This window comes from Ornithorhynchus anatinus, chromosome 3, assembly GCF_004115215.2.
Source record: "Ornithorhynchus anatinus isolate Pmale09 chromosome 3, mOrnAna1.pri.v4, whole genome shotgun sequence".
NCBI lineage: Eukaryota > Metazoa > Chordata > Mammalia > Monotremata > Ornithorhynchidae > Ornithorhynchus > Ornithorhynchus anatinus.
The window spans coordinates 137,753,687-137,823,543 of record NC_041730.1 but is presented as its reverse complement, the minus strand read 5'-3'; the positions used below and the strand labels follow the sequence as shown (position 1 = coordinate 137,823,543).

General features: G+C 56.2%; 2 protein-coding genes and 1 non-coding gene across 3 annotated transcripts in view; 2 read left to right on the top strand and 1 right to left on the bottom strand.

Moving 5' to 3' along the window:
• Positions 1-5,573, bottom strand: part of C3H10orf143 (chromosome 3 C10orf143 homolog) — an 18,863-nt gene extending 13,290 nt beyond the window's left edge. The window contains exons 1-2 of the mRNA XM_029059379.2: positions 5,445-5,573; positions 1,102-1,242 (exon numbers count right to left, since the gene is read on the bottom strand). Coding sequence (XP_028915212.1) covers positions 1,102-1,242; positions 5,445-5,513 — 210 coding nt within the window. The 5' untranslated portion in view covers positions 5,514-5,573. The remainder of the gene's footprint in view (positions 1-1,101; positions 1,243-5,444) is intronic.
• Positions 5,574-12,917: 7,344 nt separating this feature from the next.
• GLRX3 (glutaredoxin 3) lies at positions 12,918-42,751 on the top strand. Its single transcript, XM_029061371.2, has 11 exons — positions 12,918-13,024; positions 15,918-16,026; positions 21,142-21,216; positions 21,738-21,942; positions 30,527-30,699; positions 31,963-32,024; positions 35,275-35,332; positions 37,986-38,038; positions 40,676-40,715; positions 40,823-40,915; positions 42,513-42,751. Exons 1-11 carry the CDS (start codon positions 12,942-12,944, stop codon positions 42,561-42,563), a joined length of 1,002 nt encoding a protein of 333 aa, XP_028917204.1. The 5' UTR covers positions 12,918-12,941; the 3' UTR covers positions 42,564-42,751.
• A 24,654-nt stretch (positions 42,752-67,405) lies between these two features.
• Positions 67,406-67,543, top strand: LOC114811004. Its single transcript, XR_003758689.1, has one exon. It is a non-coding gene; the product is annotated as a small nucleolar RNA SNORA7 (small nucleolar RNA).
• Positions 67,544-69,857: the final 2,314 nt, after the last annotated feature.

The following is a 69,857-nucleotide window of genomic DNA, read 5'->3' as shown; positions in this document are numbered from 1 at the left end:
AGGGGAGAGGCGGAGGGGTGACTTTGGGGAGCTCAGACCCGATCGTGTTGATTTTCGTGAGGAAACAGGTGGCCGGATCATCGGGGGTGAGAGATGGGGTGAGAGACGGTAAGCGCTAAACAAATACCATCTTTATTTACCATTAATAAATACAACTGAATGAATAAATGAACGGACCGCCAGACTCTAAGCTCGTTGTGGGCAGGGAATGGGGCTGTTTATTGTTATACTGTCCTCTCCCAAGTGCTTAGTACAGTGTTTTGCACGCGGTAAGTGCTCAATAAAGGCAACTGAATGAATGAACGAACCTCCAGACTGTAGGCCTCTTGTGGGCAGGGAACATGCCCCAACTCTAGAGGGTCGTCCTCTCCCAGGCCCTTAGTAAAGTGCTCTGCACACAGTAAGTGCTCAATAATAATTCATTCATTCAATAGTATTTATTGAGCGCTTACCATGTGCCGAGCACCGTACTAAGCGCTCGGAATGGACAAATCGGTAACAGAGACAGTCCCTGAATAATAATAATGATAATAATGGCATATCTTAAGTGCTTACTATGTGTCAAGCACTCTTCTAAGCTCTGGGGTGGACCCAAGAGAGTCAGGTTGTCCCATGTGGAGCTCACAGTCTTAATCCCCATTTTACAGATGAGGTAACTGAGGCACAGAAAAGTTACGTAATAATAATGAGGATAACGATGATGGCATCTGTTAAGTGCCTACTACGTGCCGAGCACCGCTCTAAGCGCTGCGGGTGATACGGGGTAATCGGGTCGTCCCACGTGGGGCTCACGGCCTCAATCCCCGTTTTACAGACGAGGTCGCTGAGGCCCAGAGGAGAGAAGTGACTTGTCCAAAGTCACACAGCCGCTAAGTGGCGGAGCCGGGATGAGGACCCCCGACCTCTGACTCTCCGTGATCCCCCCACTAAGCCGTGACTTGTCCGAGGTCACTCAGCAGACCACTGGCGGAGCCGGGATGAGGACCCCCCCCCCCCCCCCCGACCCTCCGCCTCCCAGGCCCGGGCTCTAGCCACTAGGCCACGCTGCTGCTCTCCACAGACGCCGTTCATCCGTGGATCGACGGGAGGATGGCAACCTACCATCGCGTTTGGCTTCCCGGGCGGATTTCCTGGAGCGGCTTCCCGGCCGAAGCCGGGGAGCGGCGACTGGCGCTCCGGGCCCCACAACTCCACGGGACGGTCCTCGGCGGCCGCGCTTTCCAAATGTCTGCATACTCGTTTCTGTGCAAATGACCCCAGGGTGATTCGTTCATTCAATAGTATTTATCGAGCGCCTACTATGCGCAGAGCACTGTACTAAGCGCTTGGAACGAACGAGTCGGCAACAGATGCAGTCCCTGCCGTTCGACGGGCTTACGGTCTAATCGGGGGAGACGGACGGACAAGAACAGGGTGATGCCGCCGCCGATGAGGGTGGTCGTTCCCCTTCCCCTCCTCGGGGTCGAGCCCTGGGTCAGAGGGTGAGAGCCGCCTGGCAAGCAGCGTGTCTGGGGAAGCAGCGCGGCTCAGCGGAGAGGAGCCCGGGCTTCGGAGTCAGAGGTCTTGAGTTCGACTCCCGGCTCCGCCACCTGTCGGCTGGGTGACTGTGGGCGAGTCACTTCGCTTCTCCGGGCCTCAGTTCCCTCATCTGTAAAATGGGGATTAACTGGGAGCCTCACGTGGGACGACCCGACGACCCCGTAGCTCTCCCAGCGCTTAGAACGGTGCTCGGCGGGCGCGTAGTGAGCGCTTGACAAATACCAGCATTATTAACCCAGAGCCCCGGGCGGAGGGGCCTCTGCTGCCTCGGGGCATCCCCGGGCCCCTTCCATAACGGCCAGAGGTTCCTCCTCACTGTTCCCGCCCCTCCACGGCTCCAAACTGGTCTGGCCTGGGCTGCGCGGACGCGAGGGGAGGGCGATTCGAGCTGCCTCGTCCCGTCCACCCCAACGTCTAAGGTGGATGTACAGCCCAGAGAGGGGGCCTCGCCCCCCCATCCTCGGGCCACGTGGCTCTAAGATGGAGTCACGAGGCGGAGATCGACGGACCGTTGGAGGAGGGTCGAGCGGTGACCGTAGGAGAACGAGGGATGCCCACTTCCGATTCGGCCGCCACGGAGAGGCCCCGGAACCTGACGGAGGACGCGGGGGATCAGTGAGGGTTGGCTCCTGCGCGACCATCTTCGGGAGGGCCGAGGGGAGCTGGCTGGGTCAGCCAGGGGTGGGCCTGAAGGCTGTGCTAAAACCCCGCCCGAGGGAGCGGCCGGCGCTCAGTACGGACACCGCTCACGCGCTCAGTACGGAGCCCGCTTATCCCCCGTTCGCTCCGTACCTGGAGCGGCGGCGAGCGCCGAACCCTCCCGGCAGGGACTAAAGTTGCCTGATTTAGAAGAGATCGGGGCGTTTGTCGTCTCCTCGCTGCCCCTCAGCGGGAGTGGTAACGGTGGTATTTGTTCCGTGCTTACCGGGTGGCTACGGCACTGTGTTAAGCACTGGGCCGGATACAAGCAAATGGTGGTATTTGTTAAGCGCTTCCTATATGCCAAGCGCTGTTCTAAGCGCCGGGGGATACGAGGTGATCGGGTCGTCCCACGTGGGGCTCACAGTCTTCCTCCCCATTGTACAGTTGAGGTCACTGAGGCCCAGAGAAGTGAAGGGACTCGCCCGGAGTCACACGGCTGACAGGCGGCGGAGCCGGGATTTGAACCCATGACCTCTGACTCCCCAGCCCGGGCTCCTTCCACTGAGGCGCGCCGCTCTCTTGCGCTACGTGCCGAGCACTGTTCTGAGTGCTGGGTTGGGTAAAGGTCACCAGGCTGTCCCACGTGGGGCTCCCAGTCTTCATCCCCATTTCCCAGATGAGGGAAGTGAGGCCCAGAGAAGTGAAGTGACTTGCCCACGGTCACACAGCTGACGAGTGGCGGGGCGGGATTGGAACCCAGGACCTCTGACTCCCAAGCCCGGGCTCTTGCCACTGAGCCACGCTGCTTCTCAGCAAAATCTGGTGGGGCGCAGTGCCTGTCCCGAAGCGGGCTCAGACTCTTACTCCCCAGTTGACAGATGAGGACGCTGAGGCCCAGAGAAGTCAAGTGACTTGGCCAAGGTCCCACAGCAGACAGGACCAGGACCTAACGGCCGGCTGGGTGGCCTCGGGCGAGGCGCTTAATTTCTCCGGGCCTCAGTGACCTCCTCTGGAAAATGGGGATTAAAACTGTAAGCCCCACGTGGGGCGGGGACTCTGACTTGATTCTGATTAACTTTAACCCAGTGCTCAGTACAGTACCCGGCACATAGTAAGCACTTAATACCTAAAAAAAACCCCAAATCAAAACCTCGGGGTCTGTCTCCTCATCTGTAAAATGGGGATAAAGTACGGGTTCTCCCTCCCTCTTTGGGTGGGACAAGTACTATGATCCTACTACATTCATTCAATCATATCTACTGAGCGCTTACCATGTGCGAGGCACCGTTCTGAGCGCTTGGGAGAGCACGAGATGATAACGTTGGCATTTGTTAAGCGCTTACTATGTGCAGAGCACTGCTCTAAGCGCTGGGGGAGATACGGGCTACTCGGGTTGCCCCACGTGAGGCTCGCAGTCTTCACCCCCATTTTACAGACGAGCGAACTGAGGCCCAGAGAAGCGACTTGCCCACAGTCACACAGCTGACAAGAGGCAGCGCCGGGATTTGAACCCAGGGCCTCTGACTCCCAAGCCCGGGCTCTTTCCGCTGCGCCACGCTGCTTCAACAGACACGTTCCTCTGCCCACACGAGCTCTCGGTCTAGAGGGGAGACGGATATTAACACACATATATACGTGAATAAATAAGTTAGAGATGCGCACGTCCGTGCCCCGGGGACGGGAGGGTGGAGAAATGAAGGAGCAAGTCAGGGTGATGTAGAAGGGAGGGGAGGAGGGCTCAATCAGGGAAGACCTCTTGGAGGAGGGGGCCTTCGATCGGGCTTTGAAGGGGGGGAGAGTGAAAGCCTGCGGAATTTGAGGAGGGAGGGCGTCCCGGGCCGGAGGCGGGACGTGGGATGGGGTCGGCGGTGGGACGGGAGAGGTGGAGGCCCAGGGAGAATGATAATAATAATAATGTCGGTATTTGTTAAGCGCTTACTATGTGCCGAGCACCGTTCTAAGCGCTGGGGGAGACGCAGGGGAATCGGGTCGCCCCACGTGGGGCTCCCAGTCTTCATCCCCATTTTACAGATGAGGGAACTGAGGCCCAGAGAAGCGAAGTGACTCGCCCACCCTCACCCAGCTGACAAGCGGCCGAGCTGGGATTCGAACTCATGACCTCGGACTCCAAAGCCCGTGCTCTTTCCACTGAGCCACGCTGGCATTCATGTGGTAGAGGTTCGGCCGGAGAGGAAGCGGAGGATTTGGGCCAAGTGTTGTGACGATAAAAGTGACATTTCAGTGCTCAGCGCACACGAAATCTGCACAGAGAAGCAGCGTGGCTCAGTGGCAAGAGCCCGGGCTTGGGAGCCAGAGCTCATGGGTTCGAATTCCGCCTCTGCCACTTGTCAGCTGGGTGACGGTGGGCAAGTCACTTCGCTTCTCTGGGCCTCGGTTCCCTCATCTGGAAAATGGGGATGAAGCCTGTGACCCTCACGTGGGACGACCTGATGACCCTGTATCTCCCCCAGCGCTTAGCACAGTGCTCTGCACCTAGTGAGCGCTTAACAAATACCATTATTATTATTATTGATAATATTTATACTGAGAAGCAGCGTGGCTCAGTGGAAAGAGCCCGGGCTTGGGAGTCAGAGATCAAGGGTTCGAATCCTGACTCCGCCGCTTGTCAGCTGGGTGACGGTGGGCGAGTCACTTCGCTTCTCTGGGCCTCAGTTCCCTCATCTGCCAAATGGGGGTTAACTGTGAGCCTCACGTGGGACGACCCGATGACCCTGCATCTCCCCCAGCGCTTAGAACAGTGCTCTGGACCTAGTAAGCGCTTAACAAATACCAACATTATTATCATTATGGGGCTCATGGACTTCATCTCCATTTTCCAGCTGAGGGAGCTAAAGCCCAGGGAAGTGACTTGGTCAAGGTCACCCGGCAGACACGTGGAGGAGGCGGGATTAGAACCCGGCTCTTTCCGACTGGTGTCCGCGCCGCCCGGCTACGCCCCCTGGCGGGCGGAGGGGAGGCTGGCGGGAAGGCGGCAGCCAATCGGCGCGGCTCCCCGAAGCCCCGCCCCCCGAGCGAGCCCCCCGATTGGCTGGCGGGTTGATTGGCAGGTGAGAATGGGGGGGCGGGCGCCCCGATGCGAGGAGGGGGCGTGTCCGCGTCCGGGCCCCGCCCCCGCGCCCCCGGATTGGCGGGCGGGTTGATTGGCAGGGGGGGGAAGGCGGGCGGCGCCCCCGGATTGGCCGCCGGCCGCCCCGCTCCCCCGGGTCCCCCCGCCCGTCGGGCCGCCGCCGCGCGCTCCTCACCGCGTCCCCGGCGGCTCCCAGCTGCTCCGAGGCCTCGGGCCCCCGTCGCCGCCGCCCCGCCCCCTCCATGCGCGCGCCCGCACGCCGGCAAGAAGCCCGGACACGCGCGCGCAGGCGCACAAAGCCCCGCCGGCGCTTGGGAGGGAGGGAGGGAGGGAGAGAGAGGAGGAGGAAGCCCCGCCCCCGCCCCGCGCGCGCGCGCGCGCCCGCCGCCCGCAGGGGGAGGGGCCTCCCAGGCCGGAGCAGCTGCGGGCCGACAGGATCGATGGCCGCCAGCCCGGAGGGGGAGGGGCGGGGCCTCCCAGGCAGGAGCAGCCGCGCGCCGAGAGGGTCGATGGCCGCCAGCCCTGAGGGGCGCCTCGCCTTCATTCATTCATTCATTCATTCATTCCTTCATTCCTTCATTCATTCATTCATTCATTCATTCCATAGTGATAGTAATAATAATGTTGGTGTTTGTTAAGCGCTTACTAAGTGCAAAGCACTGTTCTAAGCGCTGGGGTGGATAGGGGGGATCAGGTCGTCCCACGTGGGGCTCACAGTCTTCATCCCCATTTTACAGATGAGGTCACTGAGGCCCAGAGAAGTGAAGGGGCTTGCCCACAGTCACCCAGCTGACGAGTGGCAGAGCTGGGATTCGAACTCATGACCCCTGACTCCAAAGCCCGTGGTCTTTCCACTGAGCCACGCCGCTTCTCCACAATAATACAATAATGGGGATTAAGACTGTGAACCTCACGTGGCACAACCTGACGACCCTGTATCTCCCCCAGCGCTTAGAACAGTGCTCTGCACATAGGAAGCGCTTAACAAATACCAACAAAAAAAAGTTATAATGATCTATTATATTTATAATAACTCATATAACATGCTACTATAACCTTGCTATTTGTTAAGCACTTACTAATAATGCTAATAATAATAATGTTGGTGTTGGTAAAGCGCTTACTATGTGCCGAGCACCGTTCTAAGCGCTGGGGGAGACACAGGGTCACCGGGTTGTCCCACGTGGGGCTCACAGTTAATCCCCATTTGACAGACGAGGTCACTGAGGCCCAGAGAAGTTAAGTGACCCGCCCACGGTCGCACAGCTGACAAGTGGCCGAGCCGGGATTCGAACCCATGACCTCCGACTCCAGGCACCGTTATGAGCAATGGGATGGACAGAGGCAAATCGGGTTGGACCCAATCCCGGCCCCGCATGGGGGCTCACAGTCTTTACCTCCATTTTATAGATGAGATCACTGAGGCCCAGAGAAGTGAAGTGACTTGCCTAAGGCCCCACAACAGACATACGGCAGGGCGGGATTAGAACCCAGGTCCTTCTGACGCCCCGGCTCTACCAATTGGGCCACGCTGCCTCTTTGCCTCCCTGTGGGGGAATCGGCCCTCGGGGCCCCCGACTCGAACGGCAGGGTCACGGGGCACCAGGCTCTCGAGGGACCCTCTAGACTGTGAGCTCGTCGTGGGCAGAGATCGTCTCCCTTTATTCCTGTATTGCATTTTCCCAAGCGGTCCGTACAGTGCTCTGCGCATGGTAAGCGCTCAATAAGTACGATTGAATAAATAATAATGATAATAATGGCATTTGTTCATTCATTCATTCATTCCATAGTATTTATTGAGCGCTTACTATGCGCAGAGCACTGTACTGAGCGCTTGGAACGAACAAGTCGGCGACAGATAGAGACGGTCCCTGCCCTTTGACGGGCTCACGGTCTAATCGGGGGGGTTAAAGGGTGATCAGGTTGTCCCACGTGAGACTCCCGGTCTTCATCCCCATTTTCCAGATGAAGTCACTGAGGCACGGAGAAATCAAGTGACTTGCCCCCAGTCACCCAGCTGAGAAGTGGCGGAGCCGGGGTTCGAACCCATGACCTCTGACTCCCAAGCCCGGGCTCTTGCCACTGAGCCACGACGCCCAATAGGGAAGGAGCGTGGCTCAGTGGAAAGAGCACGGGCTTTGGAGTCAGGGCTCATGAGTTCGAATCCCAGCTCTGCCACTTGGCTGTGTGACTGCGGGCGAGTCACTTCGCTTCTCTGGGCCTCAGTTCCCTCCTCTGTAAAATGGGGATGAAGACCGGGAGCCGCACGTGGGACGACCTGATTCCCCCGTGTCTACCCCAGCGCTTAGAACAGTGCTCGGCACATAGTAAGCGCTTAACCAATACCAACATTATTATTATCATTATTACTACGTGCCGAGCACCGTTCTGAGCCCTGGGGAGGATACAAAGTGATCAGGCGGTCCCGCGTGGGGCTCCTAGTCTTCATCCCCATTTGCCAGATGAGGGCACTGAGGCCCAGAGAAGTGATGAAGACCGTGAGCCCCACGTGGGACAACCTGATGACCCTGTGTCTACCCCAGCGCTTAGAACGGTGCTCTGCACCTAGGAAGCGCTTAACCAGTAACATTGGGGAAGCAGCGCGGCTCAGTGGAAAGAGCCCGGGCTTGGGAGTCGAAGGTCATGGGTTCGACTCCCAGCTCTGCCCCTTGTCAGCTGTGTGACCGTGGGCGAGTCGCTTCGCTTCTCTGGGCCTCAGTGACCTCATCTGGAAAATGGGGATGAAGACCGTGAGCCCCACGTGGGGCAACCCGATTCCCCTGTGTCTCCCCCAGCGCTTAGAACGGTGCTCTGCAGCCTAGTAAGCGCTTAACAAATACCAACGTTATTAAGTGACTTGCCCGCCGTCCCACAGCTGACAGGCGGCGGAGGCGGGATTCGAACCCGCGACCTCTGACTCCCAAGCCCGGGCTCTTTCCACTGAGCCGCGCCCTGGGCCCCTGAAGTGAAGTTCTGCGCTCCGGTCAGGGGAGGAAGGCGAAGCCCTCTGGACCTCTCCTTCCTGCCTTTCAGTCCCCTGGTCTTTCCCTCTTTTTCTCCCACCCCTCGGCCTTCATCCCTCCAAAACCGACTCTCTTCTCCCCCTCAAAGCCCTCCCGAGAGTCCCCCTCCTCCAGGAAGCCTTCCCAGACCGAGCTTCCCCTTTCCCTCTGCTCCTCCTCCCCCCCTCCCTCTGCTCTTCCCCCTTCCCCGCCCCACAGCACTTGTGGCTCTATGCGCATATCTATAATTCTATTTCACTCATTCGTTCATTTTATTCATTCACTCATCCATTCATTCCATAGTACGTATTGAGCGCTTACTATGCGCAGAGCACTGGACTGAGCGCTCGGAACGAACAAGTCGGCCACAGATAGAGACGGTCCCTGCCGTCTGACGGGCGCACGGTCTGATCGTTGAGCGCTATAGAGAAGCAGCGTGGCTCGGTGGAAAGAGCCCGGGCTTGGGAGTCGGAGGTCATGGGTTCGAATCCCCGCCCGGCCACTTGCCAGCTGGGGGACTGTGGGCGAGTCACTTCACTTCTCGGGGCCTCGGGGCCCTCATCTGTAAAATGGGGATGAAGATCGGGAGGACCGGGAGCCCCACGTGGGACCACCTGCTTCCCCTGTGTCTCCCCCGGCGCTTAGAACAGTGCTCGGCACATAGGAAGCGCTTAAATACCACCATTATTATTATTATTATTACTGTACTAAGCGCTTGGAGTGTACCATTTCGGCCACCGATAGAGACGGTCCCTGCCCAGGAACGGGCTCACAGCCTAAACGGGGGCGACGGGCGGACGGCCAAGGAAAACGGAAACGAGAGAAAACGAGCGGCCCAGCGCGGGTATCGGCAAGATGAATAGAATCGTATCATTAACGCCCCGTGGCTTGTTTTGATGAGTGTATACTTGTGATTCATCATGAATTAGAAGCAGCGGGAAGCAGCGGGGCTCGGTGGAATAGAGCCCGGGCTTGGGAGTCAGAGGTCATGGGTTCGAATGCCGCCTCCGCCGCTGGTCAGCTGGGTGACCTCGGGGGAGTCGCTTCACTTCTCTGGGCCTCGGCGACCTCATCTGGAAAATGGGGAGGAAGACCGTGGGCCTCGCGTGGGACGAGCTGAGGACCCCGAAGCTGCCCCGGGGCTTAGAACGGTGCTCGGCACATAGCGAGCGAGCGCTTAACAAATACCCACGTTATTATTGTCAGTTCTGTTTATGGGGATGCTATCGATGCCTTTTTATCCGTTTTGTTGTTCTGTCTCCCCCCCTTCGAGACCGCGACCCCGTTGTGGGCAGGGATGGTCCCTCTCTGTTGCTGAATTGTCTTTTCCAAGCGCTTAGCACAGTGCCCCGCACCCAATCAACGCTCCATAAATACCACCGCACGAAAGGATGCTGCGTGACCTTGGGCGAGTCACTTTGCTGCTCTGGGCCTCGGTTCTCTTCTCTGTCGAACGGGGCTGGAGACGGCACGACCCGCCTGGGGCTGGGTCCACGCCGACGCATTTTCATTCAGTAGGATTTATGGGGCGCTTACTCTGGGCAGAGCGCCGTACTGAGCGCTTGGCACGGCCAATCGGGCCTCAGTTCCCTCCGCTGCCAAGTGGGGCTGGAGACTGCACGCCCCACGTGGGGCAGGTTTTAAGCTGATGCATTTTCATTCAATAGTACTTATTGGGCGCTTACTCTGGGCAGAGCACCTTACTGAGCGCTTGAAATGGACAATGGACTGGACAATGGAAATGGACCGTCTCTGTCTGTCGCCGACTTGTTCATTCCAAGCGCTTAGTCCGGTGCTCTGCACATGGTAAGCGCTCAATAAATACTATTGAATGAATGAATGAATAAGCGCTCAATAAAGACTATTGAATGAAATACTATTGAACAATTGGGCCTCAGTTTCCCTCCTCCGTGAAGTGGGGCTGGAGACCGCACGCCCCACGTGGGGCAGAGTCTAAGCTGATGTGTTCTCATCCAATAGTACTTGTTGGGCGCTTACTCTGTGCAGAGCATCGTACGGAGCGCTTGAAACGGACCATTGGGCCTCAGTTCCCTCCTCTGTCAAGTGGGCCTGCAAACCCGCGTGCCCCACGTGGGGCAGGGGCTGGGTCTGAAGTGATGCATTTTCACTCGATCCTCTCATTCATTCATTCAGTAGTATTTATTGAGCGCTTCCTATGTGCAGAGCACCGGACTAAGCGCTCGGAATGAACAAGTCGGCGACAGATAGAGACGGTCCCCGCCGTCCGACGGGCTCATCGGGGGAGACGGACGGACGAGAACGATGGCGATAAATAATCCTCTTTACCGAGCGCTCCCTCTGTGCAGAGCACTGTACTGAGCGCCTGGAATGGAGAATTTGGCCTTTGTAGGGACCCCAGGGGTTGGCGGAGAGTGAGCGCTTCACCAGCACCCTCCTCGTTGGGATGAGGATGAGGATCACCGCACGGTTCTGGCCGCTCGTCCCCTCACCTCTCTATATCTCTTCATCCCCCTATTTATCTTTATGAACGAGACGTCCCTCCTCTCGATTCCATTCATTCGCTGTTGTTTTAAGGCGACGTCCCTCCTCTCGATTCCATTCATTCGCTGTTGTTTTAAGGCGACGTCCCTCCTCTCGATTCCATTTATTTAGACCGTGAGCCCGTCAACGGGCAGGGACTGTCTCCGTCTGTTGCCGATCTCAGTGGCAAGAGGCCCGGGCTGGGGAGTCAGAGGTCACGGGTTCGGATCCCGCCTCGGCCACCTGTCAGCTGGGTGACCGTGGGCAAATCACTTCACTTCTCTGGGTCCCGGAGAAGCAGCGGGGCTCAGTGGAAAGAGCACGGGCTTTGGAGTCAGGGCTCATGAGTTCGAATCCCAGCTCTGCCACTCGTCGGCTGTGTGACCGTGGGCGAGTCGCTTCACTTCTCCGGGCCTCAGTTCCCTCATCTGTAAAATGGGGATGAAGACCGTGAGCCCCACGTGGGACGACCTGATTCCCCCGTGTCTACCCCAGCGCTTAGAACAGTGCTCGGCACATAGTAAGCGCTTAACAGATACCAACATTATTATTATTATTAACATTATCAACGTTATCACACCCCGATGGCCCTGCAGCTCTCCCAGCGCTTAGCACAGTGCTCTGCACGTAGTAAACGCTTCACAGATCCCCACATTATCAACATGATGACACCCCGATGGCCCTGCAGCTCTCCCAGCGCTTAGCACAGTGCTCTGCACGGAGTAAACGCTTCACAGATCCCCACATTATCAACGTGATGACACCCCGATGGCCCTGCAGCTCTCCCAGCGCTTAGCACAGTGCTCTGCACGTAGTAAACGCTTCACAGATCCCCACATTATCAACGTGATGACACCCCGATGGCCCTGCAGCTCTCCCAGCGCTTAGCACAGTGCTCTGCACGTAGTAAACGCTTCACAGATCCCCACATTATCAACGTGATGACACCCCGATGGCCCTGCAGCTCTCCCAGCGCTTAGCACAGTGCTCTGCACGTAGTAAACGCTTCACAGATCCCCACATTATCAACGTGATGACACCCCCGATGGCCCTGCAGCTCTCCCAGCGCTTAGCACAGTGCTCTGCACGTAGTAAACGCTTCACAGATCCCCACATTATCAACGTGATGACACCCCGATGGCCCTGCAGCTCTCCCAGCGCTTAGCACAGTGCTCTGCACGTAGTAAACGCTTCACAGATCCCCACATTATCAACGTGATGACACCCCGATGGCCCTGCAGCTCTCCCAGCGCTTAGCACAGTGCTCTGCACGTAGTAAACGCTTCACAGATCCCCACATTATCAACGTGATGACACCCCGATGGCCCTGCAGCTCTCCCAGCGCTTAGCACAGTGCTCTGCACGTAGTAAACGCTTCACAGATCCCCACATTATCAACGTGATGACACCCCGATGGCCCTGCAGCTCTCCCAGCGCTTAGCACAGTGCTCTGCACGTAGTAAACGCTTCACAGATCCCCACATTATCAACGTGATGACACCCCGATGGCCCTGCAGCTCTCCCAGCGCTTAGCACAGTGCTCTGCACGTAGTAAACGCTTCACAGATCCCCACATTATCAACGTGATGACACCCCGATGGCCCTGCAGCTCTCCCAGCGCTTAGCACAGTGCTCTGCACGTAGTAAACGCTTCACAGATCCCCACATTATCAACGTGATGACACCCCGATGGCCCTGCAGCTCTCCCAGCGCTTAGCACAGTGCTCTGCACGTAGTAAACGCTTCACAGATCCCCACATTATCAACGTGATCACACCCCGATGGCCCTGCAGCTCTCCCAGCGCTTAGCACAGTGCTCTGCACCCAGTAGGCGCTTCACAAATCCCCACGGGCCGATTATTATTCTTCCAAGCGCTTGGTCCAGCGCTGTGCACGCAGTGAGCGCTCGATAAATGCTATCGAAGGCAGGAAGGCACGAATGCACGGGCGCAGCGCTCAGCGCAGGGTTGGGCGCTCGGCCGGTCCTGGCCGGGGCGGGGGGGGGAGGGGAGGGGAGGGAGGCTCGTCGGGCCGTCCGTCGGGGCTCGACTGGTTCGGCCTGGCGGGGGGAGGCGCTCGGCGCTCGGCGCTCGTCCGGTGCTGCCTGGCGGGGGCGGGGGGTTCGGGTTCTGGGTTCGGGGTTCGGGGTTCGGGGTTCTGGGCCTGGCATGGCGTCGGGGCCGGCCATGTCGGGGCCGCAGGAGGTGACTTCCCCGCCGCAGTTGGAGGAGCTGCTCCGCCGCAGGGACAAGTAAGGCCCCACGCACACACCGACTCTCGCTCCCTGCTGCCTCCTCCCCCGTCTTCTTCTTCTTCTTCTTCCTCCTCCTCTTCTTCCCCCCCCCCCCCCATCCTCTTCCTCCTCTCCTCTTTCCTCCTCCTTTTCTTCCTCCTCCCTCTTCTTCTCTTCCCCCTCTGTTTTCCTCCCCTTCCCCGTCCCCTCCTCTTTTCCTTCCTCTTGCTCTTTTCCCTCCCCTTCCTTCTCTCCCTCCCCTCCCCCTCCCCCCCTTCCCTTTCTTCCTCCTTTCCCCCTTCCTTCTCTCTCTCCTCCTCCTCCTTTTCTTCCTCCTCTAGTCCCCCCCTCCTCTTTTCCTTCCTCTTGCTCTTTTCCCTCCCCTTCCTTCTCTCCCTCCCCCTCCCCCCTTCCCCGTCTTCCTCCTTTCCCCTTTCCTTCTCTCTCCTCCTCTTCCTCCTCTATTCCCCCCCTCCTCTTTTCCTTCCTCTTCCACTTCTTCCTCCCCTTCCTTCTCTCCTTCCTCCTCCCCCCCTTTCCTCCTCTTCCACCTTTCCTCTTTCCTTCTTTTTCCTCCTTTTCTTCCTTCTCCCGCTTCTTCTCTTCCCCCTCTTTTTTCCTCCTCTTTCCTGTCCTCCTCTTCCTCTTCTCCTTCCTCCCCCACCTTCTCTTCTTCCTCTTCCCCTTCCTTTTCCTCCTCCCCTTCCTCCTCCATCTTCTCCTCTTCCCTCTCTTTTTTCTTCCTCTTTTCCTTCCTCCTCCTGTTCTTCCTCCCCTTCCCCCTCCTCTTCTTCCTCCTCCTCCTCCCCGCACACTTCTTCCCCTTCCCGTCCTCCTCCTCTTCCCCTTCTTTCTCCCTTTCCTCCCCCACTTTTCCTTCTTCTCCTTCTTTTCCTCCTCTTCCCCTTCCTCCTCCATTCATTCAATGGTATTCATTCATTCAATAGTATTTATTGAGCGCTTCCTATGTGCAGAGCACTGTACCAAGCGCCTGGAATGGACAAATGGGCAGCAGATAGAGACGGTCCCTGCCCTTTGACGGACGCACAGTCTCACCGGGGGAGACGAGAACAATAACAATAAATGGAATCGAGGGGTCGAACATCTCATTAAAACAATGGCGATAAATAGAATCAAGGGGATGTGCATCTCATTAATAAAATAAAATCTTCTCCTCTTCCTCCTCTTCCCCTTCCTTTTTCCTCGTTTTCCTTGTCCTGCTCCTCTTCTCCTTCCCCCTCCATCTTCTTCTCTTCCTCCTCCTCTTTCCTCCTCCTTCCTCCCCCAGTCCTCCTCTCCCCTTTCCTTTTTCCACCTTTTCCCTGTCCTCCTCCTCTTCTCCTTGCTCCTCCTCCTCTTCCGCCTCTTCTCCTTGCTCCTCCTCCTTCTCTTCCTCCTCTTCCCCTTCTTTCTTTCTTTCCTTCTCCTCCTTTTCCTCCTATTCCCTGTCCTCCTCTTCTTCCTCCTCCATCTTCGTCCCCCTTTTCCTCCTCTTCTCCTTCCTCCTCCTCCATCTTCTTCTCTTCCCCTTCCTTTTTCCTCCCCTCTCTTCCTCTTCTCTTTCCTCCTCCTTCTTCTCTTCCTTTGCTTTCTTCCTCCTTCTTCCCTTCCTCCTCCTCCTTCTTCTCTTCCTCCTCCTCCTTCTTCTCTTCCTCCTCCTCCTCCTTCTTCTTTTTCTCCTCTTCCCCTTCCTTCTCCTTTTTCTCCTCTTCCCCTTCCTTCTCCTTTTTCCTCCCCCCTTCCCTCTCCACCCCTTCCTTCTTCCCTTCCTTCCCCCCCTCCTCCCCTTCCTTCTTCCCTTCCTTCCCCCTCCTCCTCCCTCTCCTTCCTCCTCCTCCCCCCCCTCTCTCCCTGCCCCCTCCATCAGTCGTCTGTATTGAGCGCGCTTCCCCCCCACCACCCCCATGCATTCGGTCGTATTTATCGAGCGCTCCCTGTGTGTGCAGAGCGCTGTAGTAGGCGCTTGGGAGAGGACAGCAGAACGACAGACACGCGCCCTGCCCACGGCCAGCTCAAGAAGCAGTGGGGGCCGGTGGTTAGAGGCCCGGGCCTGGGAGTCAGCAGGAGCTGGGTGCCCATCCCGGCTCCGCCGCTCGCCCGCTGGGTGACCGGGGCCAAGCCCCTTGGCTTCTCCGGGCCTCGGCCGTGAAACGGGGATCGAGGCCGTGAGCCCCGCGTGGGACGGAGACTGCGTCCGGCCCGGTCTGCTCGCATCCGCCCCGGTGCTCGGTCCGGTGCCCGGCGCGTAGTCGGCGCTTAACAGATGTCACCATGTTTCTTATTTAAAATCCCTCCATCCCCTCGCCCCTTCCTACCTCCCCTCCCTTCTCTCCGTCTCCATCCCAGCGCGCACACTCTGCTTCTCTGGGGCCGCTCCCCTCCTCGCCGGGCCCCCTCCTCGCCCGTCCCGCCGCCGGCCCGCGTCCCGCCTCTGGCCTGGAACGCCCCCCCCCCCCCCAACGCCCGCAGACGACGACCCTCCTCCGTTTCAGAGCCTTATTAACGGCCCGCCTGCTCCGAGAGGCCTTCCCTGACCGCTCCCTCCTCTCCCCTGCTCCCGCTCCCTTCCGCGTCGCCCCGACTCGCTCCCTTCATTCGTCGTCCCCCCCCCGCCCCCCCCCGGTCACGTCCCCGGCCGCCGCATATCTATTTCTCTTCGCCGCTCCCCTTCTAGACTGAAAGCTCGCTGTCGGCGGGGCGCGCGTCTCTTCCGCTGTCCTCTCCCGAGCGCTTAGCGCGGCGCTGTGCACACGGAGCTCGCCGAAGGGGACCGACGGTTGGCGCCCGGTAGATCCGACCGACGGGGCGCCCGGAGGATGGATTCCCGTCCCGGGTTCGGCGTTTTGGGGATGGCCGGTCGTCGCCGTCGCCAGCGGCGCGTCGAACGCCTCGTGTGTGTCGTTCCGTGCAGGTCTCTGGTGGTGATCCATTTCTGGGCCCCGTGGGCCCCGCAGTGCGCGCCCATGAACGACGTCATGGCGGAGCTGGCCAAGGAGCACCCGCAGGCCGCCTTCGCCAAGGTAACCCGCCCCGTCCCCCCTCTCCCCCCCCCCGTCCCCCGCGCGAGCGCAACGGCGGGAAGCGGGGAGCTTCGAGAGAGGCAGCGCGGCTCGGTGGAAAGAGCCTGGGCTTGGGGGTCGGCGGCCGTGGGTGCGAATCCCGGCTCCGCCGCCTGGCAGCCGGGTGACTGGGGGCCAGTCCCCTCTCTGGGCATCAGTTCCCTCATCTGGAAAATGGGGGTGAAGACTGGGAGCCCCCCCCGCGGGACGACCCGATGACCCCGTAGCTCCCCCGGCGCTTAGAACGGTGCTCGGCACGTAGTGAGCGCTTAAGGAGTACCGTCGTCGTCGTCATTCTCGATACTCGAGCGCTTAGTACGGCGCTCCGCTCACAGTAAGCACTCGGGAAATGCGATCGACCGGTGGCCCCGGCTGGCTCCCGCCCTTCATTCTCTCGGGGGACTTATTCGTTCGGTAGTATCTACTGAGCGCCGACTGTGTGCAGGGCACCGTACTGAGCGCTTGGAGTGGACGATTCGGCGGCAGATAGAGACGGTCCCTGCCCGCTGACGGGCGCACGGTCTTCTCAGAGGTAGGTCGCGGAGGTCACAGAGAAGCGGCGTGGCCCGGCGGACAGAGCCCCAGCCTGGGAGGCGGAAGGCCCCGGGTTCTAATCCCGGCCCTGCCGCTTATCAGCCGCGTGACTGTGGGCCGGTCACCCCACTTCTCTGCGCCTCAGTTCCCTCATCTGGAAAATGGGGATGAAGACTGGGAGCCCCGCGTGGGACCCCCCGGTGACCTTCTATCCCCGCCCGCCCCCAGCGCTTAGAACAGCGGTTGGCACATAGGAAGCGCTTAACGAATACCATTGTTGTTATTATTATTGTTATTATTGTCATTAAGTCGCCTCACTTCCCCGGGCCTCGGTTCCCTCGTCTGGAAACCGGGGGTTCGATCCCCGTCCTGGCTCCCCCTCGGACGCCAGCCCCGTGCGGGACCGGGATCGCGTCCGACCCCATGAACCTGCGTCTACCCCAAGCGCTTAGGACGGCGCTCGCAGGTACCGTAATAATAATAATAATAATTATTATTATTATTATTATTATAATTCGAAGTGGGACACGCCAGCGACCGATCGACGTGGGGACCGCAGGCTCTCGGGAAAAGAGAGCAGAGAGGGAAGAGGTAAATCGGGTGGGTCCCCGGGAGGGGCTCTCGGGCCGAGGGAGCATCAGAGCGCGGTGAGGCGCCTAGTGAGTTAGCGGAGGCGATGACATTCGACCCCGGGAGCCTCAGTTTCCCTGGAGTTTGGTAGAGTGGGGCGGTCTCTAGCTAAATTCACGGTACTTAGGAACTAGTAATAATAATAATGATAATAATGTCGGTATCTGTTAAGCTCTTACCGTGTGCCGAGCGCTGGGGTAGACACGGGGGAATCGGGTTGTCCCACGCGATGATGATGATAACGTCGGTATCCGTTAGGCGCTTACTACGTGCCGAGACGTGAGGCTCACGGACTTCATCGCCGTTTGACAGATGGGGGAACCGAGGCCCAGAGACGTGAAGTTAATAATGTCGGTATCTGTTAAGCGCTTACTACGTGCCGAGCACCGTTCTGAGCGCCGGGGGAGACGCAGGGGAATCCGGTCGTCCCACGTGGGGCTCCCGGTCTCCGTCCCCATTTGACAGATGAGGGAACCGAGGCCCAGAGAAGTGAAGCGACTCGCCCACGGCCACCCGGCTGACGAGGGGCAGGGCCGGGATTCGAACTCACGACCCCTGACTCCAAAGCCCGGGCTCTTTCCCCGGCCCGGGACCTTCCCCGACGCCTCTTCCCCAGCTGCCCCCCCGAGATCGGAAGAACCCACGACACGTGGGCGGCGTCCACACTGCCCCCTTCCCTGCCGAGCCTGGAGGCCGCACAGCTCCCAGTGATGGGATTTGTTAGGCGCTCACTACGTGCCACACGCCGTACTAAGCGCTGGGATGGAAGCAGCGTGGCTAGCGGGAAGCGGCGCGGCTCGGTGGAAAGAGCCCGGGCTAGGGAGTCAGAGGTCATGGGTTCGAATCTCGGCCCTGCCACTCGTCAGCCGGGTGACCGTGGGCGAGTCGCTTCGCTTTTCTGGGCCTCGGTTCCCTCATCTGTCAAATGGGGATTAACCGTGAGCCTCCCGTGGGACCACCCGATGACCCCGTATCTCCCCCGGCGCTTAGAACGGCGCTCTGCACGGAGTAAGCGCTTACCGGATACCGACGTTATCATCTCCATTTTCCAGATGAGGGAACTGAGGCGTAGAGAAGTGAAGCGACTCGCCCGAGATCTCCCAGCGGACAAGCGGTGGAGTCGGGATTAGAACCCGCGATCTCCTGAAAATCGCAGGCCCGGGCTCTACCCGCCACGCCACGCCGCTTCTCAATAATAATAATAATAATAATAATAATGATGATGATAATTACGGGATTCGTTAGACACCGTGTGCCAAGCGCCGTTCTAAGCAATGGAGTAGATACCAGGTAATCAGGTGGTCCCCCGTGGGGCTCACGGTCTTCATCCCCATTTTCCAGATGAGGTGACCGAGGCCCAGAGGAGCGAAGCGGCTTGCCCGAGGTCACGCAGCAGATGAGCGGCGGAGCCGGGATTAGAACCCACGTCCTCTGACTCCCAGGCCCGGGCCCTTGCCACTGAGCGACGCCGCTTCTCTAATGATAATAATAATAATAACGTTGGTATTTATTAAGCGCCTACTATGTGCCGAACACCGTTCTAAGCGCCGGGGTGGATACAGGGGAATCAGGTCGTCCCACGTGAGGCTCACGGTCAATCCCCATTTTACAGATGAGGGAACCGAGGCACGGAGAAGCGGAGCGACTCGCCCACGGTCACACAGCCGGCGAGCGGCGGAGCCGGGCGTCGAACCCACGACCTCCGACTCCGAAGCCCGGGCTCTTTCCACCGAGCCGCGCCGCTTCCGACGACGATAGTCGTGGTGTTTATTAAGCGCCTGCTACGTCCCGGGCACCGTTCCGAGCGCTGGGGTAGATAGAAGCGGCGGCTCGGCTCAGAGGAAAGAGCCCGGGCTTGGGAGTCAGAGGTCGTGGGTTCTAATCCCGGGCTCTGCCGTCTGTCAGCTGTGTGATCTGGGCAAGTCGCTCCTCTGGGCCTCACCTCCCTCATCTGGAAAACGGGGATGAAGACTGGGAGCCCCACGCGGGACGACCCGGTCACCCTGCATCCCCCGCGGCGCTCAGAAGGGCGCTCGGCACGTAGGAAGCGCTTAACGGATAGCGGCGGCGGCGGCGGCGTCATAGAAGCTGGTGGGTTTAGACGCGGTCCCCGTCCCCCGTGGGGCTCGTGGTCTCGGTCCCCCTTTGGCGGATGAGGGAACCGAGGCCCAGAGGAGTGAAACGACTGGCCCGAGGTCACCCAGCGGACGGGCGGCGGAGGCGGGACGAGGACCCGGGACCCTGCGACCCCCAGGCTCTCGGCCCCTGCTCCGGCCCGGGCCCCAGATTCCTCCGCCCGCCGGGCCGCGCCGCCTCTCGTTCCCGCAGACCGACCCCTTCCCGGGAGGAGCCGCGTGGCCCAGCGGGGCGTGGACCCCGGGCCCGGGAGACGGAAGGAGCTGGGTTCTGATCCCCGGCCCCGCCCCTCGTCCGCCGGGCGACCTTGGGCAAGTCACTTCCCTTCTCCGGGCTGCGGTTCTCTCATCCGGCAGATGGGGGCTGAAGACCGTCGATCCGTTCGGTCGGATCTGTTGAGCACTTACCGCGTGCGGGGAGGGGACGACGGCATGAGGAGGAGACATCCCCCGCCCGGAGGAGGAGGAGCGCGGCTCAGTGGAAAGAGCCCGGGCTTGGGAGTCGGAGGTCGTGGGTTCGAATCCCGGCTCCGCCGCTTGGCGGCCGGGTGACCGTGGGCGAGTCGCTTCGCTGCTCCGTGCCTCAGTCCCCCCATCTGTCAAATGGGGATTGACCGCGAGCCTCCCGTGGGACGACCCGATGACCCCGTTATCTCCCCCGGCGCTTAGAACGGTGCTCCGCGCACAGTGAGCGCTTAACAGAGACCCACATTCTTCCTCTTCTCGGTTCCCTCATCTGTAAAATGGGGATGAAGCCGGTGAGCCCCACGTGGGACAAGCCTCGTGTCCCCCCTCCGGCGCTCAGAACGGTGCGTGGCGCGTAGTAAGGGCCGAACCCACACCGCCGTCATTATTATTACAACGAGCTTCCGGTCTAGGGACGCGTCTCCGAGCCCCACGCGGGACAGGGACGGCGTCCAACCCGACGTGCTCGTATCCCCCCCGCCCCCGGCGCTCCCTACGGCGGCCGGCACGTAGTGAGCGCCCGACAGGTACCGTGATGGTTTCGCCGGACGCGTTTTTCTAGCGTCTTCACGCGGGGTTCTTCGGGTACAGGTGGGGAGGATCCCCCCCCAGTCAGGAGACTCTCCGAGACCGTCAGGCAGGTGTGAATATCGAGGGGGGCCGTCCCAAGCGCCCGGGAGGGGACCGTACGCGCGGATTTAAACGGAGGAGAAGCCGGCGGGCTCCCCGACGGGCTCCCCGACGGGCTCCCCGGGCTCCCTCTCCCGTCCAGCCCGGCGGGAGGTGACGGTCAGATCGAGCCGACGTCGAGGGTTTATTGAAGAAAGACCCCCCCCCCCCCCCCCGCTCCCTAACCCGCGGAGGGCCGACGTACTGCCTCTTGAGATCGGTCGATAGAGCCGACGGCGAGGATCGCTGCGGGCGGAAAATAAGCGCCGTAATCGTGACGTAACTGGGGTCGGTGATTTATGGATTTCAATATAGCGGTCGCCGCACAGGATCGAAGATTTACTAGGTCACTAGCGCGCCCCAGATTTCATTCGGCGCCCCGCGGGCGTCCTTTGAAACGCGCAACAGAATAAAGACCTCTGAACCTGTTTTGACACCGCGGGCTCCGCTGGATGACGGGCCCCGGCCCCCCCGCCGGCCTCGTTTAAATGCAGATGGCCTAAAGTGTCGCAGGAAACCCTTCTTTCAAATCGAAGACCCCGGGTCCGCTCTGGGAGAGCCGCCCAGGTGTCCGGGCTTTTTCCTTTTCTTTGGCTCCCTCTCTGCGTTAACGATCACCGCCTGCTCTTCTCTCGTCTCCCAGCTGGAAGCCGAGGCCGTCCCCGAAGTGTCGGAAAAATACGAAATCAGCTCCGTGCCGACGTTTCTGTTTTTCAAGGTGAGGCGGGAGCCGGGGTCTCCGGGGCGTTGGGGCCCCGCGGGGAGGGCCGGGTGGCTCTTAACGGACGTTCCCCGCCCCCACCGGTCCTCCACCCCGAGGTCCGTCTCCCGAGCCCCTCGCCCTCGGAGCCCGGCCGGCGGCGGACCGGTCCGTAGCGGGCGGCGGCCCGGCCGAGGCGGCGGGTCGCTTCGCCGCCTTCCTCCCCGCCCCCCGCGGCGTCGGGAGCGCCAGGGTCCGCCCCGGCGGGGTCGGCCGGGCCGGGCGCCCGGCGCGGCCTCGGAGACCTCCCCCCCGGAGGAGGGAGCCGGCCCGGCCCGCCCTCGGGACCTTCTCCCCGGGGACCCGCCGCGCCCGGCGGCGGAGATGGAGATCCCGGCGGGTCTGAGGCGGCGCCCCGCCCCAGCGTCCCGTCCCCCCCCCCCCCCGGGGGCTCGTCCCGGGGGGCCGGGGGCGGCGGCCGCCGATCCCTCCCCCCGAGGGCCGGCCCGGTTTTCCAGGATCCCCTCCGGCTCCCGCAGGACTCTCGGCGCGTGGACCGGCTGGACGGCGCCCACGCCCCGGAACTGACCAGGAAGGTCCGGCGGCACCTGACGTCGGCCGCCCCCCTCCTCCCGCCCGGGGCCGCCGGCCACGGGGAGGACCTGGCCGCCCGGCTGAAGAGACTGATCCACGCGGCCCCCTGCATGCTCTTCATGAAGGGGTCCCCCCAGGAGCCCCGCTGCGGTAAGACCCTCCCCGGGGCCGGGGGGCGGGCGGCCGCGGACGAGAGGCGGCGCCCCCTGACGCGGGGACCCGCGGCCCGTCGGTCCCCGTGAGGCGGCGGGGCGCGGTGGCCGGAGCGCGGGCCTAGGAGGCGGAGGGCCGTGGGTTCTGATCCCGCTCCCCGTCTGCTGCGGGGCCTCGGGCGAGTCACTCCACCTCTCTGGGCCTCGGCTCCCTCACCCGGAAAATGGGGATCGGGACCGTGAGCCCCGCGCGCGACGGGGACCGGGTCCGACCCGACCCGCGCCCCCAGCGCTCGGTACGGTAGGGAAGCGGCGTGGCTCAGAGCCCGGGCTTCGGAGTCGGGGGTCGTGGGTCCGACTCCCGGCTCCGCCGCCCGTCGGCCGCGTGACCGTGGGCGAGTCGCTTCTCCGGGCCTCGGTTCCCTCATCTGTCAAATGGGGATTGACCGCGAGCCTCGCGCGGGACGACCCGATTCCCCCGTATCTCCCCCGGCGCTTAGAACGGTGCTCTGCACATAGTGAGCGCTTAACGGATAGCAACGTTATCATCACTACGGTACTCTGCTTCGTACGGTTCCCCCCCCCCCCCCCCCCCCCCCCCGGGATTTTCTATTTCAAAAGGGTTTCGTGGGACACTTTGGGTCATCTGCATTTAAATGAATCTCCCAGGGGCCGGGGCGCCAGTTAAGCCGAGCACTAATTTATCATTATCCTTATCGTCGTCCTCTTGGCTCTGCCCCGTCTCTGCTGGGTGACCTTGGCCGGGTCACTCGGCGTCGATCGCGACGCCCGTTGAGCCCCGTCCACGCGTCAGGCGCCGTTCTGAGCGCCGGGGTGGATGAAAGCCGATCGGGTCGGAACCGGTCCCGCCAGTCTTGGCCCCCGCCCTGCGGATGAGAGAAGCGAGGCGACTTGCCCCGAGGTCGGTGGCGTGAGGTGACGCCGGGATTCGAACCCGGGTCCTCCTGGCCCCCGGGCCCGGGCTCCGTCCGCTGGGCCGGGCCGCTTCCTCGTGCTGTGCTGCTCGCTTCGCCTCTCCGGGACTCAGTTGTCCCGTCTAGAAAACGGGGATCCGTTCACCGGGTCGTATCTGTCGAGCGCGTACCATGTGCGCGGCGCCGTGCCGAGCGCCGGGAACGGACGGCCCCACGACAGATGGAGACGGTCCCCGTCCGGGACGGGGGCCGTGACCCCCATGCGGGACGGGGGCCGTGTCCAACCCGATGAGCTGGTATCCACTGGGGCGCTCGGTGCGGTGCCCGGCACCCCGTTAAGCGCCGGCCACGTATCGCGAGAGGAGACCCCAAAAGACCCCGGACCGAGTCCGGGGCCAGGTACCGTCCTTCCTCTCCCCGTCCTTCCCCGTCCGTCGGGCCCGTCCCTCTGCCCCTGCACGCGGAGCGCTGTGCCGAGCGCTTGAGAGAGTTACGAGAGGAGTCGGCGGACCCGATCTCCTCCGGAAAAGGGGAACATCAGACCAGATGAGGGAGCGGGGAGATAGTAGAGCGTCCGAGCAGCGCGGCTCAGCGGAAGGAGCCCGGGCTCGGGAGCCAGAGGTCGCGTGTCCGAATCCCGACTCCACCGCCCGGGGCCGGGGGAGACGGGGCCCGGGCGCCTCTGGAGAACGGAGATGCGGCCGGCAGAGCGGAGCGCCCTACCCTGGGGCGAGACGGGTAGGCCGGGAGGGCGGCGGGGCCGCGGGATCGGCGGCGGCGGCGCCGCTTGGACGGGGAGGCGAGGGCGGGGGGCCCCAGAGGCGTTGCCAGGGTGGGACCGACGGTCGGACCGGCGGATCGAACGTCGGGGTCAGACGACGGAGCCTCGCCTCGCCTCGCCTCGCCCCGCCCCGCCCCGCCTCGCCCCGCCCCGCCCCGCCTCGCCTCGCCTCCCGCCTCGGTTACGGCCGGCCGGGGCCGGGAGGGCGGTGGTGCCGTCTGCGCCGATGGGAGGGTCGCGGGGAGGACGCACGGGGTTTGACCCTGGTCTCGTTTCATCTCCAGCGGCAGCGGGGCGCGGTGGCGAGAGGCCGGGCTCGGGGGTCGGAGGACGCGGGTTCGGATTCCGGCTCCGCCGCCCGTCGGCCGGGCGACCGTGGGCGGGTCGCCTCTCTGGGCTTCGGTTCCCTCGTCTGTAGCGGGGGATCAACCGTGAGCCTCACGCGGGGCAACCCGATCCCCCCGCGTCTCCCCCGGCGCTCAGAGCGGTGCTGGGCACGTAATAATAATGTTGGTATTTGTTAAGCGCTTACTATGTGCCGAGCACTGTTCTAAGCGCTGGGGTAGACAGAGGGGAATCAGGTTGTCCCATGTGGGGCTCACAGTCTTAATCCCCATTTTACAGATGAGGGAACTGAGGCACAGAGAAGTTAAGTGACTCGCCCACAGTCACACAGCCGACAAGTGGCAGAGCTGGGAAAGTAAGCGCTTAACCGATACCGACGTTCTCATTATTCCCTGGGCCTCAGTCCCCTCACCTGCAAAATGGGGATGCGGACCGTGAGCCCCATTGGGAACAACCCGATCACCCGGTATCCCCCCCCCCCCCCCCAGTGCTCGGAACAGCGCCCGGCACACAGTCAGCGCCTAACGGATGCCGGCGGCGGCGGCGTCATCGTCATTTCTTTCTAGACGGCGAGGTCCGGGTGGGCGGGATCACGCTGACCGCTCTCGTACGGTCCCCTCCCGAGCGCCCAGTACGGCGTCCCGTGCGCGGCGGGCGCCCGGTGAATCCCGTCGGTGGGCTCTTCCGCTGCGGGGAGCGTTCCCTGAGTCCGCCTCCCCCCGTCCTCCCGTCCTTTCACCGGCTTCTGTGGAAGAACAGAATCTCCCCGATGTGGGATAGAAGCGATCTGTCCCCGAAGCCCTCCCTCACCGGCCTCCTCCCCGCCAACCGACCGGTCGCTCCGCTCCCCGGGCGAGAGGGAGCTCGGCCTGGTGGAGCGAGCCAGGGCCCGGGAAGCCGAAGGACCCGGGTTCTGATCCCGGCGCCGCCCCTTATCTGCCTGGGTCCCCTTGGGTGAGTCGCTTCGCTTCCCTGGGCCTCGGTTCCCTCACTGGTAAAATGGGGATTTGAGACCGTGAGCCCCGAGTGGGACGGGGACTGGGTCCGATCTGATGCCTCTGTATCTACCCCAACGCTTAGTACGGTGCCCGGCGTAGAATAATAATAAAGTTGGTATTTGTTACGCGCTTACTACGGGCAGAGCGCCGTTCTAAACGCTGCGGGAGACACAGGGTAATCAGTCGCACGTGAGGCTCACGGTCTTCATCCCCATTTTCCAGATGAGGGAACCGGGGCCCGGACAAGTGAAGCGACTCGCCCAGAGTCACCCGGCTGACGAGTGGCGGGGCCGGGATTCGAACCCGTGGCCTCTGACTCCCGAGCCCGAGCTCTTTCCACTGAGCCGCGCCGCTTCTCTGATAAGCCCCTAACAGATGCCGAAAAAGCTACACTCAGTCTGAACCCGGCTCAGTGGCCTTCCCCTCATCCCTTTTCCACAACTCCTAATGTTAGTAGTAATTATAGTATTTGTTAAAGGTTTACCACGTGCCAGGTGCTGTACTAAACGCCGGAGCGGAAACAAGCAAACCGGGTTGGACACGGTCCCTGTCCTGCAAAGGGATCACATTCCTATTCCCCGTTTAACAGGCGAGGCCGCTGAGGCACAGAGAAGGGAAGTGAGCGGCCCAAGGTCACACGGCAGGCGAGTGGCGGACCCGGGATTAGAACCCATGGCCTTCTGACTCCCGGCCCCGGGCTCCCGCTGCTCATCTCCCGATCCGGGGCGGGGGGGTCCGAGAGCCGAGAAGCCCAACTCTTAGGGTCCGTTTCTCTTGCCCGCTGTGGAGTATGGGGTGGGGTGTAGTAATAATAATGATGATGATGATGATGATGATGATGATGACGACTGTGGCGTTTAAGCACATACTGTGTACCTGCCACTGGTCCAAACACTGGGATAGACTCAAGATAATCGGGCAGGACACAGTCTCCGCCCCGCAGTAGGGCTCACCGTCTTAACCCCCATTTTACAGACGGGGGAACCGAGGCCCAGAGAAGCGAAGCGACTCGCCTGAGGTGACGGGTGGCGGAGCCGGGATCAGAACCCGGGTCCTCGGGCCCGCCGGGCCCCGGCTCTATCGTCAGCCATCACTGGGGATCCGGAGGTTGACGGGAGGGTCCCGTAGGCCGGAAGAGCCTGCCGTCCTCTTCGGGTTATCGATCGGGGGTATTTATTGCGCGCCGACCGTGTGCGGAGCACCCAAGTGAGCGTTCCGTCTGTACTTGGAAATTTCTCGTAAGTGCTCAGTATTGAAGTTCCACCAAGTTTCACTTCTCTCTAATAATAATAACGGTGGCATTTGGTAAGCGCTTACTGTGTGCCGAGCACTATTCTAAGCGCTGGGGGAGAGACAGGGTCGTCAGGTTGGCCCGCGTGAGGCTCCCAGTCTTCGTCCCCATTTTACACATGAGGGAACTGAGGCCCCGAGAAGTGAAGTGACTCGCCTACGGTCACACAGCTGACAAGCGGAGGCGCCGGGATTCGAACCCATGACCTCTGCCTCCCGAGCCCGGCCTCTTTCCACTGAGCCGCGCTGCTTCTCTAATACAGGCCGGGGCCCCCAGAACAGCTCCCTGGTTAAGAGAGAGCGACGAGGCCGTGGAGCTCCCAGGGTAGAGAACAGAACCCGGGCCCGGGAGCCCGAGGGACCTGGATTCTAATCCCGGCTCCACCCCGGCGCGCCCCGTGATGGCGGGCGACTCGCTTCGCTTCTCCGTGCCTCGGTTCCCTCATCCGTAAACGGATAGAGCAGGGCCCTGGGACTCGAAAGGTCCCGGGTCCCGGTCCCCGTTCCCCGGCTTTTCTGCTGTGTGACCTCGGGCGGGTCACTTGACTTCTCCGTGCCTCGCCGACCTCATCCGTCCAATGGGGATCAAGACCGTGAGCCCCTTGTGGGACGCGGACCGGGTTCCACCTGACTAGCCGGTCTCTACCCCAGCGCTTAGAACGGTGCTAAACAAGTACCCCGATTTTTTATTATTATTATTATTATTATTAAGCAGCGTGGCTCAATGGAAAGAGCCCGGGCTTTGGAGTCAGAGGTCGTGGGTTCGAATGTCGTCAGCTGTGTGACTGTGGGCGAGTCACTTAACTTCTCCGTGCCTCAGTTCCCTCCTCCGTAAAATGGGGATTAAGCCCGTGAGCCCCACGGGGGACGACCCGATTCCCCCGTGTCCACCCCAGCGCTCAGAACAGTGCTCGGCACGTAGTAAGCGCTTGCTTAACAAATACCAACATTATTATCGTCGTTAAAGTGGAGACTGAGACAGCGAGCCCCCCCGTGGGCCGTGGACTGTGTCCAACCTGATTGATTATCTGGGATGTGGCCGGTGTGCCTGGCCTGTGGTAAGCGCTTAACAGATGGCATAAAATAAGCGCTCAGTAAATTCGATTGAATGAATGAAAAAATTCTCTGCGAGAGGTGGAGAATTATAGGGCATTTTTGCTTCCTGTTCCTTTGGAGAAGCCAAGCGCGGTGATGAAACTGGGCCCTTCCTCTGACCAGGTGAATGTGGCTCGGCGGAAAGAGCCCGGGCTTTGCAGTCGGAGGTCACGGGTTCGGATCCCGGCTCGGCCATTTGTCAGCTGTGCGACTTTGGGCCAGTCGCTTCACTTCTCGGTGCCTCGGTTCCCTCATCCGTAAAATGGGGATGAAGACTGGGAGCCCCACGGGGGACGACCCGATTCCCTTGTATCTCCCCCAGCGCTTAGAACAGCGCTCGGCACCTAGCAGGCCCTTAACAAACACCAACGCCTTCCCCTTTTCAGCCGTGGGTTTCGTGTCCTGAGGTTATAATTTTCTCCTTTGGCCTGCGGTCTCTTTCGCCTCGTGTAGTCGGCCCTCCGCCCGGTGGAATGCAGGTTAGAAGGAGCGTTGCCGGCGACGCGGAATTCAGTAGGTTTCCCCCGTCCCCCTCCCCCCGACTTCAGTTATTCTCCTCACGGTCCCGGGTTTCTCTTCCCAAATCCAGCGCGAGTCTTGTGTCGGGAGAGGAGAGCGGCGTTACCCGCTGGCCCCTCGGCGCGACACTTCCAGTCTGCTCCCTTAACCCTTAAAAATGAAACACCCCCGACCGATCTTCCCAACCCGCCCGCCGTCGCCTCCGTCCGTACCGGAGTTCTGTCTCGCCCCGTTACGGTAGAAGTGGGTTAATATATCGGCAGCGGAAGAACCGCCAGCGATCAGCCGGTAGCCGTTGGCTAACGAGGTCCCGGACGGACGAGAAATCTCGGCGTCGGTGTTTCGCTCCGGGCCGTGCGTGAACTTAACGCTTCGGTCGGTCGGAGGAAGGAGGGAAAACCCCCCAAAAAATAGAAGTCTGGGGATAGACACTTCGCATCTCCATAAATTGCAGACGGCGAAACCTCCGCGAGAGCCGGACGGCGAATCCGTATTTGGAAACACTAATGGGGGTTACTGAGCGGAGGCTGATTTTTCCGCGGTTCGTCCAGCGGATATCTGCATCGATCTCAAAACTGGGTGGTCGGGTTGTCTGGCGGGATTCGTATTGGGTCGAAAGGAGAGATTTTTCGTCGGATTAAGGGCCCGGCCTGTTTTAGAAAAGCGGGAAACTCGCTCCGTTCCGGGAGGGGATCTCACCGCTGCTTCCCGCAAGGACGGCCGTACCGTCGGGCCCGACTCGGAGTCCTGGCGGAGGAGGGCGTCTGTACTCTCGTTATCGTTCGGTGCTAATGTCGTCGTAAGAAAGTAATGTCGGAAAAGCGCCTACCGGAAATGTGACACCAAAGTATCATAAAATCAGAGTACGTAATAAAAAACGGTCGCCACGGCGCCGTAAAAATCACATTCCGTACGTTGGGGAGCGTAAATAGTTTTTAAAATGAAACCGGCGGGTTCCGGGGCCGGGGTGGGGAGAGAAGGGACCGTCACGGGCGGCCGGCAGCTCCCTTTCGGCACCGAGACCCCCTCGTCCCGCCCCGTTCCCTTCCCTCCGCCGTCTGTCCGGGCCGGAGGGGTGCAGACACACGGAGCGACACCCGTGGGAGCTAATAATGATGATAATGTTGGTATTTGTTAAGCGCTTACTGTGTGCCGAGCACCGTTCTGAGCGCTGGGTCGTCCCACGGGGGGCTCACGGTCTTCATCCCCATTTTACAGATGAGGGCGCTGAGGCCCAGAGAAGCGAAGCGACTCGCCCACGGCCACACAGCTGACAAGTGGCAGAGCCGGGATTCGAACCCGTGATCTCTGACTCCAAAGCCCGTGCGCTTTCCACTGAGCCACGCTGCAGTACATCCCCGCGCGGTCGGCGGACGCGTCCCCCCGTCCGCTCCGGGCTTCCGGTCGGGACGTCGGGAACTTCCCGACCCCCGGCCGGGAGGTCGGATCCGTCGGGGGCGCGAGGGGCGGCGGATGGGCACGCGGAGAGGTGTCCGCGACCGGGCCGGGCGCCGGCCGGGGCGCGGTATCGGCAGGGTGCCCGGTCCGCTCCTTCTCCTGACTCGCTCCCTCGGTTCGTCCCCTCTCCCGGCCGCACGGCGGTCAGACGGGTCGTATTTAGCGAGCGCTCACCGCGTGCGGAGCGCTGGGCTGAACGCTTGGGAGAGTCCAGATGGGCGGTAGAGCGGACGCAGTCCCTGCCCGCAGTGAGCTTACGGTCTAGAGGGAGCTTAATTTATGAATATACCCTTGATCCGTCCTCCGCAAGCTCCCCGAGGGTACGGAACGTGTCTGTTGATCGTTCCGTCGTACTCTCCCCGGTGCTCGGTAGAGTGCTCAGCACACAGTGGGCGCTTGATAAATTCAGTCGACCGTTGTCCTTTCCCCAGCACTCGGTACGGGGCTCTGCACTCAGTAAGCACTCAGTAAGTAAGCGCCGTTGTCCTCTCCCAAGCGCGTGGGACAGTGTTTCGCCCACGGTAAGCGCTCAGTGAACGCGACAGACCCACCGCCGACCGGCCGTTGAATGTCCTCTCCCAAGTGCTCAGCACAGCGCTTTGTGAGCGTTTCATAGACGCCACCCATCGACCGATTCCCTCTGCTCCCTCCACCCCCACCCCCCTTCACCTCTCCGCAGCTAAACCCTCTTCTCCCGTCCCGCCCGCTCGGCGCCGCACCCGTCCGCTCGACCGTATGTGTCATCGTCACCCTATTTATTTTGTTTATTTTGTTTAATGGGCCGTACGTCGCCCCGGTTCTATTTAGTCGCCGTTGTTTTCACGAGAAGTTCTTCCCCTCGACTCTATCTGTCGCCGTCGTTCTCGTCCGTCCGTCTCCCCCGACGGGACCGCGAGCCCGTCGAAGGGCAGGGGCCGTCTCTGTCCGTTGCCGACTTGTCCGTTCCAAGCGCTCAGTCCGGTGCCCCGCGCGCAGTAAGCGCCCGATAGATACCGTGGAATGAATGAATGAATGATTGAGCCAAAAGGAAATCCAGGGCCGGGGAGGTGGGGGACGGGGCGGAACGGGAGACCGGCGAGTGGTGCGGAAAGTCAGCCGGGGGTCGTCCCGCCCTCGTCGGACGGTGACGCCGGCGACGATGAATCCTCCCGTGTCGCGCAGGCTTCAGCAGGCAGATGGTGGAGATCCTGACCCGGCACAACATCCAGTACGGCAGTTTCGACATCTTCTCGGACGAAGAAGTTCGCCAGGGGCTGAAGGCCTACTCCAACTGGCCCACTTATCCCCAGCTCTACGTGGCCGGAGAGCTCGTGGGAGGCCTCGACATCGTCAAGGTGGGCGACCCTCTCCTCCCGCCCGGCCCGGCTTTCCCTCGATAGTGACGACGGCGTCCCTTCAGCGCGCGGCTCACGGTCCCGTTTTCCAGAGGGGGTGACCGAGGGCCGGGGAAGGGGCCCGCCCGGGGCCCCGCGGCAGACGGGGGGCCGAGCCGGGGTGGGGACCCGCGCCCCTGTGACTCGAGCCGCCCGCCGGCCCTAGGACGGGAGGCCTGGAGACTGGAAGTCGGCGGCGGGCGGGGGCCGCGTCCGCCGGCTGTGGCGGATCGGACTCCCCCGAGCGCTCGGGACGGCGTCCCGCGCCGAGGAGCGCTCCGTGAAGACAGTCGACGGATCGGGAGTGAATTTACCAGTCATTCAGTGAGCGCTTCCCGCACGGCGCGCGCCGGACGGAGCGCTGGGGAGGGGACGGTACGGTGGAAGCGGCGTGGCTCAGCGGAAAGAGCCCGGGCTTGGGAGTCGGAGGTCATGGGCTCTAATCCCGACTCCGCGCCGTGTGACTTCGGGCAAGTCACTTCTCTGTGCCTCCGTTACCTCATCTGTAAAACGGGGATTAAAAACGCGAGCCCCACGTGGGACCACCCGATCACCTCGTGTCCCCCCAGCGCTTAGAACGGGGCTTTGCCCGTCGTAAGCGCTTAGCAGGTACCACCGTTATCATTATTACCGGTGGTAGATGCGATTCCTCGTCCGCGAGGAGCTTGCGGGCCGCCTGAGCGATGGCCCGCGGGTCCTGAGGAGAAGCTTTTTAGACTCGAGATCTGACAGCGATGATAATAATTAGGGTTTTTGTTAAGCCCTTACTGCGTGCTAAGCCCTGCTCCGAGGCGAGATGCCCCCGGTCGCGATTGGTTTAAATTCCATTTCCCCCATATCCCGGCGGTCGCCGGTATTTAGCGAGCGCTCACGGTGCGCGGAGCGCTGTACCGAGCACCGGGAAGAGTCCGGTGGGGCCCGGCCCCCCGGGGCGGGGAGGTTTGACGGAGCCGAACGTCCGCCCGTCTCTTTCAGCGTGGCTCAGCGGAAAGAGCCCGGGCTTGGGAGTCGGAGGTCGCGGGTTCTGATCCCGGCTCCGCGCGACTTCGGGCAGGTCGCTTAACTTCTCTGTGCCTCAGTTCCCTCATCCGTAAAATGGGGATTCAAACCGTGAGCCCCACGTGGGGCAACCCGATCACCCTGTATCCCCCCGGCGCTTGGAACGGTGCTTTGCACGTAGTAAGCGCTTAACAAATGCCAACCTTATTACTATTATCATTTCAGGAACTCGAAGCCTCTCAGGAACTAGAAACCATTTGCCCGAAGGTCCCGTCGTTAGAGAAGAGGTAAGATGCCGGTCGATTTTTTCTTTTCCCCTCCTCTCGTCCTCTTGCGTCGCGCGATCGTGTAGGCTCCCGAGGCGTCTCCCGCATCCGTCGGCCCTCAGCTTGGCTCGCCTACCGTTTGACCGCCCCCTCGGCCGGACTCTTCGTCGTCACGGCCCGACCCTGGATCCGTCCTTTCATTCGGTCGTATTTACGGAGCGCTTCCCGTGTGCTTACTGGGATGCCGGGGGTATTGGGCGGGAAGGCCCGGGTTTGGGGGGGGCCGGGGGCCGGTCGGTCTGTATCGAGCGCCTGCTTTGCGCAGGGCACTGGACTGAGCACTCGGGACAGTTCGGTCATGTAACTCCCGTTCCCTGCCCACAGTGAGCTTACGGTCTAGAGGGGGAGACGGGCGGTAATAGAAGCGGCGTGAGAAACAGCGTGGTGTAATAGCTAGAGCTCGGGCCTGGGAGGCAGAAGGTCCTGGGTGCTAATCCCACCTCCACCACCTGTCTGCTAGGGTAAGTCACTTCTCAGGGCCTCGGTCACCACATCTGTAAAACGGGGATCGGGACCGTCGGCCCCACGTGGGACAGAGACTGTGTCCAACCCGATTTGCTTACGTCCACCCCACCGCCCGGTACAGTGCCGGGCAGGTAGTAAACGCTCAACGGACGCCGTCGTCATCATTAGTAAGAGAAGTCAATCGGTTACGGATGTGGACTCGAGTACCGTGGGGCCGGGAGGGGGGACGAATAAAGGGAGCGAGTCAGGGCGGCGCAGAAGGGAGCGGGAGAAGAGGGAAGGAGGGCTCAGGGAAGGCCCCTTGGATTCGGAGCCCGCCTGAGGCTTTGCCGCCGACGTCCGTGTGGGATAGAGGACCGTCGTCGAAATCCCCCTAGATCGATCGGTCGATCGGTGGTAATTATTGAGCGCTACTCGTGTGCGGAGCCCCAGGCCGAGTGCCCGGGAGAGGACGGAACGACAGTCGGGAGACACGTTGGCCGCGCACGGCGAGTCTACCGTCCAGAGGGGTCAGAGGTGGGATTCGAACCCAGGCCTCCGTTCGGAGACCGGAAGGCGCGGCGAGGGGAAGCGTCGGCCCCGGCCCGGCCGGCTCAGACCGAGCGGGCCGTCCTCGCGCCTCTCCGCTCCGGGCCCGCTCGGTGTCCCGTGGCTGGCCGGCGTGGCGCGAGGGGGCCGGGGGCCGGTCCCCTCCGCCTCCTCAGGAGCTCCCGGGAGGTGCCCCCCGCCGGCAGACCCCCCCCCCCCCCCCCCCCCCCGCCTGCCACCCTGGGACACGGGTGCTGGGGCAGGCCCGGGCTGGGAGATCCCGAGGACGTCCCCACTCCCCCGCCGCCCTCCCGACGGTGAGGAAGGGCCTCCCGGCCGCTGCGGCTGAGGGGAGGGCTCCCCGAGCCCCGGGGGGAGCCTGGCGATGCCTCCCCCCCCCCCCCCGCCGCGGGGCGGGGCACCGAGCTCGCCCCGGAACGCCGACCACCGATCCCTCAGCCCCCGGGAGGGAGGCGGGCCGGCCGGGGGGGCCCGGGACGCCCCGAGGGACCCGGGGGCTCGGCCTCGTTCGGGAGAGCGGCTTCTGGGGACACCGGCCCGAAGCTGCCGGCGAGTCGGGCCCGCGGTCGGTCCTTCGGTCCGGCTCATTCATTCGTTCGTTCGGTCGAATTTATGGAGCGTTTACTGTGTGCAGAGCACTTTACTAAGCGCTTGGAAAGTCCAGGAGAAGCAGCGTGGCTCAGTGGAAGGAGCCCGGCCCTGGGAGTCGGAGGTTATGGGTTCTAATCCCGCAGCTGTGCGACCGTGGGCGAGTCACTTAACTTCTCTGTGCCCCAGTGACCTCATCTGTAAAACGGAGATGAAGACTGCGAGCCCCACGTGGGACAGCCTCATTACCTTGTACCCCCCTCAGCGCTTAAACAGTGCTTGGCAGGCAGTAAGCGCTTAACAGATGCCGTCGTCATTATTAAGATCGTTACAGTTCAACAGCAGATAGCCAACAGTGGGCTCACAGCCCGGAACAGGGAGCACTTACCGTGTGCAGACCACTGGACCAAACGCTTGGGCAGCAGTCAGTAAACCGGTCAGATTGTATTTCTTGAGCACTTACCGCGTGCAGAGCACCGTACCGAGCTCTTGTCTTACGCTGTCCGGTCATCGCCGACCCGTAGCGACTCCATGGACGCGTCTCCCGGGATGCCCCGCTCTCCGTCTGCGACGGATCTGGGAGTGGATCCGCAGGGTTTTCTTGGGTCGGAAAATCTGAAAGTGGTGGACCATCGCCTCCTTCCGCGCAGCAGACTCGAGCCCCCGCCCTCGACTCTCTCCCGGGCCGCCGCTGCCCGGCACGGGGGAGTTTCGGCTCGGAGCCGACGGCCCGCCGCTCGCCAGCCACCGGCCGAGCCTGGGGACGGAACGGCCGGGCCTCGGCTTCCCTCTCCCTCGCGTAGTCGAGACCGGTAGAGGACTGGAAACCCTTGCTTGGTAGGGTGCACGCTAACGATATGACAGAAGTAGCGGTCCCGTTCCCTGCCCACAACGGGCTTACAGTCCAGTGGGGGAGACAGACGTCAGTAGGAATGAATAGGTTATTTATAATACAGAATTTAGGAGATATACATTCACATCCCCCCAAAGTTGCATTTTTTCCCCCGTTTTTTTTCCCCTCCTCTTCCTCGCCAAACTCCGCGGCCCCGGTAGATGCCATCCGTCGACATTCCCGACAGAAAATCAGATCGCGCCGTCGGCGGGTGTGGAAGCGGATATCCGACGTAATCAAAATATTAAGATTAAAGCATCGGACCCCGGTGGGTCCGGCAGCCGGAGCCCGTCCCCGCTCGGCCTCTCCGAGGTCTCACGTCGCAACCCCCGCGTCCCGGCTTCCGGAACTGTGGGAGAGGGGCCCGCTTCGCTCGGAACGGGGCCTCCCGCGGCCGATCCCGGAAAAAGTCTCTCCAGGCTCCCTTACCGGTTCCTTTATTTTTTTGGTTTCCTCGGGACTCTTGCGTTTCGAGGCTTAAATTGCAACTTTTAGAAACCTCACTGCTTCAGAAGTAATATCGTCGTTTACGGCGGCTTAGGGAGAGGAGGAAATAAAAGGAAATATAAATGCCTTCGCTCGGCGACTGCGTCACGGGGAAGCGGCAGACCGTCGTCCCCTCGCCCCTCGGATATGAATGTTAATGATGGAGTAGGCGCGGAAGTAGACTTTAATCATCGGACGGAGCCATTTCATCTCTCTCTCTCCTCTCTTTAGGCTTCAAGAACTCACGAATAAAGCTTCCGTGATGCTCTTCATGAAGGGAAACAAACAGGTAAAGAACTCAGAAACGGTCGCGCCCCTCGTCTCTCTGGGTTTTCAAAACGGCAGCGGGGGGGCCGTCAGCCGGTCTTCTCCCGCTCGAGCTGATGAAGCCGCGGCGGTATCGGGAAGCCGTCCCGGTTTTAATCGGTGATCACGTAGACCGCACCACGTAAGCTGCGACTCTCGACGGCTCCGTCGGCGACGTCTCAGCGGGCCGCGTCTCCTTGCCTCGCCGAACCCCGGGAGTCGACCCGGTCGGCTCCGCCGTAACGCCTCGGTACCGCCGGTGCGATTGTCCCCGTGGCGGCGTCGGGTGATTTCTAGCGGTCCCTGGGCGTCGGGGGCCGCCGGGGGGGGGGGGGGGGGGACGGCGCTGCGCCGGATCCGTCGGCCTCCACGACGTCGGGCGAGCGACCCCGGGCGCGGGGCCCGGAGAGCGGCCGAGAAGGAGGAAAGGATCCGATCCCGGCCCCGTTTGGCGGGGATACGGATGTCGGTCTAAAGTAAGCGACTAGATGGGCTTAAAACCGGCTCTTCAGAATCGATAGGTTTTAATCCTTCCTTCCCGTTTAGCAGCCGGAGCCTCGCAGATGGCAGTTCGGGAAGAGCAGAGTCAGGACTGTTTTCTCAGCGGGAGACGGTACCGTCTTCCAAAATGGGGAGCGGCCTTTGTTAAGCACTCGCTGTGCTGAGCCCCGGGGTGGATCCGAGATCATCAGGTCCCACGTGGGGCTCACAGAGTAGGAGGGAGAACGGGGATCGGATCCCCGTCCCGCAGGTGAGCGAAGTGACCTGGACCAGGTCAGCAAGGAGGCCGACGCGGCGGCAGTCGAGGTGGGATAGGAGAAGTGCTCGGCTTAACGTCGTAGCGGTTTGGACGGAGGGGGAAGGGTGGATTTTAGCGATGGTCGAACTGAGGGGATCTGGTGACGTCGAATATGTGAGGTGAATGAGAGAGATCAGTGGAGATGACTGTGGGTTTAGGAGTCAGGGAGGAGGGTGGGAAAGTCCAGGGGGAGGACGCGGTTTTGGGGGGAATGTGCGCAGTAATGTTTTGGGTGTGTTAAATCTGCGATGTCAGCGGGATATCCAAGTAGAGGTGTCCCGAAGGCGGGAGGAAGTGCGAAGCTGCAGAGAAGGAGAGAGATCGGGGCTGGAGATGGAGATTTAGGAATTATCTGAAGCTGATTTGTGGAAGCGGATTTCCACAGAGATGGTAGTTGAAGCCATGGGAGTGAAGGAGTTCTCCAGGGCGGTGGGTTTAGACTCAACTCTGTCCCCATCTCTGTACCCCGCTCTTTGACTCTGTCCCCGACTTTCACTCCCTCTTTTATTGTTTTCTTTAAGATATTTGTTAAGCGCTTCTTATGTGGCAGCCACTGTTCTAAGCACTGGGGTAGATACAGGCCAGTCAGGTCGGACGTAGTTCCTGGCCACAAGAGGCTCACCGTCTCGATCCCCGTTTTACAGATGAGGGAACCGAGGCCCCAGGTCACCGGTAGGCAGAACTGGGATTGGAACGCAGATCCTCTGACTCCCGGGCCTGGGCTCTTTCCGCTCGGCCACACTGCTGCTTCCCCCTCTCTGTCCTGGGTTTCGTTCCCGCCTCCGTCCCCCCCCCCCGGGTGGAGATCTCGGTTGTGACTCCCGTGTGGGACGGGGACCGCCTCTGATCGTAATCCCACCTCCGCTTCCTGTCAACTGCGTGACCTTGGGCCAGTCGTTTCAGTTCTCTGGTTCTCAGCTCATCTCTAAAATGGGGACGAAGACGGTGAGTGAGCCCCACGAAGGACAGGGACTGTGTTGTATATCTACCCCGGCGCTTAGAACGGCGCTTGGCCCATAGTAAGCGCTTAAAAATATTATAGAGAAGCAGCACAGAGTAGTGGCTAGAGCACGAGCCTGGGAGTCAGATCATGGGTTCGAATCCCGGCTCCGCAAGTCACTTCTCCGGGCCTCAGTTCCCTCATCCGTAAAACGGGGACGGAGGCTTGGAGCCCCACGTGGGACGGGGACCGTATCCGACCCGCTTTGCTCGTATCCACTCCGGCGCTTAGTACAGAGCCTGGCACATAGTAAGCACTGAAAAAATACCATGATGATGATGATGATGATGATGATGACGACGATAGCCTAGCCCCCGCAGCCAGCCTTCAGCACCGGGCCGGACACGTAGGTTAATAGCCCCTTTCCCGGTGCCGTAGCTGAGGGGGGCCGGCGGCCCCGAAGTCTCTAACTGGGCCTTGCTTCCCGCGGGCTCAGGGGAGATTCCTCTGGTCCCCAGATGCCCCCACGGGGCCCAGCTCCGCCTCTCCATGGCGCCCGTCGGTTGGGCCGTGCCGGGTGGGCTGCCTTGCCCGGCCCCGTGGGCTTCCGGCTCTGTTCTTGTCTACCCGGGCCTGGGCTGTGGCACGTTCACCCACACCGGCTCCCGCCAGGACTCGCCCGCCTCCTGGGGAGTCTTCCCCGCCCTCCCCCTCCTCCTCCTCCTCCTCTTCTTTCTCCTCCCCCCGCCGGTCACCCTCCTCCCCTCCTCGCCGTGTGGCCCCGGTTCGTTGCCCGCCGCCGATGGAGCCAGAGGAGCCGGCGTCCGCGGCGAGCCGGGCGAAGGTCTGTTCTCCGGACTAAGCCTTCAGCTGGGTTTCCGTTTTCTCTTCCTCCAGATGGCCAAATGCGGATTCAGCAAGCAGATTCTAGAAATTCTGAACGACAGCGGGTAGGTGACTTTTCGTTTTCGCCGGGTACGTTTGCGCTCTCCCCGAATGGCGCTAGCGGAAAGGGCGCTTCCCCTCCTTTCCCGTCACGGAGGCTGTAGCTTGGATGCCCTTTTCTACGTGCCCGCCCGACTGCTTTACGAAAGACGGCCTCTCCCCCCGGGCCGTTGAAGAACCGCAGATTGGGAGCCTGAGGTGGTGGTCCTCGGGCCGACTGGCTAAGGAATACCGGTCCCCGGGGCTACTTGGTTAAGGGCCGGTTGTTGTCAGGGCCGGTTGGCTATGGGCTGGTGATTCTCGGGTCCAATTGGCTGAGAACTATTGGTCCTCGGGGCTGATGGGCTGAGAACTCTTGGTCTTCCGGACCGTTTGGCTGAGGACTTGTGGTCTTCGGGCGATGGGCTAAGAGCCGGTGGACCTTGGGGCCGATTGCCTAAGGACCGCTAGTCCTCGGGCCAGTGGGCTATGTATTGGTCCTTGGGGGCAATCGGTTAAGAAATAGTCGTCCTCAGGGCTGATCGGCTAAGAACCGTTGGTCCTCGGGGCCGATCGACTAAGAACTGTGGGTCCTCGGGGCTGATGGGCTGAGAACTATCGGTATTTCGGGACCGATTGGCTAAGAGCTGGTGGACCTTGGGGCCGATCGACTAAGGACTTCTGGGCCTCGGGCCAGTTGGCTAAGAACCGTTGCTCCTTGGGGGCAATCGGTTAAAAAATAGTCGTCCTCAGGGCTGATCGGCTAAGAACTCTTGGTCCCTGGGGCCGACTGACTAAGAACTATTGGTCCTCGGGCCGAATGGCTAAGAACCGTTGGTCCTCGGGCCGATCGGCTAAGTGATATTGGTCTTCAGGCCCCATCGGCTAAGAACCACTGGTCTTCAGCACCGATTGACTAAGAGGAATCGATCCTCTGGGTCGATTGGCTCAGAAGCACTGGTCTTCAGTGCCGATTGGCTAAGAACCGTCCATTCAGTCGTATTTATTGAGCGCTTACGTGTGTGCAGAGCACTCTACGAGGGGCTTGGAAAGTGCAATTCAGCGGTAGGGAGACAGTTCCCTGCCCACGGTGGACTTGGTCTTCGGGGCCGATCGGCTAAGGACCGGGGGTCCTCGGGGTGGATCAGCTAAGAACCTCTGAGGAGAAGCTTCCGGCGCGACCCGTCCTCTCGTTCGTCACCTTTGGCTCCAGACCCGCCCGGCGATGTCCAGTGAGCGGGAGAGCTGAAGGTGGAGGGGCTGGGTCAGAGCGGGGAGATCCCGCCTGCTCGCTCTGCCAGCCTCCACTCCAAAACACGGATGCGGCGGGGCCTAGGGGAGACACCCCGGACCTGCCAGGCGGAGGACCTGGATTCTAATCCTGGCTCCGCCCCCCCCGTCTGCTGCATGCTCTTTAGCAAACCGCTTAATCGATGGTATCTATTGGGCGCTTACTACGCGCAGAGTACCGTGCCGAGCGCTTGGGAGAGCACCGTACAACAGAATGAGCAGGCACATTCCCCGCCCATAACGAGCTAAACTTCTCTGGGCCTCAGTTCCCCTTTTTTCCCTCCTTCTCAGACTGCGGGCCCCATGTGGGACGGGGACTGTCTCCGACCTAATTGACTTTTATCTACCCAGGCGCCCGGAACCGTGTTTGTCACTTAGTAAGTGCCTAACAAATACCATAAAAAAAAATAAAAATCTTCCCACCCACACCACCGCCATCCTCCCTGACTCATAACCTTGGTATCCTCCTTGACTCATCTCTCTCGTGTAACCCATACCAAATCCTGTCAGTTCTGCCTTCAGCATAGCACGAAAATCCATCCATTCCTCTCCACCCAAACTGCTTATTTGATCCAAGCCCGCCTCCGCTGACCTCCCAGCCTCCTGTCTCTTCCCTCTCCAGTCCCTCCTTCATTCTGCTGCCCAGATTGTTTTTGTTAAAAAAAAAAAAAAAAAAAAATCAGCCCACATAGTAAGAATAATTATGGTACTTCTTTGCGGTGTGGTCTCGGGCGAATCACTTCCCTTTTCTGGGTCTCAGTTCCCTCATCTATAAAATGGGAATTGAGACCGTGAGCCCCACGTGGGCCGGGGACTGTGTCCACCCTGATTTGCTTGTATCCACCCCAGCGTCTAGTACGGTTCCTGGCTCACAGTAAGCGTTTAACAGAGACGACGCTTATTATTACTGTGGCCCCCTTAAGCATTCGATACTTTTCACATTCCTTTCCACATCCGTATCCTCTACCATTTCCTGTCTCTGAAATCTCCTGTAATCTCCGTCTCCCCACAAAGACTGTCAGCTACTGGTTGGCAGGGATCAAGTCTACCAACTCTGTAGTATCCTACTTGACTAAGTGCTGTTTAGTCCAGTGCTCTGCCCACAGGAAGCGCTCAGTAAATGCCGTGGATTGATTGATTGCAGTGCCAGAGGCCAATAGGGATTTTTCTAAGGAAAACTCAACCGTAGGAGATTTGGTCCCGTTGTCTAAAAGAGGATTCTTGCCTCTCGGTCAAGTCGACGGGCTCAGAATATGTGAGGTGATGAAGGATAATAAGATTGATTTTGGAAAATCGGGCTTTTATAAAGGGGGGGAAGAAAAAGAATGTCCTAAAAAGATCTTGTAACTTTTCCAAAACTTCATTTCTTGCAGTGTGGAGTATGAGACCTTTGATATATTAGAGGATGAAGAGGTAGGCCGGGCGCTCTAGATTCTTTCTCGCGATTCTCCTCATTTAACCGTACTTACGTCGAGGGCTGCTGGGGAAGGTCTAAATATATAAAATAATGATTTCTCTAGGTGAGGCAAGGATTAAAAACCTACTCAAACTGGCCAACGTACCCTCAGTTATATGTGAAAGGTGAGCTCGTCGGAGGATTGGATATCGTTAAGGTAAGAACCGAAGCCTTTTTTCTTCCCCCCCCCGTTGAAAGAACGATCCTTTTCTAGAAGTAGTCTTTTGCCGGTCTATAATAGTGCTTTCAGGGAAGCAGTCGACGATAGGATCACGCTAATTCATCTTGGGTTAATAATAGCGATAATCACTCTGGTATCCGTTAAGCCATTACTATATGCGAAGCACTGTTCTAAGCCCTGGGGTAGATACAAGATAATGGGCTTGGACAACAGTCCCTGTCCCACACTCTTAATCCTCATTTTGCAGGTGAGGCAACTCGGGCCCAGAGAAGGAAAGTGACTTGCCCGGGGTCACACAGCAGACGGGGGGATGGAGCAGGGGGCAGGGACAGGGGGAGGGGACGGGGGAGGAGGCAGGGGACAGGGGGAAGGGGCAGGGGACAGGAATAGACTGTGCGCCCGTCAAAGGGCAGGGAGTGTCTCTATCTGTTACCGATTTGTCCGTTCCAAGCGCTTAGTCCAGTGCTCTGCACATAGTAAGCGCTCAATAAATACGATTGAATGAATGAACGAACAGGGAGGTGTGAGCCCCCTGTGGGACGGGCTGTGTCCAACCTGATTACCTCGTGTCTACCACAGTGCCTAGAACCGTACCTGGCACATAATAAATGCTTACGAGCTACCAAAGAAATGAATAAAAAAGCTTCCCGTTCGCCTCGGGGTTAGCTGCTTCCCGGCGGGGAAGGATGACCACGAACCCAGGCGTCCGGCTGCCCCTCTCTCCTACCTACGGGGCCGGGGTAGGGCGGGACGGAGGCGTGAGCGGGGACCCCAGCTCGGGTCTGCCCTGGACGGGCCCCGTGCGACCTCATCTGACCCCACCTTGCCTTCGTCAGACCCTTAAGATTAGAGAAGCAGCGTGGCTCAGCGGCTCGGGAGTCAGAGGTCGTGGGTTCTAATCCCGGCTCCGCCGTTGATCAGCCGTGTGACTTCGGGCAAGTCACTTTGCTTCTCTGTGCCTCGGTTCCCGTATCTGTAAAATGGGAATGAAGACTTGGAGCCCCACGTGGGACAACTTGCTTACTTGACTACCCCAGTGCTTAGAACAGTACTTGGGCACAGAGTAAGCGCTTAACGAATACCATCATCATTATTGTTGTTGTTATTATTTCCCCTCCACCACCTCTGCGGGAGTCCCCCTTCAGCCTTTCCTCTTCTCCCCTTTCTCGGCCCCCTCTCCCCTCCGCCCAGTTTTCCTCCTTTTCCACCCTTCGGTCCGTCCGTCCGACTCCGTGTCTCCCCGTTCTTCCTCCATCCCTCTTCTCCTCTCCCCGCCCTTCCTCCGTCTCTCCGTCTCCTCCCACCCTCCCCCTTTCCCACTTAAATGAGGGCGCGCGTAGAGACGCAACCTCTTTAGTTCAAAGTTTATGCATTTTAATCCGGCAGGATTCCGCTTTAAAACCGTGCGAAGGGATTTAAATGTCAGATTCCATTTGATATTTTCAGTTTCGTCCTCAGAGGGGTTGCATTTTCGCCTCATTTTTGCCAACTCGTTGGGGTTTTTTTTAATCCTTCGGATGGGTTTCGGCTTCAGAACGCGTTCCGTAAAGTGTTTCGTTCTGTTTTTTCTCAGGAACTGAAAGAAACTGGAGAATTGCTATCTACGCTAAAAGGGGAAAATTAGTGCACGTTATTGATGAAACCTAAAAGTCACCAGAAAAGTTGAATAGACGTGGAACGATACATGATTTAGTTCCAGGGAGTGGACAAGAAGTAGAAAAAGGATTCAGAATCTGCTCGGCTTACTTCACGGAATTGTGCTTAAATTAAATTTCTTCCCCCCCCCCCCCCCCCCCCCCCCCCCCCCCCCCCCCACCCAAAGTACTACTGTGTAAACCTTGAAATTCAATGAAAATGAATGGTCAAAAACTGGTTTCCTTTGGTTTGCTCTGTGTACGTATTCCCGTTCTACACGACTTCGAGATTTTTTTCCACCGTTAAAGCTCGAGAAGCAGCCTGGCTTAGTGGAAAGGGCACGGGCCTGGGAGTCAGAGGACCTGGGTTCTAATCCTGGCTCCGCCACGTGTCTGCTGGGTGACCTTGGACAAGTCGCTTCACTTTTCTGTGTCTCAGTTCCCTCATCTACAAAATGGAGATTAAGACCGTGAGCCCCACGTGGGACAGGAACTGTCCAACCTGATTAGCTTGTATGGGTACTGAACGTTTCTCCCAATTCTGTTGTAGCGTTCTCTCTGAAGCACTTAAATACGGTGCTCCGCACACAGTAAGTACTCGATAAATACACTCGATTGATGATAATTATGGTACTTGTTAAGTGCTGCTTATGTGCCAGACACCGTACTAAACGTTGAGGTGGATCCCGGCTCTGCCGCTTTCAGCTGTGTGACTGTGGGCAAGTCACTTCACTTCTCTGTGCCTCAGTTGCCTCCTCTGTAAAATGGGGATGAAGACCGTGAGCCTCACGTGGGACAACCTGATGACCCTGTATCTGCCCCAGCGCTTAGGACGGTGCCCTGCCCATAGTAAGCCCTTAACAAATACCGACATTATTATCATTATTATTACAAGTAAAATGATTTGGACCCAGTCCCTGTCCCACGTGGGGCTCACAGTGTGGATCCCCGTTTTACAGATGAGGGAACTGAGGCACAGACAAGAGTGCCTTGTCCAGGGTCACACGGCAGACAAGTGGTGGAGCCGGGATTAGGAGAAGCAGCGTGGCTCAGTGGAAAGAGTCCGGGCTTGGGAGTCAGAGATCATGGGTTTGAGTCCCGGCTCTGCCACTTGTCAGCTGTGTGACTTCGGGCGAGTCGCTTCACTTCTCGGTGCCTCAGTTCCCTCATCTGTAAAATGGGGATGAAGACTGTGAGTCCCACGTGGGACAGTCTGATTCCCTTGTGTCTACCCCAGCGCTTAGAACAGTGCTCTGCACATAGTAAGCGCTTAACAAATACCAACATTATTATTAGAACCCATGACCTTCTGATTTCCTGGCCTGCGTTCTATCCGCTACGCCGTGCCGCTCCGGGGAAGCAGGGTGGCCTAACGGAAAGAGCCCGGGCCTGGGAATCGGGGGACCTGGGTTCTTATCCCTGCTTTGTCGTTACCTGCTTTGTGGCCTCGGGCAAGTCACTTAGCATCTCTGGGCCTCTGTTTCCTCATCTGTCAGATGAGGATTCAATATCCGGTCTCGATAATGCCCGTGATTATCTTCTATCGTCATGCTACCTCAGTGCTTAGTACAGTGCTTGACACGCAGTAAGTGCCACCGAATACCATGGTTATCATTTCTAGTACTATCTAGAAGTAGCGTGACTTAGCGGATAGAGCCCGGGAGTCAGAAGGTCCCGGATTCCAATCCCGACTCCGCCACCTGTCCGCTGCGTGACCTTGGGTGAGCGTCACCGGTCGCCCGGGGATGGGTTCAGGAATCGGCGCGGCGAGAGAGAGACCACGGTCCGAAAGACCGAGTTTACACAAATCGATCACGTGGGCGAACTGAACTTCCTTTCTGGGAAAGATATAATTAATTATTCTGGTCGTGGCGAATCGGACTTCCCTTTCGGGAAGAACATGATTATTCGATTACTTGGACGTGGCAAATTGAACTTCCCTTTCGGGAGGAGGACGATCTATGGAATTATTTGGATGCGGCGAATCGAACTCCCCTTTCGGGAGGAATGTGATTATTCACTTATTTGGATGCGGCGAATCGAACTCCCCTTTCGGGAGGAATGGGATTAATGATATTGGAGCTTCCCTACCGGGAGGGATAATACTCAGGCGTTAGTTGCGGGTGGTGAAACACCTAGCTCCCACCCATCGACGCCTCCCACCCGGGAGGGATCCGCTCGCGCGTGCCCCGCCCGTGGCGGAGCGGCCTGGCCGCCAGCCGCCCGAGCGTTCAGCGGGACACCGGGCCGTCCCCCGGCTCCTCGCCGGGTTGGGGCCGAGCGGGCATCCCGCGCTGCGGGCCGGGGTGGCCGGCGGCCTGGTGCTGTGAGTCTGGATCCGCTACCCCGGAGGTCAGAGGCCGCGGGGATATACTACCCGCAGATGCAGCCTGGCGTAGTGGATGGAGCCCGGGCCCGGGAGTCAGAAGGCCTTGGGCTCCGACTCATTTTCCACATGAGGTCACTGAGGCCCAGAGAAGTAAAGTGACTCGCCCAAGGTCACCCAGCAGTCACGTGGCAGAACCCCCGTCCTCTGACTCCCTCGGCCTTTTCTCCCAAGGACCCGACACAGAGTCAGCACGCTTGGCTCCTCCAATGCCAACCTTCTCACCGGGCTTCCATCTCGTCCGTCTCTCCGCCGATCTCTTGGCCGTGTCCTGCCTCTGGCCTGGAGCGCCCTCCCTCCTCGTATCCGACAGAGTTACTCTGCCCTCCGCTTTCGACCTGCCCCAGTCTACTCATGTGTAAAATGGGCATTGAATACCTCTTCTCCCTCCCCCTTAGATTGTCAACCCCATTTAGGGAAGGGATTGTGTCCTGCCCAATTATTTCGTATCTGCTCCATGGTTTAGAACAGTGCTTGACACAGAGTCCACTGACTCCTCGCCCACATCCCGCCCCGGCCTAGAACACCCTCCTCCCACCCGGACTTTAGAACAGTGCTCGGCACGTAGTAAGTGCTGAACAAATATCATCATTGTTATATCAGTGACTCTCCCCTCCTTCAAAGCCTTACTGATGGTACATCACCTCCAAGAGGCCTTCCCAGACCAAGCGGCGTGGCTCAGTGGAAAGAGCCCGGGCTTGGGAGTCGGAGGTCGTGGGTTCGACTCCCGGCTCTGCCACTCGTCAGCTGTGTGACCGTGGGCAAGTCACTCCTCCGGGCCTCGGTTACCTCATCTGTAAGATGGGGATTAACTGTGAGCCTCACGTGGGGCAACCTGATGACCCCGTATCTACCCCAGCGCTTAGAACGGAGCTCTGCGCAGAGTAAGCGCTTAAATACCAACATCATTAAGCTCCCCTTTTCCTCATCTCCCACTTCCCTCTGCATCTCCCCGACTCGCTCCCTTGGCTCTTCCCCTCTCCCAGCCCCACGACACCTGTCCGTAGCTGTACTTCATTAATGTCCGTCTCCCTCTCTAGACCGTCGGCTTGGGTGGGCGGGGAATGTGTCTGTTACGATGTTAAATTGTACTCTCCCAAACTCAGTAGAGCGCTCTGTACACGGTAGGGGCTCAGTAGATACCACTGACTGACGGCCGCAGGTCCAAGATGATGCAGAAGGGAGAGGGAGGCCGGGGAAAAGAGGGCTTAATCTGGGCAGGCCCCTTTGGGAGTCCACGTCTCCGCACTCGTATCTGACGGAGTGACTCTCCCCACCACCTTCAAAGGCTTATGGAAGGCCCCTCTCCTCCAAGAAGCCTTCCGTGACTAATCGCCCTTTTCCTCTTCTCCCTCTCCCTTCTGCGTCTCCCCGACTTGCTCCCGTTCTTCATCCTCCCTCCCTCGCAGCCCCACGGCACTGATGTCCATCTCTCTCATTTATGTATTTCTATTCATGTCTGGCTCCCCCACTCTAGATCGTAAGTTTGTTGTGGGCGGGGGATGTGTCTGGTTCTTGTTGTATTGTCCTCTCCCGAGGACTTCAGTACAGTGCTCTGCACACAGTAAGTGCTCAATAAATACGATCGGACGACTGACTTTAAAGCAGTCAGTCCCCTGTCCCCTCCTATCTCACCTCGTTACTCTCCGACTATTCCTTCGATAGTATTTATTGAGCGCTTACTATGTGCCGAGCACTGTACTAAGCGCTTGGGATGTACGATTCGGCAACAGATAGAGACAGTCCCTGCCCGTTGACGGGCTTACGGTCTACAACCCAGCTCGCGCACTCCGCTCCTCTAATGCCAACCTACTCACTGTAATAATAGTAATAATGATTTTAATTAGCGTGGCATTTGTTAAGCGCTTACTACAGTGCCAGGCACTGTACTAAGCACGGGAGTGGCTACAAGCAAATCAGGTTGGACCCGGTCCCCGTCCCGCTGGGGGCTCACCGTGTCATCCCCCTTTTCCAGATGAGGGAACCGAGGCCCGGGGAAGTGAAGTGACATACCCAAGGTCACACAACGGACGGCTGGAGGAGCCGGGATTAGAACCCACGACCTCCTGACTCCCAGGCCCGGGCTCTCTCCACCGCACCGTGCTGCTTCCCACTCTTCCTCGATCTCGTCTTTCTCGCCGCCGACCTCTTGCCCACATCGAGCCTCCGGCCTGGAATGCCCTTCCTCTTCATCAATCAATCGTGGATATTGACTAAGAGCTTACTGAGTGCTCAGCATTGTACTAAGCCTTGGTTGACCCGTTCTCTGCCCACATTGAGCTTGCAGACTAATAATAATAATAATACTAATCATAATGTTGGGATTTGTTAAGCGCTTACTATGTGCAGAGCACTGTTCTAACTGCTGGGGTAGATACAGGGTCAGGTTGTCGCACGTGAGGCTCCCAGTTAATCCCCATTTTACAGATGAGGTAACTGAGGAACAGAGAAGTGAAGTGACTCGCCCACGGTCACAGACCTGACGAGTGGCAGAGCCGGGAGTCGAACCCACGACCTCCGACTCCCAAGCCCGGGCTCTTTCCACTGAGCCACGCTGCTTCTTAGTAGCCGCGCTGCTTCTTAGTAATGATAATAATAATAATAGTAATAGTAATGATAGTGATGACTTTTGTTAAGCATTTACTATTCATTCGATAGTATTTATTGAGCACTTACTATGTGCCAAACACTGTTCTCAGCCCTGGGCAGGGGCGGGGGAATACAAGGCGATCAGGTTGTCCCCCATGGGGTTCACAGTCTTAATCCTCATTTTGTAGATGAGGGAACCGAGGCACTGAGAAGTTCAGCGACTTGCCCAAAGTCACACAGCTGACAGGTGGCAGAGCCAGAATTAGAACCCGTGACCTCCGTCTCCCAAGCCCGGGCTCTTTCCACACCGCTTCTTGATTATGAACAAATGATTTATGGAGCACTGTATAAAAGTGCTCAGGGGCTAAGGTTGGGGTGAAAAACCATACGTCCAAAGGGGACACATTCGTAGTTGACAGACCTCTACCCTCCTTATCTTCAAATCATTACTAAAATCACATCTCCAAGAGACCTTCCCTAATACCTCCTTAATAATATTAGTATTAACTTATTATTATTATTATTATTATTATTATTAATAAGAAGCAGCGCGGCTCAGTGGAAAGAGCATGGGCTTTGAAGTCAGAGGTCATGGGTTCGAATCCCGGCTCGGCCACCTGTCAGCTGTGACTTTGGGCAAGTCACTTCACTTCGCGGTGCCTCAGTTCCCTCATCTGTAAAATGGGGATGAAGACCGTGAGCCCCCCGTGGGACAGCCTGATTCCCCCGTGTCTCCCCCAGCGCTTAGAACAGTGCTCGGCATATAGTAAGCGCTTAACAGATACCAACATTATTATTATTATTATTGTTAACTTCCCCAACTCTTCACCCTCTCTTTGTGTCACCTATACACCTGGGGCTGAACCCCCTAAAAGCTTGATTCCCCACCCCGGTCCCACAGCCCTTATGCTTCTAACCTCTATTTATTTTAATATTCATTCATTCAATAGTATTTATTGAGGGCCTACTATGTGCAGAGCACTGTACTAAGCGCTCGGAATGGACAATTCGGCAACAGATAGAGACGGTCCCTGCCCATTGACGGGCTCCCGGTCTAATCGGGGGAGACGGACGGACAAAAACGAGACAACTCAATCACAATAAATAGAATCAAGGGGATGGACACCTCATTAACAAAATAAATAGGGTAATAAAATAAATAGGGTAATAAAAATATATATAAATCCATCTTTGCCCTTAGACAATAAGCTCCTCGAGGGCAGGTATCCTGCCTACCAATTCTACTGTACTGTCTTTAGTACTTAGACTAGAGAAAGAAGCAGCATCGCCGCGTGGCTCAGTGGAAAGACCCCGGGCTTGGGAGTCAGAGGTCATGGGTTCTAATCCCGGCTCTGCCGCTTGTCTGCTGTGTGACTTTGGGCAAGTCACGTCACTTCTCTGGGCCTCAGTTACCTCATCTAAAATGGGGATTGAGACTGCGAGCCCTACCTGGGACAACCTGATCTCCTTATATCCCCCCAGCGCTTCGAACAGTGCTTGGCACATAGTAAGCGCTTAATAAATGCCATTATTTAGAGAAGGAGCGTGGCTCAGTGGAAAGAGCACGGGCTTGGAAGTAGAGGTCACGGGTTCGAAGCCCAGCTCTGCCGCTTGTCAGCTGTGTGTGACTGTGGGCAAGTCACTTCACTTCTCTATGCCTCAGTTCCCTCATCTGTAAAATGGGGATGAAGACTGTGAGCCTCACGTGGGACAACCGGATGACCCTGTATCTACCCCAGAACAGTGCTCTGCGCATAGTAAGCGCTTAACAAATACCAACATTATTATTATTATTATTATTAAATGCCATTATTATTATTATTAGATTCCGGGCCTGGAGTCAGAAGGACTTGGGTTCTAATCCCAACGCTGCCTCTCGTCTGCTCTGTGACCTTGAGCAAGTCACTTCGCCTCTCTGGGCCTCAGTTCCCTCACCTGTAAAATGGGGATTATACCCCCCCTTCACCTCTCCGCAGCTAAACCCCCTTCTCCCCCCTTTCCCTCTCCTCCTCCCCCTCTCCCGTCCCACCCCCTCGGCACCGTACTCGTCCGCTCGACCGTATATATCTTCATCACCCTCTTTATTTTGTTTATTTTGTTTAATGAGTTGTACATCACCCCTGATTCTATTTAGTTGCCATCGGTTTTTACGAGACGTTCTTCCCCTCGACTCTATCGCCATCGTTCTCGTCCGTCCGTCTCCCCCGATGAGACCGTGAGCCCGTCAAAGGGCAGGGACCGTCTCTATCTGTTACCCGTTTGTCCATTCCAAGCGCTTAGTCCAGTGCTCTGCACATAGTAAGCGCTCAATAAATACTATTGAATGAATGAGTGACCGGGAGCCCCGTGTGGGACAGGGACTGTATCCAACCCGATCATCTTGTATCTACCCCAGCGTTTAGAGCAGGGCCTAGCTCGTATTTAGTGCTCAACAAATACTAGACACTCAAAACAAAATCCCAAGGTCAGACAGCGGACAAGTGGCAGAGCTGGGATTAGAACCCAGGTCCTCCCGACTCCCAGACCCTGTGCTCTATCCATTAGGCGACACTGCTTCTCAATGGAAAAGACAGGCTAACTTATGGGAGAGACCTCCAGATATCGGAATCTTTCATTCACTCGTATTTATTGAGCGCTTTCAGTGTGTAGAGCTCTGTACTAATAATAATAATAATAATGTTGGTATTTGTTAAGCGCTTACTATGTGCCGAGCACTGTTCTAAGCTCTGGGGTAGACATAGGGGAATCAGGTTGTCCCACGTGGGGCTCACAGTCTTCATCCCCATTTTACAGATGAGGGAACTGAGGCACAGAGAAGTTAAGTGACTTGCCCACAGTCACACAGCCGACAAGTAGCAGAGCTGGGATTCGAACTCAGCGAATTCGAACTCATTCGAACTCGATACTAAGCGCTTGGGAAAGTAGGTACTTCGATAGGTTCTTCTCCAAAGCATTGTCCACCAGGGTACCGAGCCTGCGGGGCGAGGAAAATGTACTTCCAAATCTGGCATGATGCAAATGGCTAAATAATGAAAAAATAATAATATTCGGAACAAAGAAAGGCATCACCCCCACCTTCTGACTCCTTGTGGTTACAGCAACCAAGACTGTTCTGCGGAAGAGCTCATCGCCGAATAGGAGCACTAAAAAAATGTTATATTCCCAAAGGAGAAATAGGACAATAATACACTCCCTAAAATCCGAAAAAGTGGACCCAAGCACCGTAAAACACGTTCTCGAAAAGGATTGAAAAAACTCACAGTAGTGTCGCCTCCTCAAATAGGGGTGTAAATATGTACCGATAAACAACGTTCTTCTTTGAGTACACTTGTAGATATTAAATATTCAGAGTGTTTGCTTTTGCATTCTATTCAGCAGTGGGACACCTTGTACTGACACGCTGAAGATTCATTATTTATCTAATGCAAAATGGAAAAAAAAGGACCGTTGAAATGGACTTTTAATCTCTCGATTCAGGTCAGTTTAACTACTACAAAGCCTCAGTGGGTGGGGGTGAAAGGAAAGAGCCGTTGGAACCAAGGTCAACCTTGCGTCCGTTCCAAGTCCAGTATTAGTATTTACTGAGCACCCACAAGGGGCTGTACTAAATGCTTGGGAAGTCTAAATCAGTCAATCGTATTTGTTGAGCGCTTACTGTGTGCAGGGCGTTGTTCTAAGCGCTTGGGAGAGTACAGTGTAACGGTGTAAGGGAGATATTCCCTGCCCACATCGAACTTACAGTAGAGAGGGGGAGACAGACATTAATATGAACGGTACAGACATGCTCTACACATGGAAAACACTCAATAAATATGATAGATCTATTACTGGTTAATAATAATAAAAGTAATGTTGGTATCTGTTAAGCGCTTACTATGTGCAGCGCACTGTTCTAAGCGCCGGGGTAGATACAGGGTCATCAGGTTGTCCCACGTGGGGCTCACAGTTAATCCTCATTTTACAGATGAGGTAACTGGGGCACAGAGAAGCTAAGTGACTTGCCCACAGTCACACAGCTGGCAAAATAATCAAGGTATTTGTGAAGCGCTTCCTATGTACCAAGCACTGTTCTAAGCGCTGAGGTAGATACAAGGTAATCAGGTTGTCCCATGTGGGGCTCACAGTCTTAACCCCCATTTTACAGAGGAGGTTAACTGAGGCCCAGAGAAGTGAAGTGACTTACCCAATCACACAGCTGAGAAGTGGCAGAGCCAGGATTAGAACCCACAGCCTCTGACTCCCGAGCCCGGGCTCTTTCCGCTAAGCCACGCTGCTTCTCTAAGCGTTTACTCGCTGGCAAGCGCTGTCGCTGGGGTGGATACAGGATAATCCAGCCCCTGTCCCACCTGCATCTCACATTCTAAAAAAGAGGCATTTGGATTTAATCCCCATTTTACAGATAAGGAAACCGGCACACAGAGAAGTTAAGCGATATGCCCAGGGTCACACAGCAGACAAGTGGCAGAGGCGGGATTAGCACTCGGGTCCTCTAGGACACACTGCCTCTCAGTGATCATTTCCTAATTTTTCCTCACATTAGAAAAAGGCCGCTTGATAGCAAAGAACGGCACAAGTTGGCACTTGCGGCCTGCAAGCGCTTAGTACAGCGCTCCGCACACAGTGAGTAGTCACTAAATACCGTCGACCGATCGATTTTAAGTGGCGTTCCTTGGCGTCACAGGAAACTCCAGTATTAACGATTATCCTCGCCGAAGGAAGCCGTGTCCCCGTCCAAAAGAATCAAGTTCTCTTTCGTCTCCGAAAGTGACTTACGGTGCGTTCCAGGCGGTCGGAACGGCTAAGCATTTCGGCTCCCTTGTTAGAGGAGATTGTACAAAAAAGTGTTATCCCCGTGGTCGCGTTAGACGTCGAGAGCGTAATCAAACCAAGTTTTAAATGGGAAAATAATTTCGGGGTTAATTATTTCATTAAATCAGCTTTCCTGCATTTGATAACTGGCTCCCTCAGTTCGATCCATCCTACGGTAGGTTCTCGCCATCCGAACGCGCGGGCCCGTTCGTTTGGAGTTTATTCGGTTTTTCTCCGCCCCGGCGGAAATGTTGATTTCTCCTGATACGTGCGAATCGACGCAGCCTCTTTATGTTTCGCAAATTGGGGGAATCATTCAACCCCGCCACCCGCCACGTGTTGTTAGGGATTAGAATCGTCGTTCCAACCTCGGCATCGGCGGGACCGACTCCTGCGAAGTTCTGAGGGGATATTTTATTTAATGTCAGTTCCGCTCAGCACCTGTTGAAGATAGTTACTATTAATGTTGGTATCTGTTAAGCGCTCACTATGTGCGGACCGCCGTTCTGAGCGCTGGGGGAGATCCAGGGTCATCGGGTCGTCCCACGTGAGGCTCACGGTTGATCCCCATTTGACAGACGAGGGAACCGAGGCACAGAGAAATGAAGTGACTTGCCCCCGGTCACCCAGCTAAGTGGCGGAGGCGGGATTCGAACCCGTGACCTCTGACTCGCAAGCCCTGAGCCACGCTGATCGTTGGGGGAGGTCCAGTCGGGGCTGGCGTTCGGAGGGAATTGGGGAGGCAGCCTGGCCTCGTGGAAAGAGCCCGGGCCTGGGGGTCGGAAGGACTTGGGTTCTAATTCCGGCTCTGCCACGCGTCTGCTGTGTGACTTCGGGCGAGTCGCTTCACTTCTCTGGGCCTCAGTCACCTCATCTGTAAAATGGGAATCCAATCCTACACGCTCCTACTCAAACGGTGAGCCCCGTGTGGTACCCTGTCCAACCCCATGAACCTGCATCTGCCCCAGTGGTTTGATGAGTGGTTGGCACATAGTAAGTCCTTAACCGGGATCAGAATGACCTGTATCTACCCCGGTGCTTAGCGCAGTGCCTGGCACATAGTGAGCACTTAAGAAATAGCAGCGTGGCTCAGTGGAAAGAGCACGGGCTTTGGAGTCAGGGTTCATGAGTTCGAATCCCAGCTCTGCCACCTGTCAGCTGTGTGACTGTGGGCAAGTCACGTCACTTCTCTGGGCCTCAGTTCCCTCATCTGGAAAATGGGGATTAAGACTGTCAGCCCCACGTGGGACGACCTGATTCCCCTATGTCTATCCCAGCGCTTAGAACAGTGCTTGGCACATAGTAAGCGCTTAACAAATACCAACATTATTAGTATTATTATTAAATACCACAGGTGGTATTATTTTCCTCCCACCACCCAGTCTGCACACTTGTAATGCCAACCTTCTCGCTGTAACTGGATCTCGTCTATCTCCCCGCCAGTCCCCGGCCCACGTCCTGGTGGCCTGGATCGCCCTCCCTCCTCAGACCTGACGGACCGTAATGATAATAACGTCGCTATCTGTTAAGCGCTTCCTGTGGGCAGAGCACCGTTGTAAGCGCTGGGGGAGATACGGGGTCATCGGGTCGTCCCCCGTGAGGCTCGCGGTCTTCATCCCCATTTTGCAGATGAGGTCACTGAGGCACAGAGAAGTGAAGTCACTTGCCCACAGTCACCCAGCCGACAAGCGGCGGAGCCGGGATTCGAACCCATGACCTCCGACTCCCAACTCCCCCCTCCTTCAAAGGCTTATCGGAGACCCACCTCCTCCAAGAGGCCTTCCTGGACCAAACCCCTCTTTCCTCTTCTCCCGCTCCCTTCTGCGTCGCCCTGACTCGCTCCCTTCATCCGTCCTCCCTCCCAGTCCCGCGCCGCTTACGTCCATATCTGTCATTTATGTTCGTATCTGTCATTTCTTGATTTCTATGGAAGTCCGTCTCCCCCTCTGGACCGTCCGCTCGTTGTGGCCGGGGACTGTGTCGCTTCTGTCGTCTGTCGTGCTCTCTCCAAAGCGCTTGGTACGGTGCTCTGCACACGGTTCAGTTAATCCGATCGACTGGCTCTTATTTGAGTGACTCATCTCAGGGAGACCCAAGGTGGGACTTGACCAAGACCGGAGGGAGAGAGAAAAACAGCAACTACACCATCGGCCGATAAACCAGTGGTTTAGCTCGGCCAGTGGTATTTACTGACCGCCTACTGTGTGCCGATCGCCGTCCTGAGCACTCCGGGAAGGACGGTAGAGGCCAAAGACGCCGCTAACATCGAGCTGGAGCTACAGGAGATGCGATTCACTCGGGGAAATGATAAAAATGCACCGGGGACACTGAAATTTTGTAGAGTCTGGGCTTCCTGAGCCCTTTTTCCCTCTTCTCCCGCTCCCTTCTGCGTCGCCCCGACTCGCTCCCTTTACTCATCCCCTCTCCCGGCCCCACGGCGCTCGTGTCCGGATCCATCATTTATGGATTTCTATTATTTTCTGTCTCCCCCTCTAGACTGTAAGCTCCTTGCGGGCAGGGTATGTGTCCCTTTATTGTTGTCCCCTCCCAAGCGTTTAGTCCAGTGCTCTGCACCCAGTAAGCGCTCAATAAATACGACCGACCAAATGTACGAATGAACGAGAGCGTCCGGCAAAGACTTCGGCGTTGGCATTTTGGAGACGTAGCGCCCGTCTGAAAACCTCCACGGTGGCGCGCGGCCTTAGGGAATTGGGAAATTCACGAGAAGGTTTGGATCCGACGCGTCACCGGGTTGGAAGTCGGGTTTCCCCTGGCTGCCGCTGGGAGGGCAGTGTCGGGGATCGATCGATCGATTGTCAGGCCTCCCAATCAGTCGTATTTATTGAGCGCTTCCTGTGCGCAGGGCACTCGGGGCTCAGTCAGAGCTTGGGAGAGCGCAATATAACAATCTCCCCCTATTAGACCGTGCGCCCGTCGATGGGCAGGGATCGTCTCTATCTGTTGCCCAATTGTCCATTCCAAGCGCTCAGTACAGTGCTCTGCACAGAGTAAGCGCTCAATAAATACTACTGAATAAATAACAGTAAACAGACACAGTAAATAACAGTAAACAGAGAGGCTCACAGTTAATCCCCATTTTACAGATGAGGTAACTGAGGCACAGAGAAGTGAAGTGACTTGCCCACGGTCACACGGTCACACACGCCCATTGTTCTTGTCCGTCCATCTCCCCCGATCAGACCGTGCGCCCGTCAAACGGCAGGGACCGTCTCTATCGGTTGCCGACTTGTTCATCCCGAGCGCTTAGTACAGTGCTCTGCACATAGTAAGCGCTCAATAAATACTATTGAATGAATGGATGAATGACACAGTCCCCGTCCCACCTGGGGCTCACTGTCTCAATCCCCATTTTCCAGAGGAGGGAACGGAGGCCTAGAGAAGTGAAGTGACTTGCCCAAGGTCACCCAGCAGACAAGTGGCGGAGCTGGGATTAGAAGCCGGGTCCTTCTGACTCTCAGGCCTGGGTTCTCTCCTCTATAATAATAATAATAATAATACTGTTGGTATTTGTTAAGCGCTTACTACGTGCAGAGCACTGTTCTAAGCGCTGGGGGAGATACAGGGTCATCAGGTTGTCCCACGTGAGGCTCACAGTCTTCATCCCCATTCTACAGATGAGGTAACTGAGGCCCAGAGAAGTGAACTGACTGGCCCAAGGTCACCCAGCTGACAAGCGGCAGAGCGGGGATTCGAACCCATGACCTCTGACTCCCAAGCCCGGGTTTTTTTTTTTTTTTTCACTAAGCCACGATAATCCATCCCTTCTGAAGGCGATGGTTTCGGTTTCCCGGGTCTGGATCCCGGTGAGGGGCTGCAGGGGCCTGGAAATTCCAGGCCAACGTCCTGGGCCCGCTTTTCCAGGCAGCTGTTTGGACAGGGACAATTTCCCGGCGCGGCGCCTTACTGCGGAACGGCCACCAGAGGGCGCCGCAGCCCGCGACCTGCCCGCCGGGCCGGGCGGCCCGCGTCGCTATAACCACATCTGGCCACCAGGTGGCAGCCAAAGCCCAGCAGTCGCAGAATTCAACTCCTAATGATGGCGTTCGTTCATTCATCCATTCGGTAGTATTTATTGAGCGCTTACTATGTGCAGAGCGCCGGACTAAGCGCTTGGGATGGACAAATCGGTAACAGATAGAGACGGTCCCTGCCCTTTGACGGGCGCACAGTCTAATCACGGGCTTAGAAGCGCTTACTACAGCGTGGCTCAGTGGAAAGAGCACGGGCTTTGGAGTCAGGGCTCATGAGTTCGAATCCCAGCTCTGCCACTCGTCGGCTGTGTGACTGTGGGCAAGTCACTTAACTTCTCTGTGCCTCAGTTCCCTCATCTGTAAAATGGGGATTAAGATTGTGAGCCCCCCGTGGGACAACCTGATTCCCCTATGTCTACCCCAGTGCTTAGACCAGTGCTCGGCACATAGTAAGCGCTTAACAAATACCAACATTATTATTATTATTATTATTACTACGTGCAAAGCCCTGTTCTAAGCGCTGGGGGGGGGGCGGGGGTGCAAGATGATCACGGTGTCCCACGTGGGGCTCACAGTCTTCAGCCCTATTTTAATAATAATATTAATATATTGTTAATTAATATTACAATTATAAAATTATCACCATAATGCTTATATTATAATTATGTTCTATTACTATAATATTATTGTAATTATTATAATAATAATAGTAATGTTGGTATTTGTTAAGCAGTTACTACGTGTAGAGCACGGTTCTAAGCGCTGGGGGAGATCCAGGGTCATCGGGTTGTCCCACGTGAGGCTCACAGTCTTCATCCCCATTTGACAGATGAGGTAACTGAGGCCCAGAGCAGTGAAGTGACTTGCCCACCGTCACACTGCTGCCAAGTGGCAGAGCGGGGATTCGAACCCGTGACCTCTGACTCCCAAGCCTGGGATCTTTCCACTGAGCCAAGCTGCTTCACAGATGAGGGAACTGAGGCCCGGAGAAGTGAAATGAGTTGCCCAAAGTCACACAGCTGACAGGTGGCAGAGTCGGGGTTAGAACCCATGACCTCTGACTCCCAAGCCCGGACTCTTTCCACTGAGCTACACTGCTTCATCATGAGAATAATAATAATAATAATTTAATGACACTTCTTAAGCACTTACTGTGGGCCAAACTCTGTTCTAAGCTCTGAGGTAGATACAGCTGAGAAGCAGTGTGGCTTCGCAGAAAGAGCCCGGGCTTGGGAGTTAGAGGTCATGGATTCTAATCCCGGCTCTGCCACTTGTCAGTTATGTGACTTTGGGCAAGTCACTTCGCTTCTCTGGGCCTCATTTCTCTCATCTGTAAAATGGGGATGAAGACTGTGAGCCCCAGGTGGGACAACCTGATTACCTTGTATCTATCTACCCCAGAGCTTAGAACTGCGCTTAGCACATAGTAAGTGCTTAACAAGTACCGGCATCATTATTATTATTATTATACGAGTTAATCAGGTTGGATATCGTTCCTGTCCCATATGGGGCTCATACTCTCATTCATTCATTCAATTGTATTCATTCATTCATTCATTCATGCATTCATTCGTATATATTAAGGGCTAATTGTGTGCAGAGCTCTGTACTAAGCACTTGGAAGGTACGATACAGCAATAAGGAGAGACAATCCCTGCCCACAATGGGCTTCCAAACTAGAGGGGGGAAACGGACATCAGAACAAGTGATCAGGTGTTCAAGGTAAATGAATAAACTTATAGATATAAACATATATACACAAGTGCTGTGGGGTGGGGACAGCGGGGGAAGAGCAAAGGGAGAGAATCAGGGTGACTCGGAAAGGAAGGGGAGCTGAGGAAAAGAGGGCTCAGTCTGGGAAGACCTCCTGGAGGAGGCGAGCCTTCGATAGGGCTTTGAAGGGGGAAGAGTCGTTGTTTGGCATATTTGAGGAGGGAGGGCGGTTCCGGGTCAGAGGTAGGACGTGGGCCATGGGTTGAAGGCCGGACGGGCGAGAAGGGGGCCCGGGGAGGAGGTGAGCGGCGGCAGAGGAGCGGAGCGTGCCGGCTGCGATGGAGGAGGAGAGGAGGGAAGGGAGGTAAGAGGGGGCGAGGGGATGGACGGCTTGGAAGCCAATGGAGAGGAGATTTTGTTTGATGCCCAGGTGAAAGGGCAACCACTGGAGATTTTTGAGGAGCGGGGTGACACGTCTTGAACATTTTTGTGGAAGAAATGATCTGGGGAGCTGAGTGAAGTAAGGACTGGAGTGGGGAGAGGCGGGAGGCGGGGAGGTCGGCGAGGAGGCTGATGCGGTCACCCGGGCGGGAGAGGATGCGCGTTCGGACTAAGGTGGTAACGCTTTGGTTGGAGAAGAAAGGGTGGGTTTTAGTGATGTCGTGGAGCTGAGACCGACGAGATTTGGTGATGGATTGAATAAGCGCGTTGAATGAGAGAGAGGAGTCTAGGATAACGCCAAGGTTACAGACTTGTGAGACGGGAAGGACGGTGGGGCCGTCTACAGTGAAGGAAAAGTCAGGGGGAGGACGGGGTTTGGGTGCCCAAGGTCACACGGCAGACGAGTGGCAGAGCCGAGGTTAGAACCCATGTCCTTCCGACGCCCAAGCCCGGGCTCTAACCACTAGGCCGCGCCGCTCCTAGCGTAATCCCAGTCTTAATCCCCATTTTACAGATGAGGTAACTGAGGCGCAGAGAAGTTAAGCGACCTCGAGGTCAGGAAAAGACTTGTTTGGGATGGTGGTAGGAGGGCTCTTCACTTGGGGAGGTGCCGTCTTTGCCCCATTTGCCCGACTGCCCAGACCCGGACCCCAAATCGACGATAGTGATGATAATAACTGTGGCATTTTGTTAAGCGCTTACTATGTGCCAGGCACTGTACTAAGCTCTGGGGTGGAGACAACCGAATCAAAGGTCTTACTAATCATAGTACCTCATTTTGCAGTTGAGGTAACTGCGGCCCAGAGGAGAGAAGTGATTTGTCCAAGTTCACACCCAGACCAGTGGCAGGGCCAGGATTAGAACCCATGACCCTGTGAGTCCCAGGCCCGGGCTCTAGCCACTAGGCCGTGCTGCTTCTCCAGACCGAGGCCCAGGCAGTTCCTCACAGCTGAGAACCTCACCTCACACCCATGTCTGCATTCCTGTGATGATGATGATGATATGGTATTTGTTAAGGGCTTAATGAGTGTCAAGCACTGTTCTGAGCGCTGGGCTAGATACAAGATAATCACGTTGTCCCACGTGGGGCTCACAGTCCTAATCCCCATTTTCCAGATGAGATAACTGAGGCACAGAGAATAATAATCATAACGTTGATATTTGTTAAGCGCTTACTATGTGCCGAGCACTATTCTAAGCGCTGGGGGAGATACAAGGTAAGCAGATTGTCCCACGTGGGGCTCACAGTCTTCATCCCCATTTTCCAGATGAGGTAACTGAGGCACAGAGAAGTGAAGTGACTTACTCAGAGTCACACAGCTGACAAGTGGCGGAGCCGGGATTCGAACCCACGACCTCTGACTCCCAAGCCCGCGTTCTGTCCAATAAGCCACCGTTTCTCCCTGGGTGTGTTTGTGGCAGAAGACACCCAAGCGGAAGCAGCCTTGACTCTCTCCAGCCAATAGAGCAATGGAAGGGGATGGGGTGGGGGGTTGCCCCACTTTCGTCCTGGTTGATGCAGTGCTTTGCCCACAGTAAGCGCTTAATAAATTGATTCAGGTCTCCCACTCTTTTCCACATCACCCTCGTACTTAGGCTTGAACCCTTTAATAATGTCGGTATTTGTTAAGCGCTTACTATGTGCAGAGCACTGTTCTAAGCGCCGGGGGAGATACAAGTGAATCGGGTTGTCCCACATGAGGCTCACAGTCTTCATCCCCATTTTACAGATGAGGAAACTGAGGCACAGAGAAGTGAAGTGACTTGCCCACAGTCACACAGCTGAGAGTGGCCTCTGACTCCCAAGCCCGGGCTCTTTCCACTGAGTCGAGATGCTTTACTTACTCCTCCTTCAGCATCCCAGCACTTACACCCACTAAGCAGTGTGGGCTAGTGGATAGAGCACAGGCCTGGGAGTCAGAAGGACCTGGGTTCTAATCCTGGGTCTTCCACTTCTCCGCTGTGGGGTTTTGGGCAAGTCGCTTACCTTCTCTCTGCCTCAGTTACCTCATCTGTAAAATGGGGATGAAGACTGTGAGCTCCACGTGGGACAACCTGATTACCTTGTATCTACCCCAGCACTCGGAACAGTGCTTGGCACAGAGTAAGCGCTTAACAAATACCATCATCATCATTGTTATTAGTAACATTCACTTCTCTGGGCCTCAGTTCCCTCATCTGTAAAATGGGGATTAAGACTGAGGCCCATGTGGGACAGGGACTGCGTCCAACCTGATTAACTCGTATCTACCCCAGTGTTTACAACAGCGTTTGGCACCTAGTCAGCTCTTAACAGGTGCCTTAATTATTATAATTGCACATCATCTACTTCAGCGTGTTTGTTCCCAGTTCTCTGTGCCTTGACTTTGAAAGGGGGAAGCATTGTGAATCCGTACAATAAAATCAGTGTACTGTACAGAAAGAATCAAAAGCACACACTCTCTCTCTCTTTTAATTACATCTGTTCATCTTGTATCCATATTCACTGGGGATTTTAGTATATTGGGAAATGCATCAGAGTTGGCAATTAAGAAAGTATCTTCATCAGACATGTGTTGCCTAATACAATTTTCCTTGCAGGGAACCCCAGAGAAGGAATAATGTAGGCTAGAAAAAATCCTGAGAGGCAGGAATCTTGCTTGACTTTAAAGGCAGAGAATGAGGGTTTAGCATCCTGTTGAATTTTATACCTTTTAGAGTCTTGCAGTGTTTTTGTGCATAATAAATTTCAACAATAGTAATGGCCATGATACGTTTTGGAAAAGGCAGATAAAAATTTAAAATGAGCTGGTTCATAAGGTCTAGTGGAAAGAGCCCGAGCCTGGGAGTCAGAGGACCTGGATTCTAATCCCCGCTTCATCACTTGTCTGCTGTTTGACCTTGGGCAAGTCTTTTAACATCTCTGACACTCGGTTTCCTCATTGGAAAAATGGGGATTCGATCCCTGTTCTCCCTCCTCCTACTTAGACTTTGAGCTCCACGGAAGACAGGGACTGTCTGACCTTTTTTCTTTTTTTATGTTGGCGTTTGTTAAGTGCTTACTTTGTGCCAGACACTGTACTTAAGCTCTGGGGGAGATAGAAAGTAGTCAGGTGGGACATGATAATAATGTTGGTATCTGTTAAGCGCTTACTGTGTGCAGAGCACTGTTCTAATCGCTGGGGTAGATACAGGGGGAATCAGGTTGTCCCACGTGAGGCTCCCAGTTAATCCCCATTTTACAGATGAGGTAACTGAGGCACAGAGAAGTGAAGTGACTTGCCCACAGTCACACAGCTGCCAAGTGGCAGAGCCGGGATAGTCCCTGGGGCTCACAGCCTTAATCCCCATTTTACAGATGAGGTGACTGAGGCTCAGAGAAGTGAAGTGACACACCCAAGGTCACACAGCAAGTAAGTGGTGGAGCTGGAATTAGAACCTAGATCCTCTTAGTACCAGGCCGGGCTCTTTCCACTAGGAAACCCTGGTTCTCTGATCCAATTATCTTGTATCTGCTCTAGCTCTAATAATAATTATTAAAAAAAAAAAAAGATAATTGTAGTATTTGTTAAGCGCTTACTATGTGACCGGTACTGTACTAAACGCTGGGGTGGACATAAGCAAATTGGGTTGGACACAGTCCCTGTCCCACATGGGGATCACAGTCTCAATCCCGTGCTGGGCACATAGTAAGCACTTAACAGATCCTATCATATTCTTACCGTTATTATAGGTAGGATTTGAACTTTAATTAAGATTAACTTAATTTAAACTTAATAATCCTAAGCAGCATAATAAGCAGCACGGTGTAGTGGATCGGGCACGGGCCTGGGAATCGGAAGGTCGTGGGTTCTAATCCCAGCTCTGCCACACGTCTGCTGTGTAACTTTGGGCAAATCATTTCACTGCTCTGTGCCTCAGTTACCTCATCTGTAAAATGGGGATTGAGACTGTGAGCCCCAAGAGGGACAGGGACTGTGTCCAGCCCAATTTGCTTGTATCCACCCCGGCACTTAGTAGAATGCCTGGCACATAGTAAGCGCTTTCAAAATACCCTTCTGATTATTAATTATTACTACTACTAATCATAATGATATTAATTGAGCGATTACTATGTGGTATGCACCGTTGTCAGCGCTGGGCAGATACAAGTTCATCAGGTCCCACAAGGAGCTCACAGTCTAAGTAGGAGGGAGAACGGGGATTATTGAATCCCCCCTTTTGCAGATGAAAGTCATGAGGCACAGAGAAGGGAAGTGACTTGCCGTGGGGCATTCATTCATTCGATCGTATTTATTGAACGCTTACTGCGCGCGGAGGCCTGAAAGTCCAATACAGCAATAAAAAGAGACAGTCCCTGCCCACAACGAGCTCACAGTCTATAGGAGGGTAGACAGACAACAGTAAAAATGAGAAGCAGCGTGGCTCAGTGAAAAGAGCCCGGGCTTTGGAGTCAGAGGTCATGGGTTCGAATCCCGGCTCGGCCGCTTGTCAGCTGTGTGACTGGGCGAGTCACTTAACTTCTCTGTGCCTCAGTTACCGCATCTGTAAAATGGGGATTAAGATTGTGAGCCCCACGGGGGACAACCTGATTCCCTTGTGTCTCCTCCAGCGCTTAGAACAGTGTTCTGCACATAGTAAGCGCTTAACAAATACCAACATTAAATAAAATGACAAAGGGTTAGAGCAGGGATTAGACTCCCAGGTCCTCTGACTCCCAGGCCTGGCCTTTTCCCACTAGGCCACGGAACAGTCTAGACGGGGAGACAGATGTTAAAATAACCATAGAGCTGAGAGGAAAGAGAGAAAGCAATATTTATACAAGTTACTGCTTATTATGTATTCCAAAAAATTGCAAACCGCCTAACGTTTCACTTTGGATATGCATACAGTAATGATTTATTTCTGTTCTTTTCTATTGGAAACAAATATATTTTCTGCTCCGTTATCCAAGAACTGAAGAAAATAAAAGCAGCGCTAAATCATAGATGGTTTCTCTTTGGCTGATGGACGTAAAGAACTTTTGCCGAATTGGAAGGATCGTCAAGTGATTCCCAGGGGGTGGGATTTCACTGTGAGCTCCTTGAGGGCAGGGATTGTGTCTTCTGACTTTGTTGTACTCTCCCAAGCGTTTAGTACAGTGCTCTACTCCCAGACTGGAGGGGTCAATAAATGCTACTCCGTACGATTGTGGCGGCTGAAATGAAAAATGAGAAGCAGCATGGCGTTCTAATCCGGGCCCTGCCACTTGTCTGCCCTGTGGCCTTGGGCAAGTCACTTCACTTCTCTGGGCCTCAGTTTCCTCATCTGTAAAATGAGGATTGAGACTGTGAGCCCCACGTGGGACAGGGACTGTGTCCAACCCGATTTACTCCTATCTACCCAGTAGATAGTGCCTGGTACATAGTAAGTGCTTAACAAATGCCATTATTATTATTATTATTATTAGCATTTTACACCACCTATTTGAAATGCTACTTGTTTCTGGGGTCAGCTGTGGCATTTATTATTATTATTATAATAATAATAATGATAACAATGATGATAATACTTGCAAAAGCACTTACTAAGCTAAGCAGTGGGGTAAACACAGGAGAATCAGCTCAGAGAGAGTTCCTGTCCCACAGAGGGCTCACAGTTGAAGTAGGAGGGAGAGAACAGACTTTGAATCCCCATTCATTTGATGAGGAAACTGAAGCAAAGTGAAGTAATTTGCCCAAGGACCCACAGCGGGCAAGTGGCGGAACTGAGATTAGAACCCAGGTCCTTTGACTCCCAAGCCTGGGCTCTTTCCACTAGGCCACGCTGCTTTTAGCAACAGATTTATGGGTTTCATTCATTCATCTATTCATTCATTCAATCGTATTTATCGCGCGCTTACTGTGTGCAGAGCACTATACTAAGTGCTTGGAAAGTACAATTCGGCAACAGAGACAATCCCTACCCAACAACGGGCTCACAGTCTTAAAATGGGGAAACTGACATCAAAACTAGTAAACGGGGATCAATAGCATCGATAAAAATAAATAGAATTATAGATATATACACATCATTAATAAAATAAGTAGAATTATATACATATATACACAAAAGTGCTATGGGGGGGAAGAAGGTAGAGCAGAGGGAGGGAGTGGGGGAGATGGGGAGAGGAGGAGGAGAAGAGGAAAAGGGGAGCTCAGTCTGGGAAGGCCTCCTGGAAGAGGTGAGCTCTCAGGAGGGCTTTGAAGGGGAGAAGAGAGTTAGTTTGGCGGATGTGAGGAGGGAGGGCGTTCCAGGCCGGAGGTAGGTCGCGGGCCGGGGGCCGACGGCGGGACGGGCGAGAAGGAGGCCCAGTGAGGAGGTGAACGGCGGCAGAGGAGCGGAATGTGAGGGCTGCGATGGAGGAGGAGAGAAGGGAGGTGATGTAGGAGGGGGCAAGGGGATGGACGGCTTGGAAGCCAAGAGTGAGGAGATTTTGTTTCATATGCAGGTTGATAGGCAACCGCTGGAGATTTTTGAGGAGGGGAGTGACAGGCCCAGAGCCTTTCTGTAGAAAGAGAATCTGGGCAGCAGATTGAAGAATAGACTGAAGCGGGGAGAGACAGGAGGTGGGGAGATCAGAAAGGAGGCTGATGAAGTCATCCAGTGGGGATGGGATGAGTGATTATACTAAGCAGTGGTAACTGTTTGGATGGAGAGAAAAGGACGGATCTTGGCGACGTCGTGAAGGTGAGACCGGCAGGTTCTGGTGACGGATTGGAAGCCTGGGGTGAATGAGAGAGCGGAGTCAAGGATGACACCGAGGTCGCGGGCTTGTGAGACGGGAAGGACGGTGGGGCCGCTCACAGTGACGGGAAAGTCAGGGAGAGGACAGGGTTTGGGAGGGAAGATAAATTCATAAATTCACAATGGTTGTAATTCTTCTGTGTTTTTTCTTTTATGTGGAATCTGTGTTTTCAGTGCTTCAGCTTTACTCGTAGGTCTGTCACCGACCATTCCTTCCCTCCTCATTCTTCGATTTTTCACCCTCTGTGGGTCAGGAACTGTGTTCACTGAATTGTTTCACAAGGCTTAGAACAGTGCTTTGTATGTAGTAGACACTCATAAAATACCATTGATTGATTGAGCATATGTTTTATTTAATAAACATTTGCTCTCCAAGTTAATCAGGTTGGACACAGTCCCCGTGCCATGTGGAGTTCACAGTCTTAATCTCCATTTGACAGATGAGGGAACTGAGACACAGAGAAGTGAAGTGATTTGCCCAAGATCAAAAATGGCCTAATGCAAGACCACTGGCCTGGGAGTCAGGGGACGTGGACTTTAATCCTGCCTCCACCCTTCTCTGCTGTGTGACCCTGGGCAAGTCGCTTCACTTCTCTGGGCCTCAGTCACTTTATTTGTCAAATGGGGATTAAGACTGTGAGTCCCATGCAGGACACCCTGCTCACCTTGTATCTACCCCAGTGCTTAGAACAGTGCTTGGCACATAGTAAGTGCTGAGCAAATACTATACAGCAGACATTTGGTGGTCCAGGATTAAAACCCAGGTCCTTCTGAGTCTCAAACCTGGTCTCTAGCCCCTAGGTCATACTGCTTCATATCTGCATATCTGCTTCACATCTGCACCTGAATGATCCACTGACACATCTAAATAAATATGTCCAAAACAGAACTCATTTTCCTCACCAAACTCTGTCCTCCCTCCATCTTTCCCATATCTTTAAGCGACGCCACCTTCCTCCCCGTTCTCACAAGTCCATAACCTTGACATTATTCTCGACTCATCTCTCTCATTCAACCCACATATTCGTTCTGTCACCCAATCTCATCAGTTCTACCTTCATAACATCACTAAAATCCTCCCTTCCTTTCCATCTAAACTGCAGCTATGTTGATCCGAGGACTTATCCCAGCCTCCTGCTTCTCCCCACTCCAGTTCATACTTCACTCTCCTGCCAAACTCATTTTTCTAAAATAACCGTTTGGGCCACCTCTCTCCACTCCTCAAATCCCTCCAAGGGTTGCCCATCCACCTCCACATCAAATAGAAACTCCTCACCGTTGACTTTAAAGCCGTCCATCCCCTTGTCCCCTCCTATCTCACCTCGCTGCTCTCCTACTCCAACCCAGCCGGCACACTTTGCTCCTCGAATGCCAACCTTCTCGCTGTCCCTCCATCTCTTCTATTTCACCGCTGACCTCTTGCCCACATCCTGCCTCTGGCCTGGAACACCCTCCCTCCTCATATCATACAGGTAATTGCTCTCCCCGACTTCAAAACCTTATTGAAGGCCCATCTCCTCCAAGAGGCTTCCCTGACTAATCCCTCATTTTCCCTTCCAACCTTCTGTGTCACCTTACTCAGATCTGTCCCCTTTAAGAATTTGATATTTCCCCCACCCTCAGCCCCAGAACACACACGTACATATCCACCATTTACTTTAATGTCTGTCTCCCCCTCTAGACTGTAAGCTCCTTGTGGGCAGGGAATGTGACTACCCACTCTGTTGTACTGAATTCTCCCAAGTGCTTAGTACAGCGCTCTGCACACAGTAAGCACTCAGTAAATACCGTCGATTGAGTCACTGATATGTAAATGTTTTCTGCTTACTTGCATTACCCTTTAGATGATCAGCTCCTGATTGTTTTACTTCCACCGTGCTCCCCAAAGCACTTAACACAGTGCTCTCCACTCAGAAGTGCTCAATAAATACCCCGACTAATTGCTAAGGTTTTGGCTTGGGGAACTTAATTAAAAGGTGGATTTCCCCCCAAGACTGTAAGGTCACTGTGGGTAGGGAACGTGACTCCCAACTCTTCTGTTGTATGCTCCCGACCACTTGGTCCAGTGCTTTTATTAAATAATCATTTATTCATTGATTGACCAATCGCCTTCGGGAATGAGCCGTGCCAACATTTTATTACACCTGCTACTGATAATCCCCTCTCAGGATGGAATCTGGAGAGTTTCCAGTACTCTACCGGTCTGGGCTACGGGAGGGAGAGTGGAGCAGAGGCCTGTCTGTTCCATTCCTAGCTTGGTCAGTGGCTAGCGAGTGGAAGTCCATCTGCTGCAAGGCAAAACTCACCTGTGATGGGATGCGGTGGCACAGGAGAGAGTTGAGAGTAGAGACTCAAGTTTACTGCACGGAAGAAGGCAATGGTAAACTGCTTCCCAAGAAAACTCTATGGATCCACTACCAGAATGATGGCAGATGGAGAGCGGGGCCTTCTGGGAGAGATGTGTCCATGGCGTCGTTATGGGTCGGAAACGACTAGACAGCAGAAGACAAGACAGGCCACTGATAAGGTCTGTAATTTTTCAAATTAATCAGATTACTCATTGAAATCGGTCATCCAAACTCCAAATAGGAAGTCGTCCTTATGAGCAAAAGGGAAAAAATGAAGAAATTCACCCAACTCTAGGACTGATGAATTAAGGACTCAGGAGACCTAAAGGGGGATACGTATTCTTGTCTCCAAAGTTCGTGCCTAAAGTGGGTTAGTGAGGCTTCGCTTTTAAGATTCAGGTTGGGTCCAGTGCAAAGAGCCAGAGAACCTGGATTCTAGTGTCAGCTCTGCCGTTGGCTAGCTAGGTGACCTTGGGTAAGTCACTTAACTTCTCCGACACTCAGCCCCCTCATCTCTAAAATGGGGAACGGTTATCTGCTCACCCTTCCCCTTAGACTGTGAGCTCCGTCTGGAACAGGGACTCAGTCCCATCTGATTATCCTGTATCTACCCCAGAGCTAAGTGCAGCTTTTGGTATGTATTGAGTGTTTAATAAACGCCATAATTATTATCGGTGCCACCGTCAACTGAAGGAGCAAAGAAGTGCATCCTTCCTAGAATGTGTCAACTAAGATATTTTTTCAAAGAGTATAATTATAAGAAGAGTTAGAGAACTATTTTTAATAACTTACTGGTGATAACGTTTTGTAACTTCAAATCCTTGTTGTCCGTGGCTGACTGCTTTATCAGACAATTTGTTGGGTTGTTTGAGCAAATTTCTCGTAATATTGAAATGCTAAGTCTCCTAGATATCACGTGTCTCTTTTGTCGCTCATTAAGTAAGTAGTTCATAGGAAGCACCTTGCTAAACATGACCACATAAACGTGGCTGGCTCAGATCTTTCCCTGCTGCGAAAGGATGATTGCAGATCTGCAGGTAGATAATTAACGGGCTTGGGACTAGGGAACTATTCCCAATAGGAAATAATCATAAAATTAGATATTGCTTTTTCTGGGCACTGCCCACGTTTTCATAAACCAAAAGCGCCCTCCTATCATCGGAAACTTCTGTTGCAGTCTCAATGCTAAAATAAGAGCAGTCTTGAATGTCGCCTAATCACGGAGTCAGAATTTTCTAGGGCATCTTCAGGGATGTTTTTCGGCTCCACCTTCCCAATATCGCTAAAATCTGCCCTTTCCTCTCCATCCAGAGCGCTACCACATTAATCCACTGATTTTATCACCCTCCTCGCTGACCTCCCAGCCTCCTGCCTCTTCCCCACTCCAGTCCAGATTTCACTCTGCTGCCCAGATCAGTTTTCTAGAAAAACGTTGAGACCCATGTTTCCCGCTCCACAAGAAGCTCCAGTGGTTGCCCATCCACCTCCGTATCAAATAAAAACTCCTCTCCCAAGTAAGGGCTCAGTACAGTGTTCTGCACACAGTAAGCTCTCAATAAATGTGACTGACTGAATGAATGAATTGAATGAATACTGATCTTCTCAAGTCAGCTTTCTCATTTTTTTAAATTTTTGTATCATAATTTCTGCTAACTTGGCGCGTTATACTTTGGATCGTAATGAGAATCGATTGTCTATTTCAAAGAGTAGTGCACTTCTCTAATTACTCATAAATAAATATGATTCTTAAATTGTTTCATCAATTCAAATACCATTATAAACACGATCCACCGTGAGCCTATCAAAAGTCGGGGGCTGGGTCACTTCATCTCGTAGAATTTGAGGATCGATCAGCTTCACAGAGGGAAACTCGTCTCTCAGATTCCCAACCAGATCGATCGGCGGTATTTATTAGTAATATTGGTATCTGTTAAGCGCTTACTAAGTGCCAAGCACTGTTCTATCAGGTTGTCCCATGTGAGGCTCACAGTCTTAATCCCCATTTTACAGATGAGGGAACTGAGGCACAGAGAAGTGAAGCGACCTGCCCACAGTCACGCAGCTGAAAAGTGGCAGAGCCGGGATTCGAACCCATGACCTCTGACTCCCAAGCCCGTGCTCTTTCCACTGAGCCAAGTTTGAGCCCTTACTGTGTGCCGAGCACTGTACCAAGTGCTTTCAGGGGTAACAGTAATAATAATTATGGTATTTGAAAAGTGCTTACTATGTTACAACCGCTGTTCTAAGTGCTGGAGTAGATAC

Bases quoted from the DNA above. Each gene is read 5' to 3' on its own strand.
- GLRX3 (XM_029061371.2), top strand. From the start codon at position 12,942: ATGGCGTCGGGGCCGGCCATGTCGGGGCCGCAGGAGGTGACTTCCCCG. The intron at 21,217-21,737 runs GTGAGGCGGGAG...CGGCTCCCGCAG, and splicing joins CGACGTTTCTGTTTTTCAAG to GACTCTCGGCGCGTGGACCG. The intron at 35,333-37,985 runs GTAAAGAACTCA...CTCTTCCTCCAG, and splicing joins TCATGAAGGGAAACAAACAG to ATGGCCAAATGCGGATTCAG.